The sequence below is a fragment of the Triticum aestivum genome, chromosome 2A (genome assembly GCF_018294505.1).
Source record: "Triticum aestivum cultivar Chinese Spring chromosome 2A, IWGSC CS RefSeq v2.1, whole genome shotgun sequence".
NCBI lineage: Eukaryota > Viridiplantae > Streptophyta > Magnoliopsida > Poales > Poaceae > Triticum > Triticum aestivum.
Window position 1 is genome coordinate 695,770,046 of NC_057797.1, and position 72,089 is coordinate 695,842,134.

Consider the following 72,089-nt stretch of genomic DNA (forward strand, 5'->3'; position numbering starts at 1 on the left):
CTGAAATTCAAATAAGTTTGAAATATGTTTCATAAGTTAAAAAAATACCATTTCATATATTTGAAATATTCAATTTCACGCATTGAAACAATCAAATTCACATGTTTGAAAGAACACATTTCACATATTTTCACTCATTGCCAATAACAGATTTCGCCCGGTATATGCGGGAAATTAGACGTAAAATTTAAATGTGTTTGAAATCTGTCCAATATTGATCTTGTTCTAAAGATATTAGTGTCACAAGTTCAAATATGTAAAATATTTCAAAAATGAAATCACTGTTTAAAAGATATAAACGATTGGAAATGTCAAAGAGAAAATAAAAGCCATGAAATTTACAGGATGGGAGATTAGACAGATAGGTCGCTCTCATGCATTTGCAGCACAGAGTGGATGTCTTTTGCATGCATGCATGGGCAGGGCCTACGCATGATTTGACCTAATGGTGGATACGGACATGAAAAGTTGAAATACGCATAGATACAATGATGTGAGCCACCAAACAACACGAATCTTAAACTACACCAACGGTGGATGCTCGACCGGTACCTCTCTTCACCGGTAAAAAGAGGTTTGCGGGGTGACATGAGGGGATTCACCCAAACTTGCCTGCTCCCCGCGCGTGCGCCCCTTCGTGCTCCCGCGTACGTAGCTTAATTTAATTGAAATAAAATAAGATCCGGCCTCATCCTCTCAAAATTAGAAGCAAGATGATTAGATTAAAAATGAAAAGGTAAAAAAAAACAGCTGTAGAATCTAACATATAAAGCCTCATGGACTCGTAGGCACAACCGATGCCACCAGTACACGGTACCACGCGAGGAAAAAAAAGTCCACCGAACCGCGCCGCGCGTGGGGTGCAGCGCACCACGCGAAGAGAAAAGCGACGCTCCTATGGTACCCGCTAAACCAGCACCAGACAGAAATATCTCCCTCCTCACCCCCTTTCTCTCCCTCGTCTCTTCCCATCCCGCTCCTCTTCTCCATGCCGCCGCCACCGCCGCTGCTTCTCCTCCCTCTCGGCCGCCTGTCTCCCCCGCCTCCAACACCTCCTCCTCTCTTTGCCTCCTCACCCAACCAGCACAGCCAGACCACGCGATGTGGACGAGGAGGCAACAGATCGGACGAGGAGGCAACAGATCGGAAGGCGGGCAAGAGGAACCAGGTGGTTCTCCTTCCATGGCCGGGCCTCGACCATCCGCATCTTCCTCCTCCCAGTCCGGCTGAGAGGAGTGGCGGATCCGCCTCCTCAAGCGAGCAGGGGCGCACGGGGATTCGATCCAGGGATCTCCTTGCGAGAGGCCGCCACTGTACCGACTCCAACCTGCAGCCTGTTCCAACTCAGGTTTGTCTTCGCTCTACTTGGTAGGCCACTGGCAGGAACATGTACGTTGATGTATTTGATGTGGCTAATTGCAATCTCTAGCCTTCCTACCATCCTCCCCTTTATCCCTCTTGATATGCAAATTAGGATTCTAGCTAGCAATGCCTCACTATGCTATGTTGCAGCAAAACAATGATATAGATTTGAAAAGTTGATAATCAAGTATTACCTTCGTTTCAACAGAAAATAAATGGTTGGTGAACAAATATATATGTGAAAAAGTCTGCACAAATAGAATCTTCGATGGAAATACGCAAAATAATAGTCCTATGCATACAAGATACAGTACTGTGTGCCATAGATATAGCCTAAAATCTAACTCTGAGTCTCTAGATAATGTGAACCCGTGCTTAATTATAAAACTTGTGAATCAAAATCACTTGAGCAAGTTTCATATTTATAAATATACTCATGCTTTCCAATTAACGATCCCAACTAAAGCACCAAGAAATATATCATGTTGACAACTTTACTCCTTGCTTGCAGAAAGTGACAGTTATACAAGAAGAACCAGATGCCACTGAAGATGCCAACGGTAACCATGTGTCTCAGTTTGTATTATATATGGGTTCTTTATGCTTGCCTTTAAATCCTTCTTAATTTTCCCTGTGCAGTCCAAGTAAGCATCGCGAACTGCCATAAGCATCGCGAACCACTCGAGTATCTTCATTCCCTGTGTAGAACTGTTCAAGAAAAGCAACTATAAAACCAAGTTCGTCTTTCGCTCTGCAAACCTGCTCAAAATAGTGGTCGTCCATTGAGACTTATTACTTTATTGTTTCCCATGTCTCAGCAGCGTGGAGGAGCCGGCTTCCCGTGTCAGAGTTGCGTGTACTTGCGGGCTACTTCACCGTCACCAGCCCATCTGTAGGTATGCTAGCTCCTCCTCTTCTCTTCTTTGATGCAAATGCACAAAAGGAGAAGCTCAAATCTGGAGAGTAGCCAATGAGATATAGTTTTAAATTTTGTCTTTCTGCTGTAGTATTGTAGGGATGGACATATGGATTGAGTGGTACCCACCTGAAAGACACACATCTCAGCAGCCAAGAACTTCAATAAAAATGTATATCCCAACTCCTTTTATAATCTTGAATGCTTCTCGGTCAACGTCGGTGTCACTTCCAGTCTTGGATGCTACCAGGATGCCAGGTGCAAACTTCATGGAGGCATAATGGCTCTGTACTAGCTTTTCTTGATGAATGAAAGCAGTGATGCTGATATGGACTATCTGAACAATCCACATTCAGTTTAAGTGATGTTACTTTGCTTGAAATTTTGAGATTGAACTATTAGCTTACTATCAGGTCTGCACCATTCTAGATATCATCTTGACTTTTAACTTCTCCAAATGCAACATTGGATAACATAAATAGGAAAAAAAATCAAATTGTGAAACTGTAAGTAATAGCTTCACCTGAATATTGATCTGTTGTGTTATTGCAGGGAAGAGGTATGAAATTCTCAACTTAGGAAGGAACATACAACCTGTAATGTGTCGATCACTAACTAATAAACAGGAGTCTGATGTTGGAAAGAAGCAACTGGTACCAAAGCAAAAGCATCATGACTCCCCTTACAAATCAATGAAGTGTTCTAATTCTAATTCTGGCGATCTAAGCACCGGTCCAAGGTGATTTACCTCTTCCAGCCACTTTCAGTTTGTTCCAATTCAGTCCCCTCTGAGTTTGTTCTAAAATAAAGTTCTTGTTAGGGATTTGAGTTTATCCTTTTAATTAACGTGTGCTCATGCTAAAGCAGCGGCTCTCCCTCGGCTATGCCTGGATGTTCGAGCTGTCAGTGTGGTACAGGAGTAGCAGCCACCATTGCTGTCAAGTAGCTCCAGCAATCACGTGCTCACTCTTGCTTCACAGACTACGTATGGTCAGTTCAGGTGATTTTTCCTCGGTGATTATTGGCACCCAGGATGTTACAATCTTATTCATGATCTGATAATTAGCTAGGAATTTTTGAATAGGATTTTAATCAGTTACTGTTTCTTTATTTTGTCCAGAAAATTGGAGGTTTTAGGATCTTTGGAAGTTTTTTGAGGCATCACCCTTCTTGTCCGCAGTTAAAAGGTGTGTGTGTGAGTCTGAGAAAAATACTTTTGCTTTACTTATGTTTCAACTTTGGCAAGGCATGTTTGTACAGGTAGTAAAAATGTGATGCAAATGTTTCTTTTACTAATTTGTGGATTTTGATAGTAGAATGTTGTTTTGGGCTGGTGCTAAGGATCATTCAGTTTCAAGGATCTAACATATAAAGCCTCATGGACTCGTAGGCACAGCCGATGCCACCAGTACACGGTACCACGCGAGGAAAAAAAGTCCACCGAACCGCGCCACGTGTGGGGTGCAGCGCACCACACGAAGAGAAAAGCGACGCTCCTATGGTACCCGCTAAACCAGCGCCAGACAGAAATATCTCCCTCCTCACCCCCTTTCTCTCCCTCGTCTCTTCCCATCCCGCTCCTCTTCTCCATGCCGCCGCCACCGCCGCTCCTTCTCCTCCCTCTCGGCCGCCTGTCTCCCCCGCCTCCAACACCTCCTCCTCTCTTTGCCTCCTCACCCAACCAGCACAGCCAGACCACGCGATGTGGATGAGGAGGCAACAGATCGGACGAGGAGGCAACAGATCGGGAGGCGGGCAAGAGGAACCAGGTGGTTCTCCTTCCATGGCCGGGCCTCGACCAGCCGCATCTTCCTCCTCCCAGTCCGGCTGAGAGGAGTGGCGGATCCGCCTCCTCAAGTGAGCAGGGGCGCACGGGGATTCGATCCAGGGATCTCCTTGCGAGAGGCCGCCACCGTACCGACTCCAACCTGCAGCCTATTCCAACTCAGGTTTGTCTTTGCTCTACTTGGTAGGCCACTGGCAGGAACATGTACGTTGATGTATTTGATGTGGCTAATTGCAATCTCTAGCCTTCCTACCATCCTCCCCTTTATCCCTCTTGATATGCGAATTAGGATTCTAGCTAGCAATGCCTCACTATGCTATGTTGCAGCAAAACAATGATATAGATTTGAAAAGTTGATAATCAAGTATTACCTTCGTTTCAACAGAAAATAAATGGTTGGTGAACAAATATATATGTACAAAAAGTCTGCACAAATAGAATCTTCGATGGAAATACGCAAAATAATAGTCCTATGCATACAAGATACAGTACTGTGTGCCATAGATATAGCCTAAAATCTAACTCTGAGTCTCTAGATAATGTGAACCCATGCTTAATTATAAAACTTGTGAATCAAAATCACTTGAGCAAGTTTCAGATTTATAAATATACTCATGCTTTCCAATTAACGATCCCAACTAAAGCACCAAGAAATATATCATGTTGACAACTTTACTCCTTGCTTGCAGAAAGTGACAGTTATACAAGAAGAACCAGATGCCACTGAAGATGCCAACGGTAACCATGTGTCTCAGTTTGTATTATATATGGGTTCTTTATGCTTGCCTTTAAATCCTTCTTAATTTTCCCTGTGCAGTCCAAGTAAGCATCGCGAACTGCCATAAGCATCGCGAACCACTCGAGTATCTTCATTCCCTGTGTAGAACTGTTCAAGAAAAGCAGCTGTAAAACCAAGTTCGTCTTTCGCTCTGCAAACCTGCTCAAAATAGTGGTCGTCCATTGAGACTTATTACTTTATTGTTTCCCATGTCTCAGCAGCGTGGAGGAGCCGGCTTCCCGTGTCAGAGTTGCATGTACTTGCGGGCTACTTCACCTTCACCAGCCCATCTGTAGGTATGCTAGCTCCTCCTCTTCTCTTCTTTGATGCAAATGCACAAAAGGAGAAGCTCAAATCTGGAGAGTAGCCAATGAGATATAGTTTTAAATTTTGTCTTTCTGCTGTAGTATTGTAGGGATGGACATATGGATTGAGTGGTACCCACCTGAAAGATACACATCTCAGCAGCCAAGAACTTCAATAAAAATGTATATCCCAACTCCTTTTATAATCTTGAATGCTTCTCGGTCAACGTCGGTGTCACTTCCAGTCTTGGATGCTACCAGGATGCCAGGTGCAAACTTCATGGAGGCATAATGGCTCTGTACTAGCTTTTCTTGATGAATGAAAGCAGTGATGCTGATATGGACTATCTGAACAATCCACATTCAGTTTAAGTGATGTTACTTTGCTTGAAATTTTGAGATTGAACTATTAGCTTACTATCAGGTCTGCACCATTCTAGATATCATCTTGACTTTTAACTTCTCCAAATGCAACATTGGATAACATAAATAGGAAAAAAATCAAATTGTGAAACTGTAAGTAATAGCTTCACCTGAATATTGATCTGTTGTGTTATTGCAGGGAAGAGGTATGAAATTCTCAACTTAGGAAGGAACATACAACCTGTAATGTGTCGATCACTAACTAATAAACAGGAGTCTGATGTTGGAAAGAAGCAACTGGTACCAAAGCAAAAGCATCACGACTCCCCTTACAAATCAATGAAGTGTTCTAATTCCAATTCTGGCGATCTAAGCACCGGTCCAAGGTGATTTACCTCTTCCAGCCACTTTCAGCTTGTTCCAATTCAGTCCCCTCTGAGTTTGTTCTAAAATAAAGTTCTTGTTAGGGATTTGAGTTTATCCTTTTAATTAACGTGTGCTCGTGCTAAAGCAGCGGCTCTCCCTCGGCTATGCCTGGATGTTCGAGCTGTCAGTGTGGTACAGGAGCAGCAGCCACCATTGCTGTCAAGTAGCTCCAGCAATCACGTGCTCACTCTTGCTTCACAGACTACGTATGGTCAGTTCAGGTGATTTTTCCTCGGTGATTATTGGCACCCAGGATGTTACTATCTTATTCATGATCTGATAATTAGCTAGGAATTTTTGAATAGGATTTTAATCAGTTACTGTTTCTTTATTTTGTCCAGAAAATTGGAGGTTTTAGGATCTTTGGAAGTTTTTTGAGGCATCACCCTTCTTGTCCGCAGTTAAAAGGTGTGTGTGTGAGTCTGAGAAAAATACTTTTGCTTTACTTATGTTTCAACTTTGGCAAGGCATGTTTGTACAGGTAGTAAAAATGTGATGCAAATGTTTCTTTTACTAATTTGTGGATTTTGATAGTAGAATGTTGTTTTGGGCTGGTGCTAAGGATCATTCAGTTTCAAGGATCTAACATATAAAGCCTCATGGACTCGTAGGCACAACCGATGCCACCAGTACACGGTACCAAGCGAGGAAAAAAAAGTCCACTGAACCGCGCCACGTGTGGGGTGCAGCGCACCATGCGAAGAGAAAAGCGACGCTCCTATGGTACCCGCTAAACCAGCGCCAGACAGAAATATCTCCCTCCTCACCCCCTTTCTCTCCCTCGTCTCTTCCCATCCCGCTCCTCTTCTCCATGCCGCCGCCACCGCCGCTCCTTCTCCTCCCTCTCGGCCGCCTGTCTCCCCCGCTTCCAACACCTCCTCCTCACTTTGCCTCCTCACCCAACCAGCACAGCCAGACCACGCGATGTGGATGAGGAGGCAACAGATCAGACGAGGAGGCAACAGATCGGGAGGCGGGCAAGAGGAACCAGGTGGTTCTCCTTCCATGGCCGGGCCTCGACCAGCCGCATCTTCCTCCTCCCAGTCCGGCTGAGAGGAGTGGCGGATCCGCCTCCTCAAGTGAGCAGGGGCGCACGGGGATTCGATCCAGGGATCTCCTTGCGAGAGGCCGCCACCGTACCGACTCCAACCTGCAGCCTATTCCAACTCAGGTTTGTCTTCGCTCTACTTGGTAGGCCACTGGCAGGAACATGTACGTTGATGTATTTGATGTGGCTAATTGCAATCTCTAGCCTTCCTACCATCCTCCCCTTTATCCCTCTTGATATGCGAATTAGGATTCTAGCTAGCAATGCCTCACTATGCTATGTTGCAGCAAAACAATGATATAGATTTGAAAAGTTGATAATCAAGTATTACCTTCGTTTCAACAGAAAATAAATGGTTGGTGAACAAATATATATGTACAAAAAGTCTGCACAAATAGAATCTTCGATGGAAATACGCAAAATAATAGTCCTATGCATACAAGATACAGTACTGTGTGCCATAGATATAGCCTAAAATCTAACTCTGAGTCTCTAGATAATGTGAACCCATGCTTAATTATAAAACTTGTGAATCAAAATCACTTGAGCAAGTTTCAGATTTATAAATATACTCATGCTTTCCAATTAACGATCCCAACTAAAGCACCAAGAAATATATCATGTTGACAACTTTACTCCTTGCTTGCAGAAAGTGACAGTTATACAAGAAGAACCAGATGCCACTGAAGATGCCAACGGTAACCATGTGTCTCAGTTTGTATTATATATGGGTTCTTTATGCTTGCCTTTAAATCCTTCTTAATTTTCCCTGTGCAGTCCAAGTAAGCATCGCGAACTGCCATAAGCATCGCGAACCACTCGAGTATCTTCATTCCCTGTGTAGAACTGTTCAAGAAAAGCACCTGTAAAACCAAGTTCGTCTTTCGCTCTGCAAACCTGCTCAAAATAGTGGTCGTCCATTGAGACTTATTACTTTATTGTTTCCCATGTCTCAGCAGCGTGGAGGAGCCGGCTTCCCGTGTCAGAGTTGCGTGTACTTGCGGGCTACTTCACCTTCACCAGCCCATCTGTAGGTATGCTAGCTCCTCCTCTTCTCTTCTTTGATGCAAATGCACAAAAGGAGAAGCTCAAATCTGGAGAGTAGCCAATGATATATAGTTTTAAATTTTGTCTTTCTGCTGTAGTATTGTAGGGATGGACATATGGATTGAGTGGTACCCACCTGAAAGATACACATCTCAGCAGCCAAGAACTTCAATAAAAATGTATATCCCAACTCCTTTTATAATCTTGAATGCTTCTCGGTCAACGTCGGTGTCACTTCCAGTCTTGGATGCTACCAGGATGCCAGGTGCAAACTTCATGGAGGCATAATGGCTCTGTACTAGCTTTTCTTGATGAATGAAAGCAGTGATGCTGATATGGACTATCTGAACAATCCACATTCAGTTTAAGTGATGTTACTTTGCTTGAAATTTTGAGATTGAACTATTAGCTTACTATCAGGTCTGCACCATTCTAGATATCATCTTGACTTTTAACTTCTCCAAATGCAACATTGGATAACATAAATAGGAAAAAAATCAAATTGTGAAACTGTAAGTAATAGCTTCACCTGAATATTGATCTGTTGTGTTATTGCAGGGAAGAGGTATGAAATTCTCAACTTAGGAAGGAACATACAACCTGTAATGTGTCGATCACTAACTAATAAACAGGAGTCTGATGTTGGAAAGAAGCAACCGGTACCAAAGCAAAAGCATCACGACTCCCCTTACAAATCAATGAAGTGTTCTAATTCTAATTCTGGCGATCTAAGCACCGGTCCAAGGTGATTTACCTCTTCCAGCCACTTTCAGTTTGTTCCAATTCAGTCCCCTCTGAGTTTGTTCTAAAAGAAAGTTCTTGTTAGGGATTTGAGTTTATCCTTTTAATTAACGTGTGCTCATGCTAAAGCAGCGGCTCTCCCTTGGCTATGCCTGGATGTTCGAGCTGTCAGTGTGGTACAGGAGCAGCAGCCACCATCGCTGTCAAGTAGCTCCAGCAATCACGTGCTCACTCTTGCTTCACAGACTATGTATGGTCAGTTCAGGTGATTTTTCCTCGGTGATTATTGGCACCCAGGATGTTACAATCTTATTCATGATCTGATAATTAGCTAGGAATTTTTGAATAGGATTTTAATCAGTTACTGTTTCTTTATTTTGTCCAGAAAATTGGAGGTTTTAGGATCTTTGGAAGTTTTTTGAGGCATCACCCTTCTTGTCTGCAGTTAAAAGGTGTGTGTGTGAGTCTGAGAAAAATACTTTTGCTTTACTTATGTTTCAACTTTGGCAAGGCATGTTTGTACAGGTAGTAAAAATGTGATGCAAATGTTTCTTTTACTAATTTGTGGATTTTGATAGTAGAATGTTGTTTTGGGCTGGTGCTAAGGATCATTCAGTTTCAAGGAAAAAGATATATGTGTGGTTTCTTTGCTTTACAGAAGATGCATTATATGATGTTTTCATTTTGGTAATCATAAGAAATTTTACATTTGATGGTGAATTTCAAAATTATTTTGTTTGGATTCTGAATCATGCTAGGCAATGTCGTCTTTGTAATAATTTAAAAGGCGTGCTAGGCAGAACCAAGCCATCCACGTAGGCTATGAATAGTGCAGCGAGCGAGCGAGTGAGCTGGCAGCGACTAAAAACCTAGCTTCCCCACCCACGCCCATGACAGCACGCGACCGTCCCTCCTCCTCGACCTCCCTCCTAGCTGACCCCCCTTTCTCCTCAAGAGAAAAGCCATGAGTTGTTTTACTGAGAGAGAAGAAACAAGTAATATCACATTCTGAAGGTTCATTTCCTTTTATATGGGTGATGGGTCCTTAAAATTGCAAGCATTGCAGTTTTCTAACCATGTACATGGGTGGTACGCAGCTAAGCACTCAAGCTATGATTATTGTTGTATGTATGGATTAATAGTGGTAATCACTGTTTGGTTCAGGCCTTGAGCAGCTAAGATAACTCAAATGTGTACGCTCATTCAAAGTAACTGATTTACCTAAAGAACTTGGTTGATGATCAGGTGTGCATTTTGTATGCATTGGAATTAGATTCAGAATGCATGATGATTGGTTTCTTCTGTGTTCATATAGGAAGTAGCTTCTCATGCGCCAACATTTTTTAGGTGTGTTGTGCCGAGGAAATCTTATGCTTCAGTACGTACATTTTGGTTGTGTTTGTCTAGAGTTTTTTTTTGCTTACAGGACAAAATATTCTTATTTACTTTGATTCATCTATTTGTAGCAAAAAACTATTTCTTCGTGCATAAATATGTTGTGTTCATTATTCGGGTCAAATGAGTGAGACCGTCATTTTTGTATTGGCTTCAAGGGAGGATGATTTGCTGTGTACGTTTCATTTTCCATCAAGGCCATCATGTCGTCCACTCATGTACATGTCATTCTCTGCTTTTAAACAAGTGTCGAGTGTAACCGCTAGCATGTGTACGAAGACAAATAATTCTCAAGGCACTGGCATGACTGGAGGAAAAGAGGTTCTGTGACTCAAGGTTGGGTCGCCATGTGTATATTTATTTATGTATTCATATCCATGCTTGTGTGGTTTTCTCTATTTTCGGTAGCCAGTCGCATGCCTTCTCCTTATTTGCTTTGTCAATGTTCGTGTGTGCCCAACTCAATTGTTGCTGCTTTTATGTATGTGCTTTCTTATGTGGTAGATAAACTCTTGCTTTAATATGTGCACTTCCAGGTTTGACGCAGTACAGTGCGGGGGAAGCGGTGTCCTCTGCAGCTAGGTCTACTTGCTGGCGACCTCACCATCACCAACCCATCTACAGGTATGCTAGCTCCTCTTCTATTAATGCAAAAAGGAGATGCTCAAATGGATTGAGTGGTGCCCTTCTGAAAGTATTGCATTGATGGACATATGGATTGATTGGCAGCCCCTTGAAAGCTACACAGATCTGAACCAATAATTTTAATAAGAATGTGTATCCCAGCTCCTTTTATAATCTTGAATCCTTCTCAGTCCTACTAAACTGTAACTCATGTTTCTTTTTGGAAACAATATTTTGGACATATACTAATTAAGCTAGCTACATGGGAACCTTTTGTTCTGGCCAGATCTGATGATTTCTCTCAATATACTGCTGGCGATGTAGTTGGCAATGATTAGGTGGGCAGTTCTTCGCATTGCATTCTGTATTTAAGTTTGGACAATTGGCTGCTAATTTATCATGTGAATATGTTCTCTCTCTGGAGATGAAGATAGCAAATATTTGTTATATTCTTATCCAATCAGCTCACACCATTGTTGTGATCAACAAAAGATTCAGAACTTCCAAGCTCCGTTTTTTCTTGCTAGCTATGAAGGTGATACTTTAGTAAAAGGTGCATACAGTACTAACATGTTTGCTATCTTTATGCTCCTCCATATGGATGGGAACTAAAAGGATGATGATATTATTCTACCTTTCAATATTTGGTGGTGCATATTTAAGAAAATCACTGCTAAGCATGTCATTTTCTAGAAAGGCGCTTGACTGGAATGTATATGTATATAGTTAATAAAATCATAGTGACGGATTTTTCAGTTCCTCTATTTAGATTAGAGGCGTCTGCATGCATATTAACCAAGTGATCAGTCTTTCCAGCTCAAAAGAGAAAGTGACCGATGTTTTGGCATATTTTCCTATTAGGAATAAAATGGATATGCCCATGTGCATATGCACACAGATTTCAGGTTACAGTGTAATTAGGAAACAGATGATACCTCATTGTGTAGTCTTGGTCTGAGAAGAGTGGATATACTTAATGAATATATATGTTCCACCCGACCATTAATTTCAGAGAAAAGGACATGCACTTCAGTAGCAAAAATTTGATTGTTATGTACTATCTGTAATGCTAAGCATTTATTTGCTAATATCTCCTCATCTGAATTTGTATTTTGGTCATTTGGCCTTTTAACTATATGGGCATCTGCAGATGGTCTGAAAAGCAAGATATGCTAGAGATAATAACTATACTTGCTGCTCCAGATGGACTAAGAATGGAACCATATCCTAGGCCTACATGCTAATATTGTACACCAACGAATGCTTCACTTATTTATACTTAATCAGTTGTGTAATAATAAGCGCGATATTAGCTTCTGTACCCATCTTAATGGTTAAAATACTTTTCTTCAATATGTGACACATTTGCTTTTGTTTCCACATGTCTTGCTTCATGATATCAACATTGTTAATCGTTTATCTTTATCTTTCTTTCCCTTTACAGCCTACTTGAATGGATATGGTTCTTGAGAGGCCATTTCTTATGCATCAGGCCCTGAAGGTGGATGTTGCTTGTATGCTAAGCAAGGAAGAGGCATGCCCTACCTGGCAGCGACCACCTTCCACTCAAGGGATATAGCACTATCATTTAGCACACACTGTTCCAGGAGAAACAATAATCATGAACAGAAACAGTAACCAACAATATCCCTACTGACCGGCGTGGCTCCACCAACGATCCATCAGCCCCTGGTACAGAAAGAGGTGATTCATCACTTGCTATACAATCTCTTTCTCTATTTCCTTCTGATTCATCCTTGCTTTCCAATCTCCTTCTCTATTTCCTTTCTCCTAACTGTAGTATCCTCTTCAATCTCAGATCCAGAAGCTCACGCATGGAGGACATGGACATTGGTATCGTCTGTGACGAGGGTTCCCCAGGATCAATAGCGTCAAGGATAGGAACGCCTGTGCCCAATGTAATATTCTAAAAACCTGTTATACTCCATTCATCATAGAGATAGCCTCCTGCTCCCCCTCTCTTACTCACGTACCTCCTCCTCCTGCCTCCTCTTGCCCCCCTCTCTTACTCACGTTATTGGCCCCTAATTTGTGACTTTCCTACGTTATTGGCCCCTAATTTGTGATTTTCCTGAACATGACACCTTTTCTTCTCCGGATCTGCATTCCACCTGTAGTAATTGTGAGATTATATATGTATTCGTGTTCATTCTTAATTTAAACTAGACCTAGCTGTATATACTACAAAATTTGTTAAACATGAGCTAGGCAGGTTTCCATGATGAGTTCGTAGCCTTTATGAAGTTCTTGCTGATTGTTTTCTGTAATCATCGCTCATTTCTCGTCTCCATAGCACAAAATTTGATTCTTGCATCTAACCTTACCGGCGTGTTTACTGAACTTTGTATATATGAATTTCACCTCGTATTTTCTTCCTGGCTTGATAAGAACTGAACAATACAATTTGCTTTCTCGTGTCCAGTATTCCAGATTGAGTAATTCTAGAGATATGCGACCCGTAGACCGGTTTATGAAATTCTTTAGGTGTATTTTTCTTTCATGTACATAGCTGGAAATTGTTTGATATACATTTTACAAGGATAAACAAGGCTTACTGTACGTAAGGCTTGATACTACCCCATTTCAAATAACTAAGGGAATCACTATTTCTCAAATGCAAGATATTGGTTTATTTTATTTCGTATGCCATGTTTTTTGTTTCAGTTCTTTGTTTTTTCAATCCATTTGCTTTCTTGAAATCTTCGTGATAACAGAGATTTGAGAAGGATCTGTCTCTATAGCTGTAGATGATAACTACATAATTATTTGTTCTTTCTATGTGAAATATTTGAAAACCAAATGCAAATCGTTGCAATATTTAGCCTTCAGTACTTATAATGCACAAATGTAAAATTATATTTTGCTATTATGTTCTTCTATTCTAGAATCATTTCCCTAATCTGCCTATTTTGATCATGAAATTAAGTCAATTTCTTCTACTATCTTCATGTGCTTGCGGATAGGATTCTGAAAGCTTATAAACTTATTTTCAAAGCTTGCCTAATAATTTTATCATATAAGTTGAAATTCAGTAAAACATTCCCACTTGACAGTGATCTATTGTTATTCCCTTAAATGTTGATCCAAGTGTCATAAATGGCACAAGATGCAGTTTTGATTAGATTTTGAGTGTGAAATTTGTACTGTCTTGCGATGATGCATGATGTTATTTATTTCATTAGAGAAAGATAAGTGTTAACCTATTAAGTTAATTTGGGTGACGGATTTAATGCTTATGTTAATTATTTGCAGTTTATTTACGGGAGAAAATAGTGGTAGTTTATTTATTGTCATTGGTTAAGACTGCTGCTATTAGATCTATATGGTTGCGGTATATCTTCAATTATTTGCTAAATTGAGGGATTAATGTTCCGCTATTAGGTTAATTAGGCTAGCAGCTTTTAGCACTTCTCATCTATTGGTTCAGCTATTATTTTCTGAGAAAAAAAATTTACCCTTGCTTTGTCCCTACAGGATAATGACTGCCTGATAGTGATTCCTTATGCTCACATCTTTGGCCTCATGCTGCAAGCTCTAAAGCTGCCCCCTGTAACTTACCAGCACAAAATATACCCAGGCGGAAAGAATCGTGTGACAGTGACTTTCATTTCTACTTTGGAATTGCTAGATGGTTCACTTGTCCCGAGTTCTATACCAGGTGCAATCTTAGATAGCTATGAAGATGCAGAAGACAGTGCTGCTATGGAGGCTATTAGATTCATGGAGAATGCATATGGCAAAGAAATGAGGGGCTACCACTACACCCATGTCAAGAGGCTAGAAAATCAAGTGACGCACCTGGTCAAATGGTTGACTTCATCCAATGAGACAATCAAGAAGCTGCGCAAAACATGCTACTACGCTGTCAGGTACATGAACTCATATTCTGCCCGGATAGAAAACACAACAGCTGCTCGCCACCTGAAAGGTCAGGACAACACCAAAGGAGTTATGAAAACAGCTCTTGCAAGCATCGAAGGACTGACGCAAAGGCTACGCTACATTGTTATGAAGTTTGAGCAGCGCCTTGAAGCAACCAGAAACAGTTTCTGGTAAACTTTGCTGAATGTATCCTGGATAGCGTGCTTCATCGGTTACCGCAACAACCACCTTTTGTTTCATATTTATCAGACCAGCATCTTTCCCATTTTGGACTACTCCCAACAAGATATGTATAGACTTTAGTCCTCCCTTGCTGCCTCTATGATGAAAAGTAGTCTATGATGGAGTTTACGATCTTTAGATTTTATTGTTGTCTGTATAGTCAAGAGCGGTTTACCATCGCTTATTGTATATATGTGAAGGTCCCCTCTTCTACTGTTGTTTCACAACACTATGACCGAAGAAAACAACCTTTCCTTTTATCCATGCTTTCACACTAATGTTTGCATCAAACATTCCCTGTGATCATATCTGCAGCACTTACAAGCTCATATTAAGATTTCCCAATCGATCCTGTACACATTCAACCAATATATATAAGCTATTCTTTTTGAACAATAATAGGTTAGAGCATACTCTCACACCGATTAGCTTACATTCGGTCTTTGCGCCATTGGCGCAACGGGTCATCTAGTGAAGTGAAAGCATGAATGAAAGCATAGAGAGGGAGCAGGCGCCAGATCCCTCCTGTAGGGGGTTGGTTCCTCCGTGGCCGTGGGGAAGGGAACCCCAACAACCGAACAAAGCCTTTAATGAGAGAATTAACTGGGAAAAATGAGAGATGTGAGGTTGCAACGGGTGGCTGGTATTGATACGTACGGTAGTAAACCTAGGACGGGAAGGGACGGAACCCGCACATGTCATGTCACACATCCATCCCGTTGTTCTTCTCCAGAAACGCAAAGCTGAACGATTGGATTTCCATTCCCATTTCCTTCCAACTATCCATCTTCTTCCAAGAGAGTCGGCTCCTCCATCGATTCCCCAGCAATGGCACGTGACTCGTCCTCCTCCCGCCTCCGCGTCGTCGACACCGCCGTCGTCACACCGTCCGGCCCGCCGCTGCCGCCGTCCTCCCTCCCGCTCACCTTCCTGGACCTGCAGTGGATCCATTCCCCGCCCGTCGAGCGCATCTTCTTCTACCACATCGGCGCCGCCCATGCCGACCTCGTCGTCTCCAGCCTCAAGGCCTCGCTCTCCACGGCCCTCCGCGCCTTCTTCCCGCTTGCCGGCCGCCTCCGCGCCACCACCGCCAACGGCCGCCCCGACATCTTCTACGAGCCCGGGGACGGCGTCACCTTCACAGTCGCCGAGTACGACGCCGACCTCAGCGACCTCGCATCCGACCATCACCCCAGGCAGGTCGCTGAGCTCGTCCAGCTCGTTCCGCGCCTACGGCACGCCGACGCCGACGGAGGCGCTGCGCTTCTCTCCGTGCAGGCCACCGTGCTGCTGCCGCGGGGTGACCTCGCGCTCGGCGTGACCGTGCACCACGCCGCCTGCGACGGCGCGGGCTCCACCAGCTTCCTCCACACCTGGGCGGCCGCCTGCGCCGGACCGGACAGGCCGCTCCCGCTGGCTCCTGTCATCGACCGGACGCTCATCACTGAACCGGCAGGCCTCTACGAACACTACACGAACAACCTGATGAGCGCCGACGAGATCGAGTTCGTCAAGATGTCGCCGGACCAGCTCCTCGCCACGTTCACTCTGTCCAGGGAGCACCTGCAGGGCGTCAAGGACGCCGTGGCCAGCGAGGCCGCGCGGCGTGGCCAGACGCCGCCAAGGTGCTCGACGCTCGTCGCCGCCTTAGGCTTCGTCTGGTCGTGCTACCGCCGAGCCAAAGCAGAGACCGGTGACGGCGCTGCGGATCCCGAATCACCAACATACTTCATCGTCCCCGTGGACTACCGGCAGTTGATGAAGCCGCCTGTGCCGGCGACGTACCTGGGCAACTGCATCGGCCCGGCCATCGGCGCAGCGGCCAAGGGGGAGCTCGCCTCGGCCGGCGCCGATGGGCTCTTCACGGCGTGAGCGGCGATAGCGGCGGGCATCGAGAAGGCGGTGGCGTCTCCAGAGTGGGAGACGATGGTGGAGCGCGTCAAGGAGGCGGGGGCGCGCGGCGTGCTGTCCGTGGCCGGGTCGCCAAGGCTCCGTGTGTACGACGTCGACTTCGGGTTCGGCCCCCCGGCGAAGGTGGAGATCGTGTCCGTGGCGAGGACCGGTGCCATGGCGGTGGCGGAGAGTCGCGGAGGAGGCATGGAGGTGGGCATGTCGCTGCCGCCGGCAGGCATGGCGACGTTCCGGAGGTGCTTCGCCGATGCCATCGCGTGGCTCTCGTCGTCGCGCAGTACGGACACTCGTTGATGGATTGCCAAGTTACTGTCAGTGAGTCACCATCCATGCCATGCCTAGCTCCTGGTCTGAGTGTGTCGAAGTGATCGTGTGTTGTGCTTTGATTGAGCGAGTGACTACCGAAAATGGCCTTGTTGAATGGTTGTTGACAAAAGCGACCAGCGTGCCGTGTCGTATGGGGATTTTATCCTGTCGTGTCATATGTATATGGGTGGTCTAAAAAAATAAATGATTTTCTATTTTTTGTTTAGCACTATAATAAATTCATTATATTGGGCAAAGAAAAAAAAAGGAGAATCCAGAGGACTGACAACTTTGCTAGTAAGTCACATATGGTTTAATCTTTCTGATCTACGACCTTTTTGCATTTATCATGGTTGCTGCTTTGGTGCGTTGGTTCTATGAAGTCTTAGCATGACGACATTTTGACTGTCTACTTTAATAAAGTTTGCTCGGCTCCAATAAAGGAGGGGCGATGGCGGCGCACGCCTTCGACTCGCTCCAATGCTTGTAGTCATCACTAGATTGTCCATAGACTTGGTTATAAATTTTTATTACCTCTAGTGTTTTTTATACTGTTATGACTGAAGATGAATAGATTGAAATTTTTTCTAAAAAAAGTCATATGTACACGCACATGGATAAGAGCGTTATTCTCAACCACAAATACGGACTGATATGTTGCTATATCACACAAACTACCTACTCAGCAAAAAGCCTTCAGCTACGTCTTCACTTGCACGGGCTTGGCTCGTCCTATGCTAGAGCCCAGCCAACAAACAAGAGTCTACTCCTTCGAGACGGCTGCGAGTCTCTAAAAATCGAATAAGATTCTTCTCATCTAGCCTTCGTCTCGACAGTGCTTCTAGCATCATCGGAGAGCACGTGGAGGTGTGTGTTCGACGAATCTCGCAGGATTCAGCCGGTGGTTTTCTTTTGGTGGATTTGCTTAGATTCGGTCTTTGTTCGTCTACGTTCATGTGTCTTTAAGTTGGATCCTTCCGATCTACGCGTCTAGATCTTAACACGACGACTTCCCGACTATCTACTGCAACAAGTTTTGACCAACTCTGACGAAGGAGGGGCCATGACAGTGGGGCGTCTTCGGGTCGCCTCAGTGCTTGTAGTTGTTACTCGCTGGTCTACGGATTAGGATGTAATTTTTTATTATTTTTAGTGTTGATTGTACTGTCATGATTGAAGATGAATAGATTGGAGGGTGTTCTAAAAAAATGTCTTTGGTTGTAGAAAATAAGTAATGAAAACATATTACACTACATGGCATTGTTTGGAGGCCTAGCAATGGTGCAACCATTTAGTATTCAGAAATGTTAAAAATCTGAAGTTGGATTGTCAGGCATGGGAAATCGAATGTTTTTCTAGCAATTTATATTGGCACAGGGATCGCGGATTTAGTTTGCAAGCACGACAACTTCATGGCAAAAAAATGAACTGACGCAAATTTGTCATGTTTGTCAACTAAACTTTTAATCCTTGGGTGCCATGAAAACACCTGGTTTGCCATGCATAAAAGTCTGACGTTCGCTGGATATTTGCGTCCTTAATATTTGGTCAGATCAGTGGATTCCACCTTCGCATGAAAGGAAATTATGACTCCACCCTGGTCAGCAAAATAGCAAATGGAAGCCGAGCTCCATGGAGGTCAAATTTGAAAATTCCAAACAAACTTTTCAGTTTTGAAATACATTAATGTACATGTGTATAAATTTTCATGTTGAAATACGTTAAAATGAAGGCTACAATTTAAAAAACAAGTATGTGGCTTTTTAGCACATGTATTGTTCATTCTAAAAGTTAATTATTTTGTTTTTGTGTATCTTGCATTCAAGGTATTTCACCATGAAGGTTTACATGCTAAGGCTCATGTATTCACCTGGAGGGCTTTGAATGGCATCATTCCTTGTTATTCTACTCTTGCAGAGCCCACCATATTGACAAACATGCGGTTTGTCCCTTATAATCATAAGTATATATGAGTCAATGGTTTTGTAATACTCCCTTCATTTTTATATACAAGATCACCTCAATTTTTTTTCATCTAACTTTGATCATTAATTTTACCAACAAAATGTGAGTTATATGCACATTTCAAAGAACTTTCCAGTGACATTTTTTTGACATAGTATAACCCACATTTGTTCACCAAAATTATAAGTCAAAATTTGACAAGAAAAATGAAGTGGCCTTGTATTCAACAACTGAGGGGGTACATAAGCTTAGGCTCTATCCACATGACAACACTCAAGCAATAAGACTCAACACAAAAGTATTATGACCTTAACAACTTGCTCATATTCATGCCATCTGTGAGAAAATGATTTAATCCACATAAGAAACAGGTCGCCCTTAGCAGAATTAAGCATTGGACCACTTGTTGTGTTCTTTTACTTTCATTGTTCTTTTAGTACTTGTAACTGTTCAATCCCTCCAAACACACAACCACCACACTTTAATCTTTTGCAATAATTTCTAGTTAACTTCTACGAATCAATTATTTTTACTTCTCATTGGGATCAACGACTCTACTTATAGAAAATATGTACAATTGACCTCCTACTGAGCTACATTAAAATGACTGGGTGGGCCAGCTTGAAGAAAGCCCAACTTTTTTTCCTCCATAGCCCATTTCTGCCTAAAGACCCATTGGTTTGCAGCCAAACTGGGCGGGCCACAACCCTGTTTTGCTTGCACTAAGCTCCGCCAGTGCTCCTACATTTGTGGGTATCAGTGCTAATGCTAAAGTATAGTTCAATATCTTGTCACCTAGAAGCATTATAGTAGTCTTGAAAAACCTGCTAATGTGTACTTATCTAAGTATACACCTATGAAAAAGTTAATGCTATTATCAGGGAATAATTTTTCTCAATAAAAGGATGAGAGCTTTCCATTAGCTCGATGAGTTAATTAGAAAAACTCGACGTGATCTGCAAAAATTTCTGTGTGGTCTATAGGCTACTCATGGCATAAAAAGCGGACCCCTTCTATTACGCCACCGGCCCCCTTATATGGCAATGGTATGGTGATCCCTAGTCGATAAATAAGACATACATGGGGAGTCTACTCCCTCCGTCCTTCAAAAAGTGTACTTCCAACTTTTTTGGAAAATCAAACTTTTTTATGTTTGACTGTATTTATACAATAATACACCAATATTTATGTCGTCAAATTAGTAGCATTCGATTCATGATATAATACTAGTGCATATGCCCGTGCGTTGCAACGGGCTCCTGTTGTAACACCCCCAAAGGGTGTGGCAGCCTCGATGAGCGTGTGACCCCTCCCTCCTACCGCTCTACCCAACAATTCAACCTAGGGGAATGCAACATCCAAACGATGCCACTCAGCAATGAGGAGACCGTGTCTTCCTGTTACAACCTCCATCTATCATAACAACCACCTGATGCCGCGGCATGGCGTCATCTAAATTGTGCCAACCAAAATCGTCTTTTTTGCATAATGGTCAAAAAGGCATGATTTAGGAACATAATCCCGAAACATGAGCTCACAAGTGGACCTAAAGAGAACATATGAACAAACCCGAAGAAACTTCAATGCTAGTCCCTTACAAAGTTGAAAGAACTACTGGATATGTAAAGCTTGAGAAATACAACTAATATATGAGTAACACAAAAAGATGAACATTATTAGAAGTAAGGCAGAATATAGCATTGAAAGGATTAAAGAAATATGATAAAATATACTGTTCCCCAACCTGGATGCAATAACCATCAATTTGACAAATATAGACCCAACCTTGAGCATTGTATCAAAGAAATAATTCATAGTGTTCCAATAAAGGAATTTTTTCCACCGATAATATGCACCTATAAATTGATTGGTGTTCATCATAAAACATGTTCCTATGTTAGCATGTCTGCATGAATCTCTGTTAGCATGCTTGTATGCACCTCTGTTAGCATGCACAAATCACTGAATTAGGTTGTGAACTTTAATTTTTCTAAAGAACCTGACATGACTTCTCAGACATCTTCTTAATTAAGTTACAATCTACCGTGATCAAATTTGGATCTTGATTAATTATTAGACTAAAGCGAGTTATCTGCTTTGTTTCAATGACAAAATATATGACGGTGTTTTCATAAAGGAGTATATGTCAGGCAAGCTATTATCTTAACAAACGAGGGTAAAATTAAAAATCTCCTATAACTCAATTCTAAATTCCATCACATTTTTTAGTTACTTCTCTAAGTACTAACTAATACTACTACTCATATATTAACTTGTTCTCTCCTGAAAAAGGTGGTTGTTGCAAAATCAGAATAAATAACCGCAGATTGTAAATGGCATAACTTTCCCTGCCCTCATATTCTATCTGCAGGCACAAAACACAAAATATCTTGTGAGTTACATGCCACATGTATTGTAAAGAAGCCTAGTTTAAGTTGAATATGTGAGACGCGGCTTCTAAGCCCCCGACAGATCTAAAATGGAGATGCATATACATAGAAATCCTTCACAGATCGGTGTATGGCAGGGCACATGTTACCTTGTTCATACTGTCCATGCTCCAATTATATTCACCAGATCTTGTAGCACATTGGCCAAATAGTGCAATATAACAATTCAATTTGCATGTATACTGAAGCAAAGCATGCACATTGAGTGTTGTACGGAGGAGCAGCGGGAGGCTTTCAGTAAACCAACGGAAGAAATTCTTGATTTTTATACCCTAGTCACAACCTGGGTCTTAACAACACAGAAAAAGCCCAACTTTATCTGCTTTACTGCTATCGAGAAAAGCAAGAACATGAGTTGCGCTTATATCAAACTAAACTGTACCTCTGTTATATGGAGTATTTTAACTACCAAACTGTATTGCTAAGTTTAATTTTGTTCCAACAGTGTGCCAATTCACATGGACCAAGCTTATATGTGATACTTCCAACCCACAAACTAAACTTATTCCTTAGTTCAGATCATACTTTTATGTAGGAAAAAGCTAGCGTTGCTCCTAGGAATCCTAACCGATGTTGCTTTGGTTTTACAATTCCATTGCTTCTAACTTCCAAATCAAACTGTTGTTACAGACATGTTTGCTATGTAGATGTAGCCTAAAAAAACACTATATTTACTTTCTCAAATAGAATTGCATTTCCTAATTGTCAAAATAGGGTTAGCAGCAACTTTCATGCCAACATGATGTCCTCCTGATAGCATCACATATAAAAGAACAGGGCACCAAAGCAGAGTGAGTTTTGTTTGAACTCTTATGTTTGTAAATACACAACACCATGATGGTGTCTCTGTAGGCCTCTCGTTTGCACAAAAAAATTGAGGTCCAGATGTGTCGAGGATATACCCCGCGGTATGACCCGGCCGGGCTTGGCGTTTTCATTGGTAACCCGCCGGAGTGGCGACTCACGAGCCTGGCGACTCACGGATGACCCTAACGGCGGGTCAGATAGAAGACTAGGCCCAAGGCCCAAAAGGCCGACTCATGTTATGGTGGGCCGATTTATGAGGAAAGGCATAAGGAGTTTTTCCTTAAGGGGCAGTCTAGGATTCCACTTGTAATAGACTAGTCCTAATCCTAATATGACTCCACATGTAACGTGCCCCTTCAACTTATATAAGGAGGGGCAGGGCTCCCCAAAGAGGGACAAGCAACAAGAAACAATATCTAGGGCTAGACACAAAGGGGAGCCGACTTATGCGGCGACTCCCTCATGAGCATAATGAGACCTAGCCACAAACAGTATGTAGGGCTATTCCGGATGATGTTTCCCGGGGTCCGAAGCTGTCTAAATCCTCGTCTTGTGTGATGATCCGCCTCATGTCTTTCGTCCCGACCAACCCCTCACGACTAAGTCCTTACACTAGGACATCTGTCGTGACAATTCCACGACAAGATGCTTATTTCACTCCTTTCTTGACCTCAATTAGACTTCTTTTATCCAAAGTTAGGAGCATACATATATGATAGGACCCTGTAGCAATCCGGTGAGAGGTTACCACTTGCTTAGTGGTGCTGTCAAGATGGTGAACGAAGATGTCGCCGGGATGCAGACCTGATAGAATAATCTGTGGCCAAGTCAAGATCACCCCCCCCCAAAAAAAACGACTCTGATAAACAAATGTGAGAGTGCTGCTATATTTTGTACCTGCAAGTAGCTGGTGTGTCTCTGGCGAAAGCATGCAGACAAAGAGTATTAATGTCATAAACATATTTTTGATTGAATGGTACTGTCGTAAACCTATCGAAATTTAAGAAAGACTACCACGATGTGTTAGCTTTACCTGAGAGGACTAACAGAGACCGAGCACATCCTTTGATCTCCCTGCAAAGGACCAACACACGGATATCTTTTTCCCCAATTCCCATGCTCCATCTCCAGCTTGCTCTCTACCAATTAGTGAGGATTGACTTTGCTACTGGAACAGAAATCCCTTCTCTTTCCTGCAGCTATTCCTCTCCTTTTTGCCTATCACATAGCGATAAATCCCTTGATTTCACTCTCTAGCTTTGGGGTTGTAGAGGCATGCGTGGGCGGGGCTTGGTCCTGCTTGGGGAGGGGATTTTGCCGGGGGAGTGAGGGCCAGCAGGAGGGCGAGCTGGTGGCGGAGGTGGCAAGGTGATGCAGCCGGAGGGCGCTCGCTGGCTGGATCCCACGGCCTCGATCCGTTTCTTCGGTTGGGAAGCAACTCGTCATCAGCAGGGCTGGAAAAGGCATGAAAACTTGGTGCGTTCTCGCCATCCACGACGAACGGATCCAGAAGGAGGCCATCGCCAGGTGAAGCACAACGGCTCGGCGTTGCGCGAGATGAGGCGGATCCTGCCGATCTCATCCGGATTTGGCGGACGCGAACCGAGGGCGGGCACCGCGGAGCGGAGGGATGGGTGCGAGGCGGCGGAGGGAAGCGTTCTCGTGCGGGGGGTGGGGCGGGGCAGGGTAGGGCGAGTCACAAAATTTAGTTCATCTCGAATATGTTTTAAATTCAAGCTGAAAGCGTAAATTTACAGGAAGAAAGCGTATTATAATGGTGAACCCAATAAGTCAATCCATGCTTTATTATTAGGGATAGATATTTTCATCATATACCTATTTGGTTTCACAAACATTGATATATTTTTGCATAAACTCGGTCAAACTTTCAAGTAGTTTGACTCTCCAATAAAGTTGAAAGTACACTCTTTTAAGGACGAAGGGAGTAGACCGGTGTTAGATTACAACACATTTACCCTTTTTCTACATGACATATAGGGATTCCTTACATGTCACATCGTAAGCTCTTCTCTAGTCCACATGGGTTCCTTGGCCCGCACCCAAGCCTATAGGGGTCCGACTATATGATATTCACAACGTCGAGCCTTGAGTGACTTGACTTATCATCAAAAGGATGGATTTCATAACTCACGGGAAAATTCAACTATTGCTTCGACTATGCGACCAGCCCGGTGCCTCTAGGTTTTGTCCAGGTGTCAGGATTTCCATGTTCAACCGTGATCAATTTCAGGCCACACGGAGAGGAATAGGGCATCTCCAGCCGCGCCTCCAACAGGCCCTCCCCAGGTGTTTTTGCCGCGCCGGCGCCAAAAAATGGCCTAGTCGCGCCCCCAGAAGCCCGTTTTCCGCCGGCTCGGGCCAAAACTGATGCCTGCGGACCCAGGCCGAACCCGGTGCCCTGGGAGGCGCTTGGGGAGCTGGCATAAGCGAAAAAGGCGCGTGGGTCCGCCCTGGCGGCGTCCCGAGGGCCTTTTCCCGCCGTTTCTTGATGCTTTTCCCTCGCATCCTTCCCGCTCGCCTTCCTCCCGCCATTCCCTCCCTTTCTCCCGCCAAACACCCTCCCGCTCGCCTTCCAGTCGCCGCCATGCCGCCGAAGAAGTACGCCATGCTGCGCGCGGCGGCAACCACGACTGGCACCGTAGCCCAGCCGAAGCAGAGGAAGCCGAGGGGCGCCGCCATTGAAGCCACCGGGCATGTCGAACGCCGAGTGGAGGGTGGAAGTTCAGCGACGCGATGCAGTCACCGCTGACCGGCGGAACAGGGCCATCGCCAAGAAGGCCCGTGACAACGCGGCGCGCGCGGCGGCGTCCTCCTCGTCGGTCGACCACGCGGGGATGATGAATCCACCCATCGTCAGCCACGCCCAGTACGCGCCCTGGGGACAGCAAGGCGTCAGATCTCCATGGGGATCGTCGTCGCCCGGCTACGCCGACGGCGACGCGCACGGTGGGTTCAACCCAAACGTGACCTTCCCCCATGGCCACCCCGCGACGCGCACACCCTCTCCCGCCTTCGTCGGCATGCAGTACCCTCCATACAACTACTCGCCGCCCGCCTACGTGTCCACACCGACGCCCATCTTCGCCGTGGACCGCTGCCCTTCTCGCACCTCGGCGACGCCGACGACACAGGAGCCGACATGGACGACATCATCGCGACAGGATCGACCGTGGCCGCCGCGTCTTCCGGGTTTGCCACCCTGGACGAGGTAGTGGATCTCAGCGGCGACATGGAGGCCGAGCTCGGCTACGTCTACGGCGAGGACGCGCATGAAGCGCAGGAACCCGAGGAGGAGGAGGAGGACGAGGACGAGGAGGAGGAGGAGCCAGTTCCTGATCCGACGAAGGGGCGCCAGAAGAAGAAGCGGGCGGCTAGGACAGGCGAAGCACGCATCAGGTGGACGTCCAAGGAGGAGGAATGCCTCGCCGAAGCATGGAAAGTCATCTGCCTCGACCCGACCACCGGCACGAACCAGAGCTTCGAGACGTACTGGGACCGCATCAAGGCCGAGTTCGACGAGCGGAAGCTCGTCGACCCCTACTTCAAAGGCGTCTACATGCAGCGCGGCTCCAAGGCGATGGTGAACCATTGGGGGCGTATCCAGGGGGCGTGCAACAAATGACATGGAATCATCAAGGAGGTCGCGGCTCGCCCGGAGAGCGGCGCCAGCGTTGAGGATCAGGTACGCACGCCGTTCACCCGCATCTCTTTGTCGTCTACGCCCGCCGCCCGCCAACTGTTTGTTCCTCCGTGCAGTTGCTGCGCATGTTCACCATGTATCGGCGCGACAACCTCGACGCCGACTTCAAGTTCCTCCACATCTACAAGCGCATTGACAAGTGCGAGAAGTGGGCGGAAGTCCGACATACCCTCGACAAGGCCAAGGAGACATACAAGCCGGATGCGACGACTCTGGGCGTGTCAGAGGGGCGGCCAGACGGCCACAAGTTGGCAAAGAAGGCGAAAAACATCGACGCGGCAACCGCGCGAGTGCAGGAGTCCATTGAGCATTGCCTCGCCGACGCCCAGGCCCGGGCCGTCCTACGTGAAGAGAAGACCGAGACGCGGTGGCCGTCGCTGATGACGAACAGCGCCATCAAGCTCGACCTGCTCCGGACCAAGGTCGAACTGCTCCGGACGAACGTCGCCACGAAGAAGAGGAACACCGACATGGCTTTTCTGATGGGTGGGGCGGACATGCTCCAGAGCAACGATGAGCAGCTTAGGGCGTGGTACATGGCGAAGCGCGGCCTCATCCTGAACCAGATGCAGACGGCAACGCCGACGACACCGACGACGCCAGCTCCCGCGCCCACGGCCGCACGGACGCCAAGCCCGAATGACGCCTCTACATCGCCGCCCAGCAGTACCGAAGCCGTGCCGACACAGCCCAGCACCGAAGCAGCTCCGACACCGCCAAGCCCGCGCACGTCGACTCCGCCAACGCCTGGAGCCGACCCCGCCGAGTGATTCGTTGCGCACGCAAACTTGCGGCGTGCGGCGCTTTGTTTTTTGTAACGCTAGACTACGTCCGATCGCCGAATTTGTGGCGTCTTTTGTGAGCGGGAACGACCTAGTTCACATTTCCCGCATCCTGGGGCCGGCGCTTGGGGGCGTGACTGGGAGCTAGGTCACCCCCAGGGGCCGAACTAGCGCCGGCACGCCCCCAGGCCGCTCTATTTAGGCGCCCTGGGGGGCCGAACGGCTGGAGATGCCCTTAGGGTCGAATACTCAGCCTGAACTTCAAGGGCAATCCGGGAGTCAGTTGTCCAGGACTATTTGGGAAGAAATCTGGACCCAACAAAGAGAAATATAGTTCGGAGCTCTTCCTAGAGCCTTAGGGCCAATCCAACCTTGAGAGAGACGGTGATGGCTAGGCTTCAGTGTTATATTTTCTTAGTTGAACCTGTCAAGGTCATATGTGTATCATAGGGTGTATATGTATAAATGATCCCACCTTTCCTCGCCTTCATTTCAACCCTCTTAAATTGCGCCTTTCCTATGACTCATATAAATGAGAAATCAGCGAACCAACATGTGGTTGAGATAGTTAGGTGGACAGTGTTATCCCCAACCCACCAGGGTTCAAACCCTGGTGCTCGCATTATTCCTGGATTTATTTCAGGATTTCCAGCGATGCGCTTTCAGTGGGAGGAGACGTTCCCGTAGATAACGAGACACCAACGGTGACTTCGTAAGTCTCAAGATGATATGCCGGCTCAGTCTCGGGGTGAGTGTATGCGCGTGTATACGAGCGCTTGCGTCTGTACTGATGCTAAAAAAAGAATGAGAAATCACAAAAAATTAAGCGGACACTTCTTTTCTTTTTTACTTGGGGGAGTCTCCAACCCTCTTTCTTTTCAACACCTGAGGACTATTCATACGTTGAACACTAGTTAAACTATTAGTTCCACTAATCACCTATCATTAGTGACATAACACAACTAGGGGCTGTTCCGATGGTGCATCTAGCATCATCGGTGGGCGTGTGGAGGTGTGTCTCCGACGTATCTATCTTTGGTGGATCTGATCGGATTTGATTGTCGTTCGTCTACGTTCATCTGTTTTCAGGTTGGATCCTTCCGATCTACGCTACACTTCATCAGCGGCGGTTGTTGTTCTGGTGCGCTGGTCCTATGAGGCCTTAGCACGACGACTTTTCGACTGTCTACTACAACAAGTTTTGCCCAGCTCCAACGAGGGAGGGGCGATGACGACGGCGCGCCTTCGTCTCGCTTTAGTGCTTGTAATCGTCGCTAGGTGGTCTACGAATCTGGATATAATTTTTATTATTTCTGATATTCATTGTACTGCCATGATTGAAGATGAATAGATCAGAAGTTTTCTCTAAAAAACACAACTAGGGGCTAACATGTCCTGCAACTCCATGCCCCAGCTCACTCCTTAAACCACGTCCATTGGGTTCTGCTCCATTTATATTATCATTATTTATAAAAAAATTAAAACAACTAATTAAGATTAAATATAACACTATGTAAGTGCATCTAGTGCCCCTTAGTGATTTTGGTGTATTGAAGACTTATAGGTTAAGGGACTAATGCGTTTGTGAGTGTACACATGTCTATAAGTCTATGAGGAGTTTGATATTTACAGGAAAAGTCGACCCCTAAAAATGAATATCTTCGACTGAAGATTTTGGTATTTCTGAAGACTTTCATGAAGACTTTGAAAGTGAAGAAAATGGTGTGACCGTGAAGACTTGGTATTCATTCGAGGAATATGAAGCGTGAAGACTTTTGTTTTCATAGTTTCATTTTCTCTTTCTTGAGTCATAGGAAACACCGTACTGTTAAAGGGGGTCGAGGAAATACTAAGGAAAAGTTTCCATGTGATGCTCAACTCAAAATCCTACACCTACCAATACCTTCGAGTGAAGCCATTGGAAATCTCATATAGTTCAGTCAATTTCTTCAGTGACAGAGACGGAGTTCTTATGGTCTCTGAGGAATTTGTCCTGACCGAGGAGTTAGGAATTCGCCAGTGCAGATTGCCTACACAGTGAGGAATATGATAGCCCCGAGGTTTTTGCTACTCAAAATTCCGACCGTTGCTGTGCTATGCGCCAGCTGTCCCAAAATATCTATCAACCTAACGGTCATATCATTGAAGGGCATTTATGTCTTATCATGTCGGGCTGCTCCCTAGGCTATAAATAGCCGCCCCCTACAACCACTAGTTGGTTGGCTACTCTGAGAGAAACTGCCACTTGTCATTCGAGAGCAACCCATCCTTTGAGGACTTTGAGCGAAAATCATCAAGTGAGGAAAAACCAAAAACCCAAAACCCAAACACCTACAACCCCAAGTGATTGAGCATCACTGAAGAGATTGATCCTGAGTGGATCCGACGCTTGTTACCTTTGAAGACCATGCTTCTTCCAGACGGTTAGGCGTCATGGTCTAGAGCATCCAAGAGGAATTGTGGATCGCCGAGTGACCGAGTTTGTGAAGGTTTGGAAGTTGCCTGAAGACTTACCACGAGTGATTGGACGAGGTCTGTGTGACCTTAGTTCAAGGAGAATACGGTGAGGACTGGGTGTCTTGGACTAAGTGTCCTTGACTGGGTGTCCGGGACTGTGTGTCCTCGAGTTTAAGTACTCAGCCGCTCCAACCAGACATACAACTGAGACAGCAGTTGGAACTGGTCTACCAAATCATTGTCTTCACCAAGCTTACTGGTTCTATTCCCTCAACTCTTCCATTTCCTCATAACTGTGTTGTGTGTTTGTTCATATCTATGTTTGAAGACTTTCTCAATTTCCTCAGTTCAATTTCTTCAGTCTGTTTGTCTTCATCCTGTGTTATCCTGTGATTATGCTTCCTGTACTCTGTGCCTGTCTTCATTTCATCATGATGACTATGCTTGTATTTTGTTATGTTTACTTTTGAGTACTTATTCCGCTGCTAGTAGTTCTTTGCTAAGGAATTTCCTCACCAGCAAATTCCTCAGTGAAGAATTTCATAAAAATCGCCTATTCACCCTCCTCTAGTCGATATAAAGCACTTTCAATTGGTATCAGAGCAAGGTACTCCCTTGTTCTGTGTGATTTTGGTTTAACCGCCTGGAGTTTTAGTTATGTCGACCGCAGGTATGATCAAGGTTTCTGCTGGGTGTCCTACCTTCGATGGGACGGACTACCCCTAATGGAAGAATAAGATGTGAATGCATCTTGAAGCAATTGATAACGATCTCTGGTATGTTGTGGAAAATGGTGTTCCCTCAGTCACACCTTCCCTGAATGCTGCTGATGTGAAGAGATTCAAGCAACTCGACTCTCAAGCGAAGAATATCATATGTGGCCATCTGAGCAAAGGACAGTATGGCAGAGTGAGCGCTTTGGAGATAGCTAAGCTTATCTGGGACAGGTTGTCCAAAGTAAATGAAGGAGTCTCAACTCAGCGTGACTCTCGAGTTGATGTTTTTCGCAATCTCTTCAACCGCTTCAAAAGACTCGACAATGAAAATGTTCAACAAACCTTCGATCGCCTCACTGACATCTCAAATGAGCTTCAAGCACTTGGTGCTACTGACATCACCGACCATGAGGTGGTGAAGAAATTGCTGAGATCGCTTGATTCCTCATTTGACACTCTGGCATTGATGATACAAGAACGTGCTGATTACAAGTCACTTGATCCCGCTGATATTCTCGAGAGGCTAAATACTCATGAGTTCCAACTTGCTGAAAAGAGAGATCTCTATGGTTCAAGCTATGGCAGAACACGTGCACTTAAGGCCAAGGCAGTATCTGAGTCCGAAGATGAAGACTCTGGTAGCAGCCTTGGTGATCCTGAAGAACCGAGCCATGATCTGGCTCTACTCGTGAAGAAGTTTCAAAAGTTCTCAAGACGTGGTCGCCTTGGAAGATCCTCAAGGAGCAATGATTCCTCACCCAGTGACTACAAGAAGAGGCTCTGCCACAAGTGCAAGAAACCTGGACATTTCATTCAAGATTGTCCTCAGTGGGAAAAGGAATCAAAGAAGAAGAAATACAAGAATTACAGTTCTGATGATGCGAAGAGAAAGAAGAAATCCACAAAATCTTCATCATCAAAATCCTCAAAGTCTTCACATCACAAGAAGAGTAGCTCCAATAAGGCTAGGGCATTCATTGGCAAGGAAATGGACTCTGAGGCTGAATCTGAAGAAAATGAGGAAGAGGAGACATCTGAGGAGTCCGAATCCGGAGTGGCGAGCCTAGCTCTCGCTACTGCATTCATCAGCAAGTCTATCTTCAACACTGAAGAAAATGACCTCACCAACAAGGCTGATGAAGGCGATGATGACTACGCTCCCACCTATTGCTTCATGGCAAAGGGTGCCAAGGTACTCAAATATACCTCCTCTGGATCAAGTGAGAATGAATCTGATGAAAACCTTAAGCCCAGCTATTCTAAACTTGCTAAGATTGCTATAAAACAACAAAGGGCTTTAGAAAAGGTTCAAAACATGCTAAATAAAAGTGATGATATGTTGGGTGAAGAAATGGATCGCACTGAAACTTTGACTGAAAATCTTCAGACTTCAGTCCAAGCTTGACAAACTTCAAAGTCATCATAACACTCTCTTATCCAATCATGAGAAGCTTTCTTATGAATTTCTTCAAAGAAAGCAAGATCTTGAAAAGCTAAGAGTGAGTTATGAAGATCTTCACAAGGAGCGCGATTCATTACTTGCTCAACAAATCAGCGCTTCTCAGGAAGAATTTGTTCCTCCATGCTTGAAGTGCATTGAACGTGAATCTGCTAATTCTTCACCTAAATGTTCAAATGCTGCTAATGTTTCAAATTCTTCACATGCCTCTGCTATCACTAATTCCTCATCTGAGGACATTGCTAGTATCACTGACGATGCAGGGCTGAAGGAATTGTACACGACAAGCATGTACAAAAGCCTCAAAGGGCATCAGGCTCTTTGTGATGTGCTTAAGAAGTAGATCCTCAACAGGAACCCTAGGAAAGAGGGTATCACATTTGAGAGGAAACTCAATGCTAATGGTACATATTGGAAGCCTGAGCAGTACCCCAAAACTACATGCGTTGCTGCAAAGGGAACTCCAGTTGATCCATCTAACTTATCTGGATTTGCATGTGAATCTCCTCATTCTGATGATGAGTCAATTGACTCCAACTATAAACTGTTCAAAAATTAGAATGGTGAAGTATTTGCTAGATATGTTGGCACTAACTGCAGGAACAGCTCCCCTATGAAGAAAATCTGGGTTCCCAAAAGATGCCTTGAAAATCTTCAGGTGAATGTCATCATGACGCCACCTGTGAAGAATAGGAACCTCAGATCAAATTCCTCATATGGATCAAAGTCCTCATATGAACATCATCATGCTAACCCGTCTGTTTCGCAAGGAAGATCTAAGGATTATGGATATATGCATTATTCTTCAAATCATTATGTCCATAGGTCCTCGAAGAATTTCTCTGCTTACTCTTATGCTTACTCTAACCCATCTTATGTGAAACGAAATGGATTGGCTTCTATGCCATCCTTCTCGTATGGAGCTCGCAGAATGATGAACTCTTTGCCACCCCTTTAGATGTGGGTGGTGAAGAAAAAGAACTAATCTCTTCTGCAGGGTCATGTCTCCAGACGCACGTAATCGTCTGAAGAATTTGCTAGAGACCTGAGCAATGCCTGATAGGACGCAGGCTAATCTTGAAGAAATGAACTTTCATTTCCCACGCCCTCATATTGCTCTATCAGTTCTTTTACTTGATGAAATTGATCTGATGAATTGATGTCATATTCTTCACTGATGAGGTATATGAGTTTGTAAGCTGCACTAATTCATCTGCAGGATGATCAACCCAAAGCCACTGAGTGGGTCCTCGATAGTGGATGTACAAACCACATGACTGGTGACAAGAATCTATTGATGGATGCTCCATTATCTCCGTCGCATCTGAAGCATATCATCTTTGCTGAGAAAGGCAAAAGTCAGGTATTGGGTCTAGGTAAGGTTGCGATTACAAAGGATCGACACATGGACAAAGTCATGCTTGTTGAGTCCTTAGGATACAACGTTATGTCTGTCTCAATGCTTTGTGATCTTGATATGGTTGTTGTCTTTGGCAAGTACCGTTGTGTTGTGGTTATGGAAGCTGACAATTCCAAAGTCTTTGAAGGCTTTAGGAGAGGAGACCTGTATATTGTTGATTTCTCTACAGGACCACAACCAGCCATGTGCTTGCTTGCAAAATCTTCAGAAGGCTGGCTCTGGCATCGACGACTTGGTCATGCAGGCATGAGGAATTTGCACACGCTTGCAAAGAAGAAACATGTCTTTGGCATCGAGAATCTCAAATTCCTCAAGGATCACCTATGCGGAGCCTGTGAAGCTGGGAAGATGACCAAGGCCAAGCATCCAGCGAAGACTATCATGACCACCACTCGCCCATTTGAATTGTTTCACATGGATCTCTTTGGTCCTAATCATTATTCTGCTATTTCAAATTAAGCATCTCAATATGGCTTTGCTATTGTTGATGATTATTCTCGCTACACATGGGTACACCTTGTTACTTACAAACATGAAATGCAGGAAGTCTTCAAATGATCTTCCTCGAGGGCTTCAACCAACTTTGATGTGAAGATCAAGCACATCAGAAGTGACAATGGCACTGAGTTCAAGAATTTTGGTCTCGATGACTATCTTGATGAACTTGGTATTACTCATGAGTTATCTGCTCCTTACACTCCTCAGCAGAATGGCATCGTGGAGCGCAAGAACAGGACTCTTGCTGAGATGGCTCGCACTATGCTTGATGAATACAAAACGCCTCGTCGTTTCTAGACTGAGGCAATTGATACTGCGTGCCACATCATCAATAGAGTATATCTTCACAAATTCTTCAAAAAGACTGCCTATGAACTCCTCACTGATAAGAAACCCAATGTAAGTTATTTCAAAGTCTTCGGTGCTAAATGTTGGATTAGAGATCCTCATCACAACTCAAAATTTGCACCGAAAGCACATGAAGGTTTTATGCTTGGTTACGGAAAGGACTCGCACACCTACAGAGTCTTCAACAACGTTCTTCACAAAGTTTTTGAAACTGTAGATGTGTGGTTCGATGAAACTAATGGCTCGCAAAGAGAGCACCTACCTACTGTGATAGATGAACCAGCACCTAAGGAAACTATCAAGTTCAAGGCTACTGAGGATGTCATTCCTACTGAAGAATATCCTGAAGAATTCATTCCAGAACATGAAGAGCGTCGAGCTAATGCACCTGAAGAAAATGGTGCTAAAGAAAACGCTGATCAAATTCTTCAACGACAACCAGCTCATCCTCACATTGCAAAAGAAGTGCAAGTTGAAAAGATCATCAATGACATCAAAGCGCCAGGTCCTCTCACACGCTCAAAAGCTTCACATTTGTCTAACTTTGTGGGAAGTATGCTTTTGTCTCTATTACAGAGCCCACTAAGGTATATGAAGCATTTCTGGAGCCTGAGTGGATTCAGGCCATGCAAGAGGAATTACATCAGTTCGAGCTCAAGAATGTCTGGGAACTGGTCAAACGTCCAGATCCTCGCAAGCACAATATCATCGGCACAAAGTGGATCTACCGCAACAAGCAAGATGAAAATGGCCTTGTGGTGAGGAATAAGGCACGGCTTGTAGGTCAAGGCTCCACACAGGTTGAAGGAATTGATTTCGATGAAACTTTTGCACCTGTTGCTAGACTTGAGGCTATTCACATATTACTTGCTTATGCTAACCATCATGATATCACTTTATATCAAATGGATGTGAAAAGTGCATTCCTCAATGGTAAGCTTGAGGAAGAAGTATATGTTGCTCAACCCCCACGTTTGGAAGATCCAAAGAATCCTGACAAAGTCTTCAGACTCAACAAGGCCCTCTATGGCCTCAAGCAGGCCCCACGGGCTTGGTATGATACCTTGAAGGAACTCTTCATGAAGAAAGGCTTCAAACCCGGTTCACTTGACCCTACTCTTTTCACTAAATCTTATGATGGTGAATTGTTTGTGTGCCAAATATATGTTGATGATATTATATTTGGCTGTACTGACCAACATTATAGTGATGAATTTGCCTATATGATGAGTGAAGAATATCAAATGTCTAGGATGTGAGAGTTGAAATTCTTCTTAGGTCTTCAAATTCGTGAACAACACAATGGCATATTCATCTGTCAGGAGAAATACCTCAAGGATGTACTGAGGAAATTCGGCATGCAAGATTGTAAAGGCGTCAAAATTCCTATGCCCACAAATGGCCATCTGTGCACTGATGAAAATGGTATTGACTTCGATCATAAGGTATACCGCTCCATGATAGGTTCCTTATTGTACTTATGTGCATCTAGGCCAGATATAATGCTTAGTGTTTGCATGTGTGCCCGATTTCAAGCTACACCGAAGGAATCACACCATAAGGCTGTGAAGCATATTCTTCGATATCTAGATCACACACCAACACTTGGATTATGGTACCCCAAGGGCTCGGCTTTTGATCTCATTGGATATTCTGACTCTGACTATGCTGGTGATCGTGTGGACCACAAGTCAACATCTGGTACTTGTCATTTCCTCAGACGATCTTTGGTTTGTTGGTCCTCGAAGAAACAGAACTGCGTATCACTATCTACTGCTGAAGCTGAGTACATTGCCGCTGGTTCTTGCTGTGCCCAATTGCTATGGACGAAGCAAACTCTCAAGGACTACGGCGTCAACATAAAGAATGTGCCTCTCTTCTGTGACAATGAGAGTGCCATCAAGATTGCTCACAACCTAGTTCGGCACTCGAAGACAAAGCACATTCAGATTCGTCATCATTTTCTTCGTGATCATGTGTTGAAGGGCGACATTTCTATTGAGCATGTGAAGACTGAAGAACAGCTAGCCGATATCTTCACAAAGACCTTGGATGAGAAGAGATTTAGCAAGTTGCAGTGTGAGCTTAGAATCTTTGAATGTTCTTTGAAAAGGACACTCATCCTAACACTTATGCAAAATTGATGACTTAGACGTGCAACACATGAAGAAACGTTTTTCTTCAATCAATGAAGAATAACACTCTTAGTGTGAAGAAATTAATGAGGAATTTGATTCTCAGAACCCTACGATAATTATACGTGGTGTCTAAAATCATTATTCTTATATGGTGGGTCACGCCACCACCAAAAGTTGAAATTCCTCAATTATTCATATTCTTCAACTTTGCATTGTCTTCACTGGTTCCGTCGTTTTTCTTAATTGACTATATATATATATATATATATATATATATATATATATGAGTTTATGTCCTCTACAACATTCACTTATTGCTATTTCTTCAAGTTGGTTTTCTGCTAAGTGAATGTGATCGGACCCTTCCCCTCTATGCTATACTCAACCCAATCTGTTCACAAATTCTTCATGTGCGTTCTATTTGAAACTCGTCCAAAATCTTCACTGTGCCCTTGTCAGCTGAAGAAATTGTGAACGGAACTTTAAAACCTATGTTATCGAAATTTTCGGTTTTCCCGCTCAAACCGTTCCACATCCCACCATATACTTATCCACTCACCCACGATCTAACACGATCTCCACCTCTCACTACATGGGTGACACATGTCATGCGAATGAGAAGGGTTAGGGGCACGTTCGTCCAATTTCTTCGGGCGAGCAGTTTTTCACCATGGCTATAAATACCCCTCCTTCCCTTCCTCACTTCTTTTACTCCGCTCGACTTCTCTCCAGCTCGAGATTCTCAAACCCTAGCTCCGCCGCTACTTCATCGCCGCCGGTGAGGAAGAGCTTCATTGCCTCGACCTCGTCGCTGACGTACTCGCGCCGACCGCAGAAATCTTCACTCCGCCGCCGCCGTAGCCTTCTTCCTCCTCCAAGTTAGGGCGTGGAAGATCTGCACAGACAAACTTCACATCTCCTCACTCCAGTTCGTCGTGTTCTTCATCCAGGGTAATTAAAAGTTACTTTTACTACCCGCGTTGATTCGAATGATTATCTACAAAATCTTCAAAGGTGTTTTTCTTCATATCTTCACACACTAAAACACCTCACATATTATCTGTTCTTGATTCGTTTCTCTAAGCCATGTTTTTCTTCAAGATTCCTCAAATGTGTGGATTTTTACTCTACACATCTCTGGAACCTAAGAGAAAGAACGCTTAGTGAAATTCCTCAAGACTCATCTGGTCAAATTCCTCAAACTTGTTCTTTTTGAAAAACCTTCTGAGAACGCATATGACCTCTCCAAATTCCTCGCAACTATACTCTGTTCACATGTACACATGTCAGCTGCTGAATCACTAGGTTCTCATCAACTTAACTCATTTGCACGTTCCTCGAAGAAAAGTTGCATACTTCTTCAGAGAATTCAATTGTTCAAATTCCTCAATTGAAGAAAATGGCTGATGGTAAGAAGCCACAGAAGGGAGGAAAGAGGCCTGAGGTAAATACAGCATTTGAGATCCCTGATGACATATATGCTGGGTACAGCACACCTACTGAGGGAACCAAGAATGAGCGCAAAGTGCGCAAACAGAGGATAGAGAGGAGATGGGTGAGGGAGTCCTAGATTAGGGGGTGATCGGATAGCCGGACTATACCTTCAGCCGGATTCCTGGACTATGAAGATACAAGATTGAAGACTTCGTCCCCTGTCCGGAAGGGACTTTCCTTGGCGTAGAAGGCAAGCTTGGCGATACGGATATGCAGATCTCCTACCATTGTAACCGACTTTGTGTAACCCTAACCCTCTCCGGTGTCTATATAAACCGGAGGGTTTTAGTCTGTAGGAGAACATACACAACAACAATCATACCATAGGCTAGCTCCCAGGGTTTAGCCTCTTCGATCTCGTGGTAGATCTACTCTTGTACTACGAATATCATCAATATTAATCAAGGAGGATGTACGGTTTTACCTCCATCGAGAGGGCCCGAACCTGGGTAAAACTTCGTGTCCCTTGCCTCCTATTACCATCCGGCCTAGACGCACAGTTCGGGACCCCCTACCCGATATCCGCCGGTTTTGACACCGACATTGGTGCTTTCATTGAGAGTTCCCCTGTGTCGTCACCGTCAGGCTCGATGGTTCCTACGATCATCAATAGCGATGCAGTCCAGGGTGAGACCTTCCTCCCCGGACAGATCTTCGTCTTCGGCGGCTTCACACTGCGGGCCAATTCACTTGGCCGTCTGGAGCAGATCGAATGCTACGCCCCTGGCCGTCAGGTCAGATTTGGAAGTTTAAACTACACGGCTGACATCCGCGGGGACTTGATCTTCGACAGATTCGAGCCACTGCCGAGCGCGCCGCACTGTCACGACGAGCATGATTTAGCTCTGCCGCTAAACAGTGCCTTGGAGGCCGCACCCGCATCGGCTTCGACCCTTAATTCAGAGCTGACTGCGCCGATCGAGGACGGGTGGTTGGACGCCGCCTCGGGGGCTGCGATCCCAAACGCCACCCTCGCACTCTGCGAGACTCGTGACTCCAAGGAGCCGGACTTCTCTCCGGACTCCGAACCCTCCGTGCCCCTACCGATCGAATCCGATTGGGCGCCGATCATGGAGTTTACTGCCGCGGACATCTTTCAGCACTCGCCTTTCGGCGATATTCTGAAGACACTAAAGTCTCTCTCTTTATCAGGAGAGCCCTGGTCATACTACGGTCAACAAGGTTGGGATACGGATGATAAAGAAATTCAAAGCCCACCCACCACCCACTTTGTAGCCACTATCGACGATTTAACCGACATGCTCGACTTCGACTCAGAAGACATCGACGGTATGGACGCCGATGAAGGAGACGATGAAGAACCAGCGCCTATTGGGCCCTGGAACGCCACCTCGTCATATGATGTATACATGGTGGACGCACCAAAAGATGACGACGAGGAGCGGAAGGACGCACCGAAATCTTGTTCCCTCGAAAAGCAGTCAAAGCTTGTTCCATCGCAATTACTCAGCAAGTATCCGACACGCAGGATGGGCTGCCCTGGTATTAGACCCAGTAATTGGCGGATATCACTTCACAAGAGTCTTGATGGACGGCGGCAGTAGCCTAAACCTAATATATCAGGATACAGTCCGCGGGATGGGGTTAGACCCAACACAAATTCGCCATAGCAATACTACCTTTAAAGGAGTAACGCCAGGCCCAGGGGCTCGTTGTACGGGCTCCCTCCTACTACAAGTTATATTTGGCTCCCCCGATAACTTCTGTCACGAGCATTTAACTTTCCACATCGCTCCGTTTCAAAGTGGCTATCAAGCACTGCTCGGGCGCGAAGCTTTCGCTCGCTTTAATGCAATACCACACTACGCCTCCCTCACACTCAAGATGCCCGGTCCACGTGGCATCATCACAGTGCACGGAAATATCAAGCGATCTCTGCGCGCCAAAGAGAGTGAGGCTGCCTTGGCAGCCGCACACTAAAGGCGCCCGGACAAGCGAAAGCATCCAATAGGTCGTCAAGACCTCAGATACAACTAATCGAGTCCGGTGCCGCTACTTATACTGAATAAATGGTCACACCCCTATTTGTCAATACAAGGGGCTCAACACGCGCAGACAAGTGGCAATTTGTTATCATCTTGAATTATACATGGTTTCTTTAAAAACTATCTTTTTGCACGACAACTTTTTCACTTAACTTCCTCTCTTTTACAGACGATCATCGTGCTACACCCGTCCAGGATACGGAACAACGGAGACACAGGCGCAGACGTGCAGCAGGGACCCGCTCCAAGGATTCTTTTTAGATTAAGACCCTGCGTAAAACTTTTTTACTGTCTCTTGTTGATACATATCCACCGTTGAGAAGGATGCTGACGTCTTGGCATGTGGCCACGCCAGAACAATGCACGTACCTGGACACAAGGGGCTTCTTAAAAAGGCCATTATTTAGGCCCAGTTTATACCACAAAGACCGAATACCTTAGGGAGTGTTCGGCGTCGCGAGTTTGGCCCTATATGTATTAGCTCCAAATCATTGCCTTTGGTCAAATGTTGGGTTTGCCCGGCTCCTGTGTTTTGGTGCCTTACGTTCCGCTTTACCGGCTAAGGTAGCACCAGGAGAACTACTGCGATTGTGCCCTGGTTCATCCGGATGAGCACCTCAGTAGAGAAAGCCGAAAACTGACTGTCATGATATAGCGTGAGACTGGTCAACCACTCGATGACCTGTGGGAATGTTAGAATTCCTCCGCCTTAACGAAGGGCCATTTTCTGGCCAGGCATGTATGCACCCCGGAATCGGGAGAGTGCGGAGCCACCAGGGGCTATCTAGTAGCCCCACTGTCAAACTCCTATGGCTAAGTGAAAGTGCTAAAGCATTATAGTCCTGTTGCCTCGCTCGCTCCGCTATCACCTCCTTAATAGGACCAAGACGTTGGGTTAAGTATGAACGCGTGTTTTTGCGAGCACCTCTGCATTATATGCGTGGGGGTTGAAGCCGACAACTGCAATCTTTCAGGTTATACACATGTATACATAAACGGCCACCCAGGAGGCATCATATTACTTTCAGGCAAAAGTATAAAAATAGCCTTATAAAAATTTATAAAAGCATTTCGCTTACAATGAGATTACATATCACTCAAACATAATATTTTTTGAGCACTGGGTCTCTATCAAATGGGCACCCTCAAGAACTTCTTCAAAGTAGTGCTCAGCAGCCTTTCGACCTATAGCCGAATCCCGCTCTGCAACATTGGTAGCATCCATCTCCGCCCAGTATGCCTTAACACGGGCAAAGGCCATCCGTGCGCCCTCTATGCACGCTGACCTCTTCATCGCATTAATGTGCGGCACCACGTCAAGGAACTGCTGCACCAAGCTGAAATAGCTGTTCAGTTTTGACCTTTCCGGCCATAGTTGATCCACAACAAACCTCATGGAGAGTCCAGACAACCTATTTAGTTCGGCCCATTCGGTTAATTGGTTAGTCAATGAAAGTGGACGCTCAGGAGAATGGAATTGTCTCCAAAACAGCTGGTCTACTTCACGGTCCGTCTGACCCTGGAAGTACTTGGCCGCATCGGCAGCGCTCGCCGCCAAATCCATATACACATCCTCCGAACTCCACAGCCGATCCAGAGGGACATACCATGGATCTCCGAACTTCCTCCGCAACATAAAGGATTTCCCAGCTACAATATCCCCGACTTCCCGTAGCTCCTCCTTCTTTGCCCTCATAGCAGAGCGGAGGTCTTTTCTCGTCGGAGCAGCCTTCTCAAGGTCCGATGCCTTCGCTTGGTTTTCCTTTTCAAGAACCCGGCAACGGTCGGCGGCGGCTTTTAATTCTATGGCCATCTTGTCTCGGCTCTCGCCATGCGCGGCCTTCTCGGCTTGCAACTCTTTGGCCGCCTTCAAAGCAGCCGCATTACCCAACCTCGCTTGTTCCTTGGCTCGGGCAAGTTCTGCCCGCAAGGCCTCAACAGTGGCAGCTCCATCTGTAGTCACAACATATTAAAGATACTGGCATCATGCTGCTCTTCCTATGTGGCGTTTACTAGATAATGACACTTACCCTGTGCCTTATCAAGCCTTTTGTTAACAAGCTTGATGTCGGCGTCTGCCGCATCCAACTGCCATTCTAAATAGGCAAACTCGCTAGTCCGGCTAGCCACTGGAGCTTCCATCACCTGCACATAGAGGCAGTATGGTTATTACCTGGGAATATGATCCTTTGTTCATCGTCGTTTCCGATGACAACCAGAGTCTCAGGGGCTACTATCTACACAGGGCACACCTAGCATGTGCAGGACTATCATACATTCTTTTACGTCCCTCAAAGCCTGTCAGTAGACTCATAAAAGATTCATGCAATCCGCTTTCGGCGGACGAGATTCTCTCCACCACCGTATTCATCAGCACACGGTGTTCATCTGAGATGGCCGCTCGCCCCACCAACTCCCTCAGAACATCCGATCGCACACTAGACGGTGCTGGAATCTTTTGTCTGCTCTCTTCGGGAGCCGGACACTGGGAGCTTCGGGGGTCAATGGGATTATCTTCTGGCCTCACCGGACTCGGAGAGGCCCTCCGTGACGACACCTCAGGGTCGCCCGCTTCCGGGGCGGAGGAGTCTGGAGGAGGCATTTCGCTCTCCATCATCTCTGGAAGAAGATCCCCCGAAGACGAGCTCATTTGAGAGGGGCTAAGGCCCGAACTGCAAAAATATATGCGGTGGTTATTTTCTCAGAAGAGAAAGATGGCATATCTGTACTATTAAAGTATTTCGGGTCACTTACGACTCGCGGGAGAATTGATCCCCCCGCGGACTTTGTGCGGCAACAGCACCCCCCAATGTAGGACCCTCTGTGGGAGACTTCTTCTCCCATTTGGAAGCTTCGGCTTCCGAATCCCCGGGCGCAATCCTTTTCCTCTTCTGGTCGTCTTCCTTCATGGAGACGTTCGCTCCCTCGGTTGGAATGGGCAGCGTTGGGGGCCCGCATCCGCCCGTATTATCCCCTACAGTATCTTCTTTCAAGGGATCCGGGCAAGGTGCGGTCTGGAGCATCTTTTCCAATACCGGATTTTCCAAACCCTCAGGGAGGGGGGCCGAACACTGAATCAACTTCGCCTTTGTTAACTAGTCCTGGTCAAAAAGCAAACTCTCAGAAATAACTTTGTGACAAAGTAGAGATAGTATGTTCGGCTGGAAGATGCCTTACCTGTTCGGCGGCACAGTTACTACTCAGGCCCACGTCCTCGGTGATTTCCGGACACTCCACCTGAGGTCCGAAGAATGACTTGTACATCTCCTCGTGCGTCAGGCCGAGGAAATTTTGAATGACACGCGGTCCCTCGGGATTGAACTCCCACAAGCGAAGGGGCCGACGTTTGCAAGGCTGGACTTGACGGACCAGCATAACTTGTATTACCCCAACCAAACTGAAATCTCCATTAAAGAGATCTCAAATGCGGCTTTGCAGTATATGCACGTCCTTGGCTGGACCCCAGCTCAGTCCTATACTAATCCATGACATCAGTTGTGGTGGAGGGCCTGAGCGGAAAACGGGGGCGGCCGCCCACTTAGCACTTCTAGGAACCGTGATGTAGAACCACTCTTGTTGCCACAATTCAGACACCTCTGGAATGGAACCTTTGGGCCATGAAGCTCCCGTCATCTTGCGTATTGAGGCACCTCCACACGCCGCATGTCGCCCCTCGATCATCTTCGGCTTTACTTCAAAGGTCTTGAGCCATAGGCCAAAGTGAGGGGTAACCCGGAGGAAGGCCTCGCACACGACAATAAATGTCGTGATATGAAGAAAGGAGTCCGGAGCTAGATCATGGAAATCTAGCCCGTAATAAAACATCAAGCCCCTGACGAAAGGATCCAGAGCAATTCCTAGACCTCGGAGGAAGTGGGAGACGATCACGATGCTCTCGTTAGGTTCGGGGGAGGGGACGGCCTGCCCCCGGGGAGGCAGCCGATGCAAAATCTCGGCGGTCAGATATCTGGCCTCCCTCAACTTTTTGATGTCTTCTTCCGTGACGGAGGAAGGCACCCATCGGCCTTGAAGGCTAGATCCGGACATGACTGAAGGTTCGGAGCACCTGACCTGAACTTTGGGCATTTGAGCTTGGGGTGGGGGAAGGATTCGATTGAACATGGGAGGGAAAAATAAAAGCCTTGTCCCTTTATAAAGAGGGTGAATATCAAGCGTCCTCCCCGTGTCCGTTTGGACTTGCCTATAATCTAGGAGTCCTAGAAGCGGTTGGGTTACCCACGCCCGTATTGATGAGAATCCCGGAATAAGGGGACACGATCTCTGCTTTAACAAGATGTGCCAAGGAAACCGCCTCGCATGACGCGCTGAGGTGGGATAATAAAATGACTCGGATAAAGGCTTGGCTGTGGTGTGTCACACTACGGAATACGTCAGCAGATTAGATTTGTGTAAATGTTATTCTCTCTATGGAAATATGTGGAAACTTATTTTGCAGAGCCGGACACTATCTTTGTGTTCAAAATCTTCTATGAAGTACTTGGAGGAGGAACCTGCCTTCCAATGCCGAAGACAATCTGCGTGCCGGACTCGTCGTCATTGAAGCCTGGTTCAGGGGCTACTGAGGGAGTCCTGGATTAGGGGGTGTTCGGATAGCCGGACTATACCTTCAGCCGGACTCCTGGACTATGAAGATACAAGATTGAAGACTTCGTCCCATGTCCGGAAGGGACTTTCCTTGGCGTGGAAGGCAAGCTTGGCGATACGGATATGCAGATCTCCTACCATTGTAACCGACTCTGTGTAACCCTAACCCTCTCCGGTGTCTATATAAACCGGAGGGTTTTAGTCCGTAGGACGACATACACAACAACAATCATACCATAGGCTAGCTTCTAGGGTTTAGCCTCTCCGATCTCGTGGTAGATCTACTCTTGTACTACCCATATCATCAATATTAATCAAGCAGGACGTAGGGTTTTACCTCCATCGAGAGGGCCCGAACCTGGGTAAAACTTCGTGTCCCTTGCCTCCTGTTATCATCCGGCCTAGACGCATAGTTCGGGACCCCCTACCCGAGATCCGCCGGTTTTGACACCGACAATGGGCAAGAGAATGAGGGAGTACAGATATGTCACTCCTAAGTACACGAAGAAATTCACACTCAATCCTCCATGCCCAAGAGATCCATTGGCACCTGGCCAAATAGCAGATCCCACTAGCCTCAAGCGCGGTGAGGACTATCCTGATGAATGGGCCAAGCGCCACGCCAAGCTGGCTAAGCAAGCTAGGGAAGCAGTGAGGAAATTCAATGAAGAATCTGCTGCTGCCTCTGCTGAGGCCTCTGCTGTCAAGCCAAAGAAGGCTATGTCTAAGAAGCCTGCGCGCAGGCCAAGTTCCTCAGCAATGCCCTCATGGACAGAATCATCAAAGCCCTCACGGAAAATTCCTCATGCTGCTCCTGTTCCTCCAAAGTCCTCAGCTCCTCCGCCAAAGCCTTCAGCTGTTCCGACTAAATCCTCAGCACCTGTGCATCTTGCCTCGTGCCAAAGGACTGCCGGCATCTCCATTGCCTCAGGTGTCTTAGCTAGTTCCTCAGCTGCACCAAGTTCCTCAGCTGGCCCCTCACTGCTGAAGACAAAGGCCACTACTGGACGAGGTCCTCGCCCAAGTCCTCAAAAGAAGCAAGTCGCTTTCCAAGTGCCGTCTGATGAAGACGAAGCTGATGATGATGAACTTGCAGAAATCATCAAAGACAGGCAAGTCAGGGCCGCTAGAGCCGAAGGATCAGAGGTGCCACTGCTTTTGGATCCCAAGCTAATCCTCGACTACATTGATGATTGGCACAAGGACCCCAACACTCCCTTGCCTGACTTCAAGCTGACTCCTGGCCAGAGTCACATGCTGACCCACTTCATTCAAGAAGAAAAGTGGAAATTTGAGAAGGCCAGGCAGATCAAGAAAGCGTAGTACAAGAAAGAGCGCTATCTGAAGAAAAACATTATCTCTATGACAACTAAAGAACTTGTCACTATTCAGACTGAGATTAAGAAACTCAGTGATGACTTTGACGCATATCGCGCTGATTGGCTTGGAGCCAAGGTTCGTTTTGTGAAACTTGTGGATAACTTCACTTCCAATGTTGCAGCCCCAACGCAACAAGAAATTCCTCAGGCTGAAGCATCTGCTCAGCCTACTGAAGAAAATGCCAGCACCGTTGATGACAATCAGGCTGCTGAAGATAATGTGAGTTCCAGGGCTGATGACTGCATTCCAGCCGCTGAAGAAATTGCCAGGGAACCCACTAGTGGTGTGCCTGAAGAAACTGAAGAACTCAGGGCGACTGCATCAGTTGTGCTTGAAGAAAATCAACCAGATTCTTTAGGTGCTCCTGCACCAACTTCAACTTCAATCCTTCCATCTGCATCAGATGTGAAGAAGACCAAGGCTGCAGAGCGTGCTGCAGTGAAGAAAAGGAAAGCATCAGCTGCTTCAGATTCTTCAGCTCCGAAGAAAATGAAGCCTATGACAAGTTCATTTGCAAATCCGATTGATGTTGTTCCCATCTCAACCAGACCATCAAAGGACCTTGTTCCTTTTGATGAAGAATATGTGATCCCCAGCGGATCTGATGAAGAAACTCCTTCTGCTGCTTCGTCTGAACCGTTGGATGAAGAAATTGAAGTGGATGCGATCCCTTCAACACCTATCATCTCCTCGCCTATGCCTCAGTTCACAGCTGAAGAGGCTGGCGTTGAAGAAATGGAAGATGAAGATGTGGACATTGGTTGCTCCACACCTGTTATCAGTGATGAATTCTGGGAAAGTCAGCATCCAAACTCTCCAATGTTCACCCCTCTACAGCAAATTCCTCAGTCCCCCACACAAAATGTTCACATGGGCTCTAAAGAAACTCATCCCATTGCGTCTTCCCATGAGGAAATTCCAGCCACTAGTGCTGAAGAAACTACTGCTGCTGAACAACCAACGACGCAGACTGCCACTGAGGAGGAACCAGAAATTCCTCAGCCTGAAGAACCTGCGATTGAGATTCCCGAGGTCGTGATGCAACTCACTGACACTCCTCTGCCGAAGCCAAAGGATCCATTCTCACGCAAGCAAAAGTTCAAGGCTGATGATATCTTCGGTGAGCACGTATTCTTCGAAGATTACAACCCATATGACTCTGCTTGCATTAGGAAGAGGCGTTTCTGGACTGCTAGTCAAGCCAATTTCTATTCCTTAGTGCTGTTCAACAAGGAGAAGATCTTCTACCATGAGCATATTCCTCACATGGATATGGAATCTCTGCCGTGCTTCACACTGGATGTCTGAAAACACTCACTACACTGCACCAGCCTCTGAATTGCTTCGTGCTCTACCACTCAGTCCTCCCCTTGAAGAAGCTCGCTGCATCTACAGTGAACCTAAGCTCACACATCATTACATGCAGGTGCTGATGAAACCTTTGAAACCAGGTCAGGCACCAAGAACCAAATTCCTCGTGAAGGAATTGTTGTACGTGCCCAGAACTGTCTATCGTATTCTTACGAGGACAATCAGTCCCATCAAAGGCCACGACTCATCTGATGAGGAAATTGTTGGCATCATGAAGAATCTAGTATTCAACATCGTTCATGGCATTCCTGTAAATTATCACGATTTCTTCATGAGGACTATGGCCAATGTTGCACTGTCTCCGTTTGAGCTGAAGCCTTATGCACCTTGGATCATGAGATTCCTCAGGACAAGGTCTTCACTCAACTACAAAGCTGATTTCCAGAATCACCTCAGCTACTTGCCCCCCATTGAAGTCCTCAAGTAGACATATTCCTCAGTTGATGGAAAGGGCAAGGCACCAGCTGTAATAGATGAGGGCATTCGTCCATTGGATGGTCAGTTTTGCAAAGCTACATCTTATTCCACCAATGATGACTCTGCCAATGCACCCAAGTCCACTCCTCAAGCCACTGCTCCGCGCGTGATGACTGGCCGTGAATTTCTGCTTAGTCTTCACCAGAAGGTGGATCGAAATCACAAATGGGTTAAGCGTCAGTTTGGTTCACTTCTTCACAACATGACTGCCACACACAATGCAGTGAAGAAAAACCACTACTACCTCCATCAAGTCTTCGGTCGCACCTGTGCAATCCTGTCACATATGTATGGTGAAGAAGATCTGAAGAACATGGGTCTCAATGAAGATTTTGACTGGTCTGCACCTCCACCGAAGAAATTCAAGAAGTTCAAGGTTCCTTCTCCGGTGGCCAGCTCATATTCTTCATCACGCGACACTGATGAACATGAAGATTTGGATGACACCGCGGCAGGCCCTACATCAACAAACGACCCCAACAACGCTGGCGCTCCTTCATCAACATGATTATCCTCAGGGGCGTTAGTCCTCATTTTTGATCCTTTTGGTCATTCGATGACAAAGGGGGAGAAATATGAGCTAGTCTTCAAGCGGGTCTACTATATGGGCATTTTTTTGCTAAGTTACAACTCTCGTTCTTCTGAAACTTTATTGGATCAAGTTGTAATCTTAAACCCGATGGTGCTCTGATACTTTTGATGCACTGTGCTCTGATACTTTTGATGCACTATTCTGCATGCTTATTCCTCGTTAATATTATTGCACACATGCTGAATTTCATCAGGCACCATATTTCATCATGCATTTCAAATTCTTCATATTATATATTAAATGCGTGTATGAATTACAAGATATAGGGGGAGATCTCCATGATTCAACTCTTCAAGTGTGCATTGCTTCAAAAGCAAATTCCTCACTATGCACATCTTCAGGGGGAGTTCTTCTATATCTTGCAATCAAATTCCTCAATATCAATATTTACACTTCATATGTTTATCCCCGTTGAAAACTTAACCTATATTGTCATCAATCACCAAAAAGGGGGAGATTGTAAGTGCATCTAGTGCCCCTTAGTGATTTTGGTGTATTGAAGACTTATAGGTTAAGGGACTAATGCGTTTGTGAGTGTACACAGGCCTATAAGTCTATGAGGAGTTTGCTATTTACAGGAAAAGTCGACCCCTAAAAATGAATCTCTTCGACTGAAGATTTTGGTATTTCTGAAGACTTTCATGAAGACTTTAAAAGTGAAGAAAACGGTGTGACCGTGAAGACTTGGTATTCATTCGAGGAATATGAAGCGTGAAATCTTTTGTTTTCGTAGTTTCATTTTCTCTTTCTTGAGTCATAGGAAACACCGTACTGTTAAAGGGGGTCGAGGAAATACTAAGGAAAAATTTCCATGTGATGCTCAACTCAAAATCCTACACCTACCAATACCTTCGAGTGAAGCCATTGGAAATCTCATACAGTTCAGTCAATTTCTTCAGTGACAGAGACGAAGTTCTTCTGCTCTCTGAGGAATTTGTCCTTACTGAGGAGTTAGGAATTCGCCAGTGCGGATTGCCTACACAGTGAGGAACATGATAGCCCTGAGGTTTTTGCTACTCTAAATTCCGACCGTTGCTGTGCTATGCGCTAGCTGTCCCAAAATATCTATCCACCTAACGATCATATCATTGAAGGGCATTTATGTCTTATCATGTCGGGCTGCTCCCTAGGCTATAAATAGCCGCCCCCTACAACCACTAGCTAGTTGGCTGCTCCGAGAGAAACTGACACTTGTCATTTGAGAGCAACCCATCTTCTGAGGACTTTGAGCGAAAATCATCAAGTGAGAAAAAACCAAAAACCCAAAACCCAAACACCTACAAACCCCAAGTGATTGAGCATCACTGAAGAGATTGATCCTGAGTGGATCCGACGCTTGTTACCTTTGAAGACCGTGCTTCTTCCAGACGGTTAGGCATCATGGTCTAGAGCATCCAAGAGGAATTGTGGATCGCCGAGTGACCGAGTTTGTGAAGGTTTGGAAGTCGCCTGAAGACTTACCACGAGTGATTGGACGAGGTCTGTGTGACCTTAGTTCAAGGAGAATACAGTGAGGACTGGGTGTCTTGGACTAATTGTCCTTGACTGGGTGTCCGAAACTGTGTGTCCTCGAGTTTAAATACTCAGCCGCTCCAACCAGACGTACAACTGAGACAGCAGTTGGAACTGGTCTACCAAATCATTGTCTTCACCAAGCTTACTGGTTCTATTCCCTCAACTCTTCCATTTCCTCATAACTATGTTGTGTGTTTGTTCATATCTATGTTTGAAGACTTTGACTGAAGACTTTCTCAATTTCCTCAGTTCAATTTCTTCAGTCTGTTTGTCTTCATCCTGTGTTATCCTGTGATTATGCTTCCTGTACTCTGTGCCTATCTTCATTTCATCATGATGACTATGCTTGTATTCTGTTATGTTTACTTTTGAGTACTTATTCCGCTGCTAGTAGTTCTTCGCTAAGGAATTTCCTCACCGGCAAATTCCTCAGTGAAGAATTTCATAAAAATCGCCTATTCACCCCCCCTCTAGTCGATATAATGCACTTTCAACTACAAGAAAACCTCTATTAAAAGCTCAAATAGATACTCACATTTGTTGATCAAAGTCAAAAGGTAAACTATTATTGGTACAAACTTACGAATGGGATCGAACATATAATAAATGACGCTAGAGTACTCGCTGTTCTGGAGGCATCGCTCGCACGGGTCGTTTTTAACCGTTGGATGGAGCTACCCGAGATGCAACAGTGCTTCCTTTGGCTGCTGGCGTCGGGTCAGCCGTCCTTTTTTCCACGTTCGTGACTGCTTCAGAAGTGGATGACGGGTGGGGTCGTGAGCCTATGGGGGCCATCGAGCAGAGGGAGGGTTTCCCTGGAGCCTACGTGAAGACAGAGCACAGAAGCGAGCGAGCGAGCAGCAAAAGAAAAAGCGAAGCGACAATGCCTGTGACCTAACCCGCGTCTCCCCCGCGACCCCCGCAGGCGCCACCGTCTCCTCTCCTTTCCTTGCCTTCACCGGCCACCGACGACCTCCCAGCCCTCCTTCTCCGCCTTGTCGCCTTGGCCACCTTGAGCTCGAGGGGGAGCAACCAGATGCGCCTCGTCCGTGTCGCGTGGTGGCCCAGATGCTGCCGCCTCGTGCTCTTCCGGTGCCCGTCTCCCCCGTCTACGGCCGGAGTGTTGGGGAACGTAGTAATTTCAAAAAAATTCCTATGCACACGCAAGATCCATCTAGGTGATGCATAGCAACGAGAGGGGAGAGTGTTGTCTACGTACCCTCATAGACCGTAAGCGGAAGCGTTATGACAACGCGGTTGATGTAGTCGTACGTCTTCACGATCCGACCAATCCTAGCACCAAAGGTACGGCACCTCCGCGACCTGCACATGTTTAGCTCAGTGACATACCGTGAACTCTAGATCTAGCTGAGTGTCGAGGGAGAGTTTCGTCAGCAGGATGGCGTGATGATGGTGATGATGAAGTTACCGATGCAGGGCTTCGCCTAAGCTCTACAACAATATGACCGAGGTGGAAATCTATGGAGGGGGCACCGCACACGGCTAAACAATCAACTTGTGTGTTCTAGGGTGCCCCCTGCCCCTATATATCAAGGAGCAAGGGGAGGGGGCAGTCGGCGTCATAGGGTACGCCCCAAGGGGGGAACCCTATTCCTACTATGAGTAGGTTCCCCTTTTCCTAGTACAACTACCTAGCGGCAGACGATTTTTTGAGCCTTGCCGACGATCAACGGTTGTTGTTGCTGGGCCCACCTGTCACATCGAAGATTGACACCGACATCAAGACCGGTGCTGAGACTGAGACCGGCATCGAGACCGGCGATGAGATTGAGACTGGCGCCGAGACTAGCGGAGCCGGTATAGAACTGAAAGCAAAGAGGCAACGATGCCAAAACCAGCTCATGACTACTAGACTGGTGGTCACAGAGGTGGACGACGACATTTTTGAGCCAAAAGCGCCCGCGGAAGCGCGCGCGTGCGACGACAATCAAATAGGCTGCATCGTACGGGCAACCGCCACCATCAACAATGAGAAACTACTATAATATGAGGCCCTCCCTCCTAAAGAAGTTGCACCAGATATTCTTGTTCCCGGGCCAGGATGAAAAGGAATATAAAAATCCAAATAAAGACCCAACAATGAAGAAGATAAACCAACACGCCATGACCAAGTTTAGCGACGCGTTGGACGCCTGAAAAGCAAGGGTGAAACATCGACTCGTCAACAAAAAGGAACCCTACTCCGAGATTGTAAAGGATAATCTGACAATCACGGAAGAGCAGTTTGAAATATTCAAGGCGGCTTGCGAGGCCGAAGCTGCCAAAAAGAAGTCAAAGTACATGAAGGGGCTTCAAGAGAGGAACATGGGGTGCAACCACCTCGGAAGCCGTGGTTACGGCGGGAAGAGGTCCAAATGTGCCAAGGAGGACGCGGAACACGAAAGTCTGGGAATCCCAGACCCCTTGGCGTACTTCACCGTCCCGCAGGAGCGTTACATCCTCAGGGCCCGATACCATTGGGACCCAGTCAAGAAGGTTTTCGAGACGAACCCGGTCAGGACGGAGTTCATGAGACTGCTAGTAATTTTAGTTTCTGATCAATTTGACTACATGTTTAGTCATATTTGTAAACGATCCTTATTCCTTTTGTAGAGAGAGCAGCAAAGGATTGAGGCCGAAAGCGACTCGCCGTCTGAAGCGTTGGCGAGGCCCAAGTGGGACACCCTATTCAATCGGGCATTGAACATATTGAAAGGACTCTCGGTGGACACTCGGCCGTCGTATGGACGCGTGCACGGTGTGGGAGACGGCTCCACGTGGAAGAAGTACTAGCGTGAGACCACAGAGGAGAGAAAGGAAAGACGGAGGTTAACTGAAGAAAACATCGACAAGAAGGTTGAGATTGCGGTTGAGAAGAAATCAGCTGAGACAGTCACAACAGTGTACGCTACCGCAAAACAGGCGATTGCAGATATGTCTGGTGTCTTGGTTCCGGCCGTTCTTAGTTGGAGGAGGCAAAATCCAGAAAAAAACGCGGCGGACTTTTCCTTTGCTAACTTCTTTAGGTGCAGCTCAACTAGCATTGCACCAGCACCTGCTCCTGCTCCTGCACCGGCTCCCGCACCTACTCATAGCAGCCCGTCCTTCGTCTCCAATGTGCTCGGTGGTGCTTCGTCTTTGGCTGAGCTCGACGCCCTCACGGTATCTGTCACACCGGCCCTCTTCAATAAATGTATAATCTCCCATTTCTGTTGTCTTTAAGATGTCTCACGTCACAGACATGTCTTTGCAGGCCGACGTAACCTCGTGCACCATATTGTACACCACCGGCGACTAGAAGGTGGACATGGGGAAGGCGACGATAATGAAGCCGAAGGAACCATTATTCCACGGCCGTTCGATCCCCCCGGACGTCTTCAAGGTTTCCATGGCCAGTGTCAAACCGGGCCACGAGAATTTGGCTCCTCCGGTATTAGGGGCGATGACGACGAGACCCCGCGGCGGCTTGGTGGTTGCAATGGGTGGGTCCTGTTGTGGTCAAAGAGTCTGCTTCGTCTAGAGGAGGCCGTGAGCACACCCACGAGCATGCAGCCTCAGAATGTATGAACATCAACACCCCACCTACCCAATTAGCGTCAGTTGTCGTGCTAGGTGATAGTGGACGGGGTGAGGAAGAGGCTCCATTAGTCGCTGATGACGTCGCCATAGATGAGGATGAGGATGACGATGACACTCAACAGTATCTCAATACTGGCCCCTATGATGAGTACTCAGGGTTTAAGCGTCTTGAGTCGGTGCCTGAATTGCCGCCTCCGGAGGCTGAACGTATTATAGACGAACTTCCAGTAGGAAAGAAGCATATGAAGAGACTGAGGAAAGGCAACAAAGCTGCTTCTATGATCCAGCCGCCTTAGTAGCCTTGGGTTCAAGACCGTATACCTATACCCGGTGCAGCAAAATGGCATATCCCCGGTGAACCAATCCTACCTAAGGCAGCGTTAGAGGCCATACATGGCGATCTAAGGGGACTTCATGACGATGTGCTGCGGAGAGAGAAAAGCCCCATCGCCTCGAAAAATCCAGGATACCCACTCTACGTGGTTAACGTGCCACGGCAAAGGTCGTACATCCACACATGCCCCGCGGACAAGTTCTTCCTTCGATTTGATTACATCTTTGACATGGTTCACTTGAAGAAGCTGGATTTTACATTTGTCTGCCTTTATGCCTTGTACATGAACTACATCACCGGGATTGAGTAGATACCTTATACGTGTGTCACTGACCCGTACTTCATGCACGAGGGCTTCTTGGCAGTCTGCGCAGAGCACCGTGAATATGCGAGGGACTACATCGCCAATTTCATGGTCGCCAATAAGGACAAGGAGGCGACTCTCGTGCCTTATCATCCCGTGTAAGTCATTGACGTGGATATCCTTCCATCGGTTTCAATCATTCATTTGCATGGTGGAGGCTAATTAATTTGAGGTGTACTTATTTTGCCCAATGGCGGGCACGCCGTCCTCATCATCCTCTACCCCCGATACTCCCACGCTCTTTACTTGGACTCGTCGAAGAAAATGAACAAAAAGGATTACACCCACATCAAGTCTGTTCTCGATAGTGCTATCTTTTACTACGGCGTACGGGGTGGAGAGGTCAAGGACAAGAAGAAAAGGGACGGCTGGCCCGCCTTCGGCCATAAGGCCGACTTCTGCTGCATCGAGCAACCGAGTGATACTCTTAGTGATGGATTCCATGTCCTACACCACATGCTGGAGTACAAACGGGATCAGCAGAACCTTCGCATGTCACCTAAATCCGGGGATGCCCATATTCTGCAATGGGAAAAGAACGTAGGAGATATCTTGGATCATCGACTTCGAGGTAAGTTCTATCACATCCACCCTGAACTTGCCCAAGTCATCGTGAAGGAGGTCCTCGACAAAGCAGGTCTGTTCTACGAGGAAGAGCAAATGTCGCAGGAAGATGTCCGAATACGCGTAGCCGCTCAGCGTCTCGACCTGAAGCCTTGCACTAAGCTCGGGGACTATCTCCCTGACTTGGATGGATGGAATTACATGTTGGAGTGATTGACATGTGTCTGTTTAGTCCGTACTTTCTGAATGACGAAACTTTGAGTTATGCACAGTGAAACTTTATTTGTGACGTAATTAAACCGTCCTCCTCAACTAGCGAAGATCACTCTAGTTAGGGCATTTTGGGTACGATGAACTTTGTTATTTATGCTTATGATATGTTGCTTTTATTTTTGCCAAGTCTGTCTCTTTCTGTTGCTCAACTATGTATGTTGCATATCATCGACTCATGTGACGGTGCAGGAGCATAGATCATCGATGACGAAGAAGTGCAATGCCAGGAGTATACAACGAGTGGCCGGAGTGTCAGGCCCAGGTGTACCGGTTTCCGATTTCCGAGCGATAGCCAGTAGTTAGTTTAGGTTCATGCTAATGTGAGAGAGGGATACGAACACATGTACTGCATAGTTCCGCTCTCACTCATAGTAATAGCTCTTCTCGCGTATATCATTGTTTAGATGGATGACGATGTTGTTGCTAGTAATCGAGACTTGTATCACTATTTTTGAGATGATGACGAGAGACCACTTTGTGTTGGATGATGATTATGATGATGACATGGTTTGATGCTATGATTACAATTGTATGTGTATGATATGCTAAAGATTATTGTATAAAGCCTGTTCAAATACAAAACAAATATATAGAAAAAAACAAAAACTAATAAAACTAATAGTAGCAGGGAGAATAAAGTTAGCAGCACCACGCTCTTACCAGTAGCGCGCCCAAGTTAAAAGTGTTGCAACTATTAGCAGTAGCGCGTTGAACTAAAGCTCGCTGCTGCTAGCCATGTATAGCAGTAGCATGGGGCTACACGCGCTACTGATACATGTTAGTTGTAGCGCCGTATCAGTAGTGCGGGACCCCGCGCTACTGATACACCAAATAGCCATGCTACTGCTAGGCTTTTCCCTAGTAGTGCCAGTGTACTTGTACCAGACCTTCCACGGCTTCGCCTGCGTGTACCATAGCGTCATTTTCCTGCTCTCTTTGGGGAGGAATATTTTCACGAACTTGTCGGGGATGATCTGCAGTTGCAGGTCGATCACAATCAGTTAGAGATCAATGCAATTTTAGAATATGAGTATCGAGAGAAGAAACTGGATTCATTAATTACCATGAAGCACGAGGCATAGACATCTTTTGTGCTTTATTGCCTTGACGGTGAAGGGCCTCATGGATTTTAACCTTTGCGCCCTCTCCATGGCGTCTTCCTTCTCCCTTTGAGTTACTGGACGCCTCTGTTGCGTTAATCCCGGCCTCCTCGTAACCTTGACGAGAACTAGTATAAAAAGATGCAGACTATATATATCAGGATACTGCACTTCAAGTTTATTCTACTTAGTACTAGAAGGTTGCTTTACAGGAAGGAAGGAAGAAAGAAGATTTACCTCTGCCAGGTTGGTTTTCACCATTGCTCTTGTTGAATATCATGAACTGAGCCTCCATACCATATTTGTTACCAAAATATTTGTGCCTGCACATGGATTCTGGCGTGAATACATATGTATGAACTATACGCGGGCAAAGTTCATTAGCTCGATGACAAGAGCATATAGATAGGAATAATTTTATAGTATAAGACCAGTGCTATATCTAGCTACTAGAGTCAAGATTGACACACCATCTAAGTCATCTCAACCAATATATATGTGTGCGTACATGTAAAACAAGTACTACTCATTTTGAAATAGATTCGATCGAAGGCTTCTTCTTAGTTACCTACCAAATTTCCACTTCATGCTGCCCCTTTAGAAGGTCTTTTAGATGTTGAAACGACAGACCTGGTATAAAAAAATTAAGGAGCAGCAGAGCTTTTACCCTCAGCTTTGGACTCCTTGGATGTTCGACTGGCCAACTCTACTTACAATGGATGTGCACATATGTTAGCTAAATAACAAGAGCCTATGAATCATTTGACAACATTTATCCATCACAACAGTTAATTTGAATTCAATCCATTAGATGGTTATTCGTAATTACCTACAAAATTTTTACCTAATGATGCTACCTTATAAGTTGAATCACCAAATGGAGACCTTATCTCCTCAGCCTTGGACTTCTTGGGTGGACGATGCTCAAATTCTTCTTACAGTTTGATGTGCACATAGGCAATGGTTAGCTCAATAACAAGAGTATAAGAATCATTTTACAACATCAAGCCATCTCATACCAATATATACGTAAAAGGTACTAGAAGTACTAAATATTTTGAAATCGCTGGATCGAAGGGTTCTTCTTAATTACCTGCCAAATTGTCGCTTGATGCTGCTCCCTCAGAAGTAGGATCACCAGATGGAGCTTCAGAATTTTTCCACTTTGCGAGCTTGGACTTGCTAGATTGGTCCACTTCTACCATGATATCATCAACCTTCTTGAACCTAGCCCTCTTCCTAACAAAAAAACCATCCTCAGTCTTTTGGCAATACTCCTGTTGTTATTGTGTTGGTTCCAGCGCATCATCCCTGCACATGCAAGCTTCACTGTCTTCTTTTAATGCATCTTCCTATTCCTCTGCCTCTTCTTCTTCTGAAGCATCTTCTTTTTCTTCTGAAGCTTTATTTTGTGGTGTACCAACTGCACTGGTGTTAGTGTGAGCGTCTTCTTCTTCTGGGGAAGTACCATATGCATTGGTGCTAGTGAGACCTTTCTCTTCCTCTATAGTCACGTAGATGTCCTTGTATTGTGGCTAGGAGAGAGATGCATACGGATCCTCGCAAGACGATTGGATGAAAACCGTCTCTAAGAACTGTGACTGCCCACCGTAACGGAATACTAGCAGCCAGCCATACCCGACACAATGGTCCGAGAGGAACTCCTTCCATCCACGCGCAAAGCGTATCTCCCCGGAGATTTTAGCCAGCTCTATGGGCCATTTATTCCTGCTTGTACCTCTCAGGAGAACCATTCATGTACACTCTTCCAAGTATTTGTGGAATCCTACTAGAATTTTCTGCAACATATGTCATCATACAAATTAATTAGTAATGGGTGAACATGTCGAGCACAACCCAAACATGCATATATGGCATTTAACCTTGCCTTCCTATAGTCCAACCCAAGCCATCAGCCACTACTCAATTGCCCTTAACTTTTGCAGAAATGTTACATATGTCTCCTTTATTTACAACCTAAATGTTTTTGTAAATACAAAAGATATCAACTTTCATGAAGTAGTTTATATTTTGGATATGCTATCTCTTGTATCCTTATGAATGGTAGAAAACATTATATAGTCCATGTTTGAAACATATTAATCAATAATTGCACCAAGAATCTATTGGGTGGAATATACTATATATGTAACTCTATCAAATTAGAGAGCACCATTCCTAAAAGTGAACCACAATGGAAAAGATAATCTTCACAGCAATCATGCAAAATATGGTAGGTAAAAATAGAATAGCTAAAATGTGTTAGTCTCTTTGTTTATTAATATGATGTAGACAACCTACCACTTGTTCCATAAATGAATGGGATATAAACGCCCTAAAGAAGTGGGGGTAATTTTTTTATCATTCCGGTCCTTCTCATCCCTTTTCTTCGACTCCTCTTCCTCTTTATCAATCTCCTTCCTTACCTTCTGCTCAATTATCTCCATTGGCTCCTTCTCTTTCCGAATATCTGGCTGCTCCTGATCGTCTTTCTCATTCTCATTATCCTCTCTTTCCTTATGTGACTTCACATTCTTCACATTTCCCTTTCTTTTCCTCCGATCCTCCCTCTCCTTCTCCTCATCATCCTTCCTAACAACTCTCGTTTTCTTCTCTTTCTCCTCCTTGTATTTAGCCATCTTCCTCTTTGAGGAATTTTTCTTCTCCTCTGTTTTCTTATCACCTTCATCTTTATTTTTCTTTCTTTTCTCTTTTGTATTCACATTTTCATCTTCCTCTTCCTTTACTTTAACATTTTTCTTATTATCTACCAAGCCCATAGTGCTATACCGTTACTTATGATGTACCATGATTGGACCTTTACTGACGGCAAGTACTCCTCCCTTGGCAATACAATATAAGGTATATGATGCATTAGCATAATACTTTGCAATGGTAACAATGACATATAATACCACTCAAGTTTCACTTGAGAGTTGAATCTATGTATGAAACACTTTCCAAGTTTGGATTTTTCCTATGACTATTCGATGACTATTCCAAATTGTATTAGTTATTTTCAAGAACACTCCTACAAAGGTCCTTTTATTATAGATCTAACAACCAACATTAAAATAATTTCCATATAACCTCTTTGGGGAAGAAAGTAGAACACTATTTATCCCATATTTATATTCAAATGTTTGACACGCATGTACACATCATACACCAATGCTAGGAATATATATAGGGTGGCCACATGCATAATATTTTTGGGAGGCACACTTGCACATTTTTATATATTCATGTAGCTAAATAATTCGGTTTTGATACATTGTCCAATCAATCCACTAATAGGCCTTCATGTGCTCCCCATGTTTATCCTTCTAGAGGATTTGCCAAACAAATATATTTTTCTTGATGAGGTTTACAAATTTGATGATTCCATTATGAAAATTTAGTAAACCAAGAAACATGCACATATTGTGTTGATATATTACCATCCCTGTCTCGAGACAAGAAAGGTATGGCCCAACAAGTAACCCCACAGTTATCACAAGAAAAAAATGTGGCATTGTACTAACCTACAATATTTTAATAAAACTAAATATAACATTATGAACTAATTTTTTTCCTAGTGGGGTTCTTTCTTCCATATATATAGGGCATTAGATCATTCTTCCCACATGGCCAAATTTCCAATGCGACGATGATCACACCAACACCATTGTTGTGTGTTGCACAAGAATATATGCCCCCCTCCCTCAAAGTGTCAAGACGGATACATCAATCTTATCAACAAAAACTCTAGTTATATCCCACATGTTGATCTATGCTCTACTAAAATATTTACGAACAACAAACTTGGATACACTTGTCCTTGAGTTGGGAATAACAAAAGCATGATGCACACTAGGTTTATAGAATAATAAGGTGAGACATAATCATACCAATGTGCCAAAGATCTAACTGTGCTAGCATATATAGGATATACTATAAGGCTTACCAACGTTGTAAATTGATTTAAATCTAGATCGATCTGAATACCAGAGCTCTTCAAGGGGCATCTGTTTCAACGAAGAAGCCGAGAGTAGAGGACGATGTGATTTAGATGAAGGCAGCATGGTTGGTTGCCGCGACGGCGGCTCAATGGACTTTGCAAGATTTGGTGTTTATAAAGGGGGTCGGAAAGGGGAAAACCCTAGGTCTTGAAAGGGGTGGGACTTGGGAGAAGAAATGAAAGTCCAGTGTTAATTTTTCGAGGCCCATCATCATCAAATGGAACAATATCAATCTCGCTAGGCCCAATTCTAGGCCTGCTAGTTTTTCCTGGCAATACTTTTAGTGAGGGTCTATGTTAGGCCCGTTGGTTGAGGGTGTTCCGTAAAAGGTCAATCTATAGTATTTTATATAAAATCTTTAGGCAAAATAAGTTGATTTACGTTCATCTAGTATGTATTATTAATTTTGACTATTGGTTGCTAAACTAAGTTGTATTTAAAAAGGCAAGCTTGTTTTTATGACATTTTAGAAAATATATTTTGATATGGGATCGTGTTCTCTAGCAGAAATTACAGAGCGTCGATCAAACCAATAGAAGTTTTGTCGTATTTTCCCCACCAGTTTTTTTATTCTAGTGTAAAAAAGGAGGTCGATGAGAGTTATTTTTTCATATAAGCAATATCATAACATTATGATGTAGTGTACAATACACTTTTCTATGAAAGTGTTTTCATGTATAGTGTTGCCGAAAGGTTACATTGGTAATGATATTATGTATTTAAAAATAAAATAAGACCATTTTTTATAGATAATGATGGCTTGCAAGTACACATGCTTTAGTTGTAGCCTTTATGAAGTAGAAGTGTTGATCCCATAGGGAGAACATGAATTGAACTTTTGTCCCTCATAGATACTCATGAAAATGTGCTTGCAAGTAAATTGTAAAATCAAATAAAAATGAGGGCGGAAGTATAATGATTCTGAGTATAGTGTGGATTAGTGTTAATGACACAAAAGAGTGGCACCCCGGCTTAGAGGAACAGGAACACCCTGTATTCCAGCCCTGAGATCAAGTCTTCTAGAATACGGCACTGCTTGACATAGAATAGAACAACTCTTTATTACAAATAATATGGGTACCAAGGTTCTAATATTGCAAAGGTTACAGGGGCATGACGACACTACACCTGCTAAGGTAGCTCTATGCTAGCAGCGGAACAACAACAATGGTGATGAACTCCACTCCGTAGGGACTCTGGCTAGGACACATACTAGCTTGAAAACTCTGGATCCTCGACAAGTAATCACTCACGACATCACCTGCAATTTGGCATGACACGCCAGGTGAGTACTTTGAATGTACTCACAAGCTCACAATAACCAAAGAAATCAAGAAAAACAACATCATGGCATTTACAGGTTTATTATCAATGAGATACATGATACTACTAGAACAATATGAGGGTGAGCATGGCATATACATGTTACGCATGATATGAACATGATGATGCTAGCACTAGCATGAGAGCGAGTCAATGTTTAAGGTCTCGTGGACCAACTTACTCATCGCGGAGGTTATCTCACAAACACCATATGTATCAATTGTACTTACCGCTGTGATCATTACATGATCACCTCCTAATCAACCAACACCGGTATCAATGATACTATCGTAATCATCACATGACCACAAGGAGCTCGATCATCATCGCATGACCACATAAGATCAACCAATTTCTTTCCTCATGGAACTGGGGTTGTTTATGATTCACGTTATTATTATGGTTGACCTATAGTGTGACCTACTATGAACTGTGTCTAGATTGGATCTGGTGGTTCTGGAACTTGCGGTGGCTGGAATTGTGTTTCGTCGACTCCCCTAGGGTTTTTGGACTTTCCGGGTATAGAGCAAAGAGGCGATGCGGGAGACGGTCGAGGTGGGCACAACCCACTAGGACGCACCTGGGCCTCCAGGCGTGCCCAGGTGGGTTGTGCTCCCATCAGAGCCACCGTCTGGTACTTCTTTGGCCCAACAGGTGTCTTCTAGTCCAGAAAAATTCTCCAAAAAGTTTTGCCGCGTTTGGAGTCTATTTCGTATTGATTTTCTGCGAAGTAAAAAACAAGCAAATGGAACTGGGCACTATGTCAATAGTTTAGTCCCAAAAATGATATGAAGTTGCTATAAAATGGTTGTAAAACATCAAAGAATGATAATATAACAGCATGGAACAAGCAAAAATTATAGATACGCTGGAGACGTATCACTAATCTATGTAAAACTAAAACGTTCAGGAAGAACTATGAAGATGGATACACCATTTCTTGTGGTGGGAAGCAGTACAAAAGTAATATATGCACCTTGGATTTTTAGAATCCTTAGGCGATTGAGAACCATAATAGTGTGAATGGTCTAAAGATTGAATTGCGCTAGCATAGATTGGATATACGGAATGTAGGGCTTACCAAGCATAGTGAACAAACTGAGATCTTGATGGATCTTCAGAGGACCTCAACAAGGGACCTTCGATTCAATCGAGTGGACACTAGTACAACGAGCTCCTAAACAAACGGTTTAAAACCCCTTTCCGCGACGGCATCTGGAACCATCGCCAAGTGAGTGTGGGCGATAGGGGCTCCTTACCACACGACCCAAAAACCGTCGGGGATATGCCGTCCTGGCACACAGTTCGGCAAAATGAGGCCGTGTGTGACCGGCGAGCGCTCAAATACGGAAATATGTACAGTAGAGCTAAAAAATACAATTATACAGCAAAATTGTTTCTGGTCGCAAGTACATCCCACATAGTCAGTCCCTGCTAAATGTTTCCGTTCGTATGTACATCCCACACAGCCGCTCAAAGGAAAACGTTTCCATTCGCAGGTACATCACACACAATTTTTCCTGTTAAATCGCTCGCGTTATTGAATATATCACACACGGTCCATGGAAGAAACTGGGTGGTAAAGGCTGTCCATCACACACAGTTTTCATGTGATAAACGTTTGCGGAAGGTGGCCTAACGCAAACAGTTTTCAAGAGAAAGTCGTGTGTGATGGTTCATTGATCCAACACGGTTTATTCCTAGAAACTGTGTGCGTTGCCTGAGGTCATAGCTCATGGTATTTTTGAACAACTGTTTGCAATAGCAAAACCCAATTAGCAGGCTAATTCGCCACTAGCAGGCTAATTATCCGATTATTCATAATCCATTTATTAATCTAATTGACCGTTCATATTAAGCACACAATATATTTCATTTTCATAATTGAAATACATCAGAGTACAACATCATATAGCTTCAGCACTCAGCTACCCCATTACACAACTACACCAGGACCAAGTTTCACATGCAACATCTACAACCTTTCGAAATTAGCATCATAGACGGTACATAGACAGATGTATCTCATCTGGAAAACTGCTGAAGCAGAAGGCGAATATTGAGCCTTCATTGATGTTGAAGGTCTTTGTAACTTTAGGCCAGTGCATGTGGATGATTGACCGTACATCTTTCGTCCTCTTTAGGAACACTTCAATATTGAACCATGGGTGTTGTATGAATACCTTCATCGCCTCCTGACCATATAGGTGGTTTGAGAGGTAATCATCAGTGAACTGCTTTAGAAAGGCCTGAAAACAAATATGTGCATAAATATCTTCTCTATATTGGAAATGGGGCAAAGGAATAAAAAAAGGCAAGGTATAATAGTTAGTACCATCCTGTAGTGAACTGATGTCTTCTTTATTGTGCAGACAAAGATCTTGTTGCTTTTTGTCGCTAATTTCTTTATCCTAACAATCTTTCTGAGTTTCTTGACTTGAATGATATTCATGGACAACTCATTTCCCCATATGCAAAAAGGGTCGAACAGTGGGTCAAAACCTCTAACAGCAGGACCTACATGTGCAAGACCAAATTGTTAAAAACCTAAATATTATAATGGTTCCTGCAATTGCACAATAATGTGCTATTAGACAACGGACATGCACGTGCTAACCTTGATTCTAAACCTCAGTGCTTCCCATTGTTTCCCTGCAACACATATAAGGTAGTTAGTAATCAGGTTAAGTAAGGGTTCGCATGCTATCAGTGAAATATGTTGATGAAAAATAATCGCACTGCAGATTCATCAGATTAATTCAAGCCACAGGGAAAACCCCTTTATCCAAACCAAGCATGATTAAGAACTAGGAAATATAGCACCTGTATATGTTTCTCATGTATTAAGTGCAGCCAAATTTGATTTATTCCTCACATGCACCACAATACAAAATTCTACCCACGACAATTGGACATTGCGTTACAGAATTGAACCAAGCAGTTAACTAAACACCACAACAAATGAACCAAACATTAACTGAGCACCACATTGCACAATATAACATTGAACCAAGCAGTTAACTAAACACCACAACAAATGAACCAAACATTAACTGAGCACCACATTGCACAATATAACATACTCCTAATAGAAGATCAGGCAGTTAACCAAACGATTAACTACAGCCAATTGTAGCAATTGTATTTGTTTTTCATGTATTTACTACAGCCAAATTCAATTTATTCCTCACATGGTATACAATAACAGAATGCACCCACAATTTTGTAAGGATAAATTTGATTTATTTCTCACATGGAAGACAATAGAAAATTGCAGCCTGAAGAATTGAACATCACATTTGCAGAATTGAACCAAACAGTTAACTGAAGACGACAACTAATTAACAAAATAGTTAATAAGTGAGCACCACACTGCACGACATAGAACATATACACTAGAGCAACAAATTGCATGGTAAAATTAGATAGCGCAATTCACTAGAATTTGTGAAGGAAAGGCAGGAGCAACACACGCAACGGGTAAACCGAGCATGTATAACCGGTGTAGCTAGCAAATGGCAAGGTGCTCCTTCACAATCTGGGGGTCAGCAAGAATGGCAGCCATCGCGACCGCATCCGCGCGTGCGGTCGCGATTTGCTTCTCCGCTGCCAAATGCTCCTTGAGGTCCTGGCTATACTACGTGCACCATGGCTTAGGCCGGCACATATTTGGTGGAGGGGTCGGTGATTTGGGTGGAAGGTGTCGCGCTCGCACCGGCGGTAGGGGCATGTGGGATGTGGAAGGATGAGGAGGATGGGGGTCAGGTGTGGATTACCTGCCTGGATAAGCAAGGCCGATGAGTGTGAAGGAGGGTCGCCGGCGAGGAGGCGGCGATGCTGCAAGCAAGGAGTGAAGGTTTCAACTTGGAAAGGAAGGCGAAAAGAGGGGAAATGCGGCTTTTGGTAAGGGGGAGGGGGCGGGGAGGTAGATATTTCTGCGGAGGCCGAAAATTTGGAATCGCTTCAGCCAAAAAACTGGCGCGCAAAGTGTCATCGGACATGGACCCTTATTCAGAACTGGCGCGCTGTGGACTGTAGCCGACACACCTTCTCTCGTAAGCCATGGGCGTACTATACACCGACGGTGCTCCAAGATTTTTTGTGCTGCATCTCACAAGGTTGGTGATAATAAACTGTGTGCGATCTACTTGATTTATCATCTTGATCATTTGCATTACGTAATGGGGTCATAGCTACAAAGGATGGTGTTTGAAATGTTAGAAGTTATATCTGCAGTGAACATGCAACTATAGGTGTGTCATCAAAAAAATTGGAATGATTCAGGGTTTGTTTGTACATTTTTATACATTAACTAGGTTTTCCATGCATTTTATGTGCATAATTCAAATTTGAACTACATGCACATGCTCTACTGCATATAAACTTATTGAAAAATCAAATATGTGTCCTTGGTTGCATGCTTAGGTCCCATGCAAGAAATGGGAATGAATTTCAAACACCCTGCCACCGTCACTCGACCGCAAACATTGACATGCCTGGTTTTTAAATTCTAGTAAATCCAAAATTCGTCTGAAATTCATGAAACTTGGCATGCTATCATGTAGCGGCATCAACATGCCATGGTACAAATTTTGTCCCATTTGGGGCAGGTTTGGGTATAAGCTTCTCACAAACCAGAGCTTCCCACAACAAGCGTGATGGTTTTGGTAGGGAACGTGCCACCTTTGGGGACGAAACGATATCCGTTGCCTCATATTGTTTTCAAAAAATTTCGAGTGTCAACATAGAACAATAGGAGTGTTGTGCGTATTTTTGTGATTTTTCGTGGTTCGTTTGGACATTTTTATGCATTAACTGAGTTTTCAATGCATTTGTGTGTATAATTCAAATTTGAACTACAAGCACACGCTCCAGTGCATATAATATGGTTGAAAAATCAAATCTTTGTCCTTGTGTGCATGCTTAGGTCCCATGCAAGAAATGGGAATGAATTTGAAACACTAGGGTACCGTTGATTGTCGGCAAAACATTGAGATGCCTGGTTTTTAAATTCTAGTAAATCCAAAACTCGTCTGAAATTCATGAAACTTGGCATGCTATCATGTAGCGGCATCAACATGCCGTGGTACAAATTTTGTCCCATTTGGGGCAGGTTTGGGTATTTGCTTCTCACAAACCGGAGCTTCTGACAACAAGCATGATGGTTTTCGGTAGGGAACGTGCCACATTTGGGGACGACATGATATCCATAGCCTCTTATTGCTTTCAATTTTTTCTCCTGTTAACATAGAACAACAGGAGTGTTGTGCAAATTTTTGTGATTTTTCGGGGTTCATTTGGACATTTTTATGCATTAACTGAGTTTTTAATGCATTTTATGTGCATAATTCAAATTTGAACTACATGCACATGCTCCAGTGCATATAAATTGGTTGAAAAACCAAATCTGTGTCCTTGGGTCCATGCTTAGGTCCCATGCAAGAAATGAGAATGAATTTCAAACACCGGGGCACCGTTGATTGCTGGCAAAACATTGAGATGCTTGTTTTTTAAATTCTAAATCCAAAACTTGTCTGAAATTCATGAAACTTGGCATGCTATGATGGAGTGGCATCAACATGCCATGGTACAAATTTTTTCCCATTTGGGGCAGGTTTGGGTATATGCTTCTCACAACAAACATGATGGTTTTCGGTAGGGAACGTCCCACCTTTGGGGACGAAATGATATCCATTGCCTCTTATGGCTTTCAAATTGTTTTCTCGTGTCAATATAGAACAACAGGAGTGTTGTGCGAATTTTTGTGATTTTTCGGGGTTTGTTTTGACATTTTTATGCATTAATTGAGTTTTCAATGCATTTTATGTGCATAATTCAAATTTGAACTACATGCACATGCTCCGGTGCATATAAATTGGTTGTAAAATCAAATTTGTGTCCTTGGGTGCATGCTTAGGTCCTATGCAAGAAATGGGAATGAATTTCAAACACCGGGGCACCGTTGATTGCCGGTAAAACATTGAGATGCCTGGTTTTTAAATTCTAGTAAATCCAAAACTCGTCTGCAATTCATGAAACTTGGCATGCTATCATGGAGCGGCATCAACATGGCGTGGTACAAATTTTTTCCCATTTGGGTTAGGTTTGGGTATATGCTTCTCACAAACCGGAGCTTCTCACAACAAGCATGATGGTTTTTGGTAGGGAACGTCCCACCTTTGAGGACAGAACGATATCCACTGCCTCTTATTGCTTTCAAATTTTTTTCTCATGTCAACATAGAACAACAGGAGTGTTGTGTGAATTTTTGTGATTTTGCGGGGTTCGTTTGGACATTTGTATGCATTAACTGAGTTTTCAATGCATTTTATGTTCATAATTCAAATTTGAACTACATGCACATGCTCCAGTGCATATAAATTGGTTGAAAAATTAAATCTGTGTCCTTGGGTGCATGCTTAGGTCCCATGCAAGAAATGGGAATGAATTTCAAACACTGGGGCACCGTTGATTGCCGGTAAAACATTGCGATGCGTGGTTTTGAAATTCTAGTAAATTCAAAATTCTGATAACCATTCATGTGACGCCACGTGTCTTGGTTTTAATGGTTGTAGGAGGTGCCGTGCGGAAAGCTTCTTGACCTTGACTGGACGGGTGGCGTGCAAGCGTCGTCTGGTGCGCAGGCGGACCGAGAGGCGTGCAAGCTGTCCTCGAGTGCGCAGGCTCACCAAGAAGCATGCGGGCTGTACGCTGCGCAGGCTCACTGGAAAGCGAGCCCTTTGATTTCCATGGCCGCCTGCCTTGCTCGCGTCCTCTCCATTAATGGCACCCAAGCTGTAGTTTAATTTGCTTTTTTAATATAAAACTCTCATCGCAAACGTTTTAGTTAGAACACCCGTATGCAAACCGACAGCTTCCCCAGGAAGCCAAGAGAAAATGTGCCGAGCAGGATTTCTGCAGCTCTTGATCGTAAACGATTTAGATAGAACACCCGTATGCAAAGTGAGAGCAGCACAGGATTTGTGCATCCCTTCAACACAAACGGTTGTTCTAGATGACCCGTGTGCAACCATGTACAAACAGTTTGGTAATATTTGCATCTGTCATATTGGGTATGTTGCCATTTGTCAAACTGGAAAGATTTACATTTGTTGATCTAGTAACGTTGCCATTTGTCAATCCTTGTAACATTACGATTTTTCAAAAATGCAGCTAGAGATCATTAGCACTATGTAATTTTTGCAACTAAAATTCAGTAATTAAGCATATATTTCATTCATACATTAAGCAGTTGTTCTTAATTTCTACAAACAGTTCAACTCGACAGCTGAACCGACCAAACTTCTCCCCAATTGTTGCCAACCATGTACTGAAATAGCTAGTTCAACTATATATACTAGCTAATTTTAAGTACGTTGTACAGTTCGACACAACATCTATAGTCAGATGAACTGAACAAAATAGCCCCTAAATACTACTACTACCACAGAGGGGCTTTGTGCTACTTCCGGCAGCCTCTCCTCTGCTGAGTGCGCTCAGTAAGAGGCAGAGGAGGAGGAGACTACCGACGAGCTAGACAAATGCAATATGGTGCCTGCCGCTGCTGCACGTTCAGCGACGCTTGCCAGCTTGAACGCCCACTGCCGTTCCAGACGATCCCTCTCGAAGCGGCCTGACTGCTCGTAGATCTCCTGATTCCTCGCCTCTGCATCATCGTGTGCTGCAGCCACGGCTGCGGTAAGGCTCTTTGCGTGCTCGGTGAGGCGCTCATGCTCTCCCCGCAGGAACTCGATGTAGCGCGCAAGGTCACTGACGCACGTGTGGGCCTCCACCTCTGCCCCCTCCTTCGGGCTGCGGTGGCGGAGCAGGTGATGATCCCGGCGGTCGACGGTGGGCTGGCGGCCACGACCACCACCTCCCGCCTTCGGGCCGCGGTGGCGGAGCGGGTGATGGCCACGGTGGCCGGCAGTGGGGTGGCGGCCATGACGACCACCTCCCGCCTTCGGGCCGTAGCGGCGGAGCGGGAGATGGCCCTGCCTTTCTACGATGGTGTGGCTTCAACGGCGGCCGGCAACAACTGCCGACGGGTAGTGGCGGCGGAACATGTGGTGGGTGTTCCGCGCACACCCAACAGGGACGCCACGCGCACTACACTACGCCGCAGACTGCGCTGCCGCCGCGGTGTAGCCTCCCAGCTAGAGCTGTCCTCTAATGACGGCTTAGTGGCTGAGCGACGACGATGGATCGGTGCCATTGGTGATTGTGGAAGAAGCAGACGAGATAAGCTACAGGGAGGGAGGGGAAAATGCGATGCAGGACTCGCCGGCCGTGAGGGTTTTTATAGCAGGCCGGTAAGCATTGGGATTTTGGGTGATTTCACCGAGTCGGGCGGGAAGCTTGTGCAGGAACCTGCGAGGTTGCATGGGAACGGGCTCACCGACGATTCATTGGCGCCACCGTTTGGCCAAAAGAACGCTCCCGCGCGCTGCGCAAGCTTGCGCTGTAAGACTTCTACGGCAGTGGGGTGACAAGATATGCGAGAGGAGGACGAGAGGACATGTATGCTATGTCTTGAGCTTGCGTTGGTTTTCCCCGAAGAGGAAGGGATGATGCAGCAGAGTAGCATAAGTGTTTCCCTCAGTTTTTGAGAACCAAGGTCTCAATCTAGTAGGAGGCCACGCTCAAGTCCCTCGTACCTGCACAAAATGATAGCTACTCGCAACCAACGCAATTAGGGGTTGTCAATCCCTTCACAGTCACTTACGAGAGTGAGATCTGATAGATGTAATATTTTTGGTATTTTTGGTATAAAGATGCAAAGTAAAAAGTAAAAGCAAAGTAAAAAAGCAAAGCAAGATTAAAGTGATGGAGATTGATATGATGAGAATAGACCCGGGGGCCATAGGTTTCACTAGTGGCTTCTCTCAAGAGCATAAGTATTCTACGGTGGGTGAACAAATTAATGTTGAGCAATTGACAGAATTGAGCATAGTTATGAGAATATCTAGGCATGATCATGTATATAGGCATCATGTCCGTGACAAGTAGATCGAAATGATTCTGCATCTACTACTATTACTCCACTCATCGACCGCTATCCAGGATGCATCTAGAGTATTAAGTTAAAAACAGAGTAACTCCTTAAGCAAGATGACATGATGTAGAGAGATAAATTCATGCAATATAAAATAAACCCCATCTTGTTATCCTCGATGGCAACGATACAATACGTGCCTTGCTGCCCCTTCTGTCACTGGGTAAGGACACCGCTAGATCGAACCCAAAGCTAAGCACTTATCCCATGGCAAGAACTACCAATCTAGTTGGCCGAACCAAACGGATAATTCAGAGAGACTTGCAAAGATAACCAATCATACATAAAAGAATTCAGAGAAGATTCAAATATTATTCATAGATAGACTTGATCATAAACCCACAATTCATCGGTCTCAACAAAAACACCACAAAAAGAAGATTACATCGAATAGATCTCCACAAGAGAGCTGGAGAACTTTGTATTGAGATTCAAAGAGAGAGAAGAAGCCATCTAGCTACTAACTATGGACCCGAAGGTCTGAGGTAAACTACTCACACTTCATCGGAGGGGCTAGGATGATGTAGAAGCCCTCCGTGATGACGGCCCTCTTCCGGTGGAGCTCCGGAACAGGCCCCAAGATGGGATCTCGTGGATACAGAAAGTTGCGGCGGTGGAATTAGGTTTTTGGCTCCTATTCCGATCATCTGAGGGTACGTGTGTGTTGGGGAACATAGTAATTTCAAAAAAATTCCTACGCACACGCAAGATCATGGTGATGCATAGCAATGAGAGGGGAGAGTGTGATCTACGTACCCTTGTAGACCGACAGCGGAAGCATTAGCACAACGCGGTTGATGTAGTTGTACGTCTTCACGGCCCGACCGATCAAGCACCGATACTACGGCACCTCCGAGTTCTAGCACACGTTCAGCTCGATGACGATCCCCGGACTCCGATCCAGCAAAGTGTCAGGGAAGAGTTCTGTCAGCACGACGGCGTGGTGACGATCTTGATGTACTACCGTCGCAGGGCTTCGCCTAAGCACCGCTACAATATTATCGAGGACTATGGTGGAAGGGGGCACCGCACACGGTTAAGAATATGATCACGTGGATCAACTTGTGTGTCTAGGGGTGCCCCCTGCCCCCGTATATAAAGGATCAAAGGGGGGTTGCGGCCGGCCAGGAGGAGGGCGTGCCAGGAGGAGTCCTACTCCCACCGGGAGTAGGATTCCCCCCTTTCCTAGTTGGAATAGGATTCGGGAGGGGGAAAGAGGAGAGAGAGAAGGAAGGGGGGGTGCCGCCCCCCTCTTCTTATCCTATTCGGACTAGGGGGGGAGGGGCACGCGGCCCATCCCTGGGTACCTCTCCTCTCTTCCACTAAAGCCCACTAAGGCCCATATACCTCCCGGGGGGTTCCGGTAACCTCCCAGTACTCCGGTAAAATCCCGATTTCACCCGGAACACTTCCGATATCCAAATATAGGCTTCCAATATATCAATCTTTATGTCTCAACCATTTCGAGACTCCTCGTCATGTCCGTGATCACATCCGGGACTCCGAACAAACTTCAGTACATCAAAATGCATAAACTCATAATATAACTGTGATCGAAACCTTAAGCGTGCGGACCCTACGGGTTCGAGAACAATGTAGACATGACCGAGACACGTCTCCGGTCAATAACCAATAGCGGAACCTGGATCCTCATATTGGCTCCTACATATTCTATGAAGATCTTTTATCGGTCAGACCGCATAACAACATACATTGTTCCCTTTGTCATCGGTATGTTACTTGCCCGAGATTCGATCATCGGTATCTTAATACCTAGTTCAATCTCGTTACCGGCAAGTCTCTTTACTCGTTCCGTAATACATCATCTCACAACTAACTCATTAGTTGCAATGCTTGCAAGGCTTATGTGATGTGCATTACCGAGAGGGCCCAGAGATACCTCTCCGACAATCGGAGTGACGAATCCTAATCTCATAATACGCCAACCCAATATGTACCTTTGGAGACACCTGTAGAGCACCTTTATAATCTCCCAGTTACGTTGTGATGTTTGGTAGCACACAAAGTGTTCCTCCGGCAAACGGGAGTTGCATAATCTCATAGTCATAGGAACATGTATAAGTCATGAAGAAAGCAATAGCAACATACTAAACGATCGGGTGCTAAGCTAATGGAATGGGTCATGTCAATCACATCATTCT

The 72,089-nt window shown here is 45.1% G+C and overlaps 1 protein-coding gene, 1 long non-coding RNA gene and 1 pseudogene across 2 annotated transcripts; 2 read left to right on the plus strand and 1 right to left on the minus strand.

Annotated features, from left to right (window-relative positions):
- The first annotated feature begins 10,729 nt into the window (after window positions 1-10,729).
- On the plus strand, window positions 10,730-12,696 carry LOC123186002 (uncharacterized). Its single transcript, XR_006493539.1, has 3 exons — window positions 10,730-10,791; window positions 12,236-12,495; window positions 12,611-12,696. It is a non-coding gene; the product is annotated as an uncharacterized lncRNA (long non-coding RNA).
- Window positions 12,697-15,528: 2,832 nt separating this feature from the next.
- On the plus strand, window positions 15,529-17,381 carry LOC123186003 (phenolic glucoside malonyltransferase 1-like). Its single transcript, XM_044597804.1, has one exon. The coding sequence runs from the start codon at window positions 15,745-15,747 to the stop codon at window positions 16,786-16,788; it is 1,044 nt and encodes a 347-aa protein (XP_044453739.1). The 5' UTR covers window positions 15,529-15,744; the 3' UTR covers window positions 16,789-17,381.
- An 8,673-nt stretch (window positions 17,382-26,054) lies between these two features.
- LOC123191866 (uncharacterized) lies at window positions 26,055-58,370 on the minus strand (annotated as a pseudogene).
- Window positions 58,371-72,089: the final 13,719 nt, after the last annotated feature.

Bases quoted from the DNA above. Each gene is read 5' to 3' on its own strand.
- LOC123186003 (XM_044597804.1), top strand. From the start codon at position 15,745: ATGGCACGTGACTCGTCCTCCTCCCGCCTCCGCGTCGTCGACACCGCC.